Source organism: Nipponia nippon, unplaced genomic scaffold (assembly GCF_047370975.1).
Source record: "Nipponia nippon isolate SJK-2023a ecotype South Korea unplaced genomic scaffold, ASM4737097v1 scaffold_3, whole genome shotgun sequence".
Classification (NCBI taxonomy): Eukaryota; Metazoa; Chordata; class Aves; order Pelecaniformes; family Threskiornithidae; genus Nipponia; species Nipponia nippon.
The window spans coordinates 4,123,054-4,184,535 of record NW_028262347.1 but is presented as its reverse complement, the minus strand read 5'-3'; the positions used below and the strand labels follow the sequence as shown (position 1 = coordinate 4,184,535).

The window sequence follows — 61,482 nt, the reverse complement described above, 5'->3', positions numbered from 1 at the left end:
AGGTACCTGTAACACTAATACTATTAATTCTCTTGCTGCCTCCTGTGTTTCAGAATTGAGAAGGAAATACTTCTGTAGAGCTTATCGAATGAAACTTTTAGTATGAATTAGAGCTGTGCCAGCCTAAACTTGATTGCTCCTACATCTCTGTACATGCAGTATTTCTGTTGATGTAATGCTGTGCTGCTTCTGGGGAAAATGGCAAAAATTATTAGATACATTTCCATTCAGTACCTTTGTTTTTAGAAGTGGAAAAATGTCTTGTGAAACCTTGAGTCCCGGTGTATGCTTTAAATTTTAGCTTATTAGTTGTGGTTGGCTCAGAGTTAAGGAATGTTTGGCTATTGTCAAGTGAAGTCCTGACAGTAAAAGAAATTCATGTATGTCTCTGGAAGTGCTTGTGTTGTTTTATAGCTGTAGTTATTACAGAAACAGAGGTGGGCCAAGTTAAAAAAAAAAAAAATTATTGCTGTTCTGATTAGGGGAAAAAATGTAGAAACTTTGAGCTTGGCCAATTTTAATAAGTACACATCATAATTTGGAGACGGGTCTTATTTTGTGAAAAGAGAGTTTAAGAACAACTATATGACTTCTTCTTGATATAGATTGATAGTAGTATGTAAGCGTAAATATTGTTGATGTGTAAATGTACTGTCAGAAGCTTGTTAGTGTGTCTAAACGCCTATGGGTATGGTAGACCTGATCGTATCCTGTCATGGAAAAGGTTATGCTGGAAATTATTCAAGTTGTGGTAATGACTTATAGGCAAAATCCCTGTTTTACTGAAAGCCTCTATTATAATGAAAAGTTGGAGTGGAAAAAGTAGGTTTACTGTACTGGAACCATTATAATAGTACATGGCTCAGCACTTGGATAAATTGACTCCAGATGCTTTTATCTGCAGGCAAGGGATCCAAATGCGGTTTTAGAGTGGAAGCCAGTTAATGACCTGATTATTGCCGTTTGAGAGTCGCACAAGAAAGTGTCACAGTTGATGCCAGCAGGTATACTTTTGGTGTTCCTGGCAGAGGTCAAAGAACTGGATAGAGTTTTGGATTATCCACGTATGCTTTGGGATACACAAACCTCTGAAGAGGATAGAGCTTGAAGGGGTTGTATATAATGTCGGCTTGTATGGCTTAGGTATAGAGGTCTGAAAGGCAGCATCTTCCCCAAGCACAGATCCTAAAGGGTACCGTATTGCTGCCGTCTTCTTTGCTTTCACGTATTTGAACTCGATTTGTTAGTGATGAACTCCAGATACTTGCTGTGACCCAAATTCAGCGCTCTGCTTCCGAATATCTACAGCCACAGACTTGGTTAAGCTGCTGTCAGTATATCGCTTCAGTACCCTGAAATCTTAATTTATACTTGGTGCAGACAAAGGTACATGTTGTCTTGGCTTCCAGCTGTTTGCTAAAAGTCAGCACAGCTTTTACTGATGTCCTGGAGACTGGAAGTATTTGAGTGCTGTCAGAAATCAGTTGACTCTGTTCAGCTCTAGTGTGGCATCGCAGTTCATTCCTGGGAAGAGCGGGGTGAGTGAATAGCTCGAAACTGGCTCTGCCAGGTTACATTTTTGGTTTTGCTACTAATTTGAAAGGAAAACCTGTCACTAGCATATATGCTGTCCAGCATGATGGGCAAAGTATGGTCCCTTGGGTATTCCCTCATTTATTCTGACTTTTTCTTTCCCTGTCTGACTGTTCACTGCTATTAAAATGCTGTGCCTTCAGACTTCCCTCAGTTTAAGAGAGTACCTACCGAAGAACCAAAGGTTAGAGCCGTGTTGCGGTTAGAAGGCATCAGTTTCTCCATGTCGCATCACGGTACTCCGGTTGTTTCCTTTGCAAAACTGCTTTGAAACAGTCAGGATCCTCGTGATTTACGTTGTTCTCTCCCAGGGCTGTTCCTCCTCCGGGGTGAGGACGGGGAAGCGTGGGAGCTGATTTCCCAGCAGCAGCAGGGTGTGCTGTCAGTGTAACGCTGCGGCAGACGCCTATTTACTTGTGCCCCTCCGTGTTCGGGGCTGGCATCAGCCTTCCCTCCAGTCTCAGCAGGGTTTACTTTGCGTGGCAGCAGGAGTGTGGTAGCTGTTCGACAGAAGACAAAGATGATTATACCAACTCTCAAGTTCATTTAAATAATAGTCCTAGGTTTCTGCCACCTGCTTTTGTAATCCCAAATCTTTCACCAGTGGAGGCAAACAGCTAGTAGTTGGGGTGTTTGGTTTATTTCTGCAGTGTAGCAGGGCAGAGGGAATGGGAAGAGAAATAGGCTTGGGAATAATGCAGTGATAGCTCATGTGAGTATGTGTTTAAGATGTGGTCTGTCTTTTGTGGAAGGACTTTGAAGACTCTCGTAACAAGTAGGTCTGCTGTTTAGAGCTGATTTTTTTTCATGCGAGCTGGATTCTCTTGCTCTTTCTCAAGTGAAAGTGATGCAATACCAGGATCTTCTAGTCCTGGAGCTTCACCTCGAGCTTTGGCCCTCTCTACCCCAAAGGCACCAGAGAGACTAATACAAGGGGTTTTTTTCCCCAGTCCCTCTGCAGCGATTGCAAGGAAGCCAGATGGGCTTAACACTCTTCAAACACTGGAGGTTGTGCAGCACAGTCTATCAGAGCAGGTCTGGCAGTCTTAAGAGGTTGTTAAAACCTAAAGATGTTCTGAGCTTTCTGAGGAAAGCTGCCGGTGAGATTAAGGGAGATTAGCTGCTTTTCAATTCTGATTATTCTGAGATTAGCAGCTTTTTAATTTTGATGGTGGGAAGGCTAGACCACAACAGTAGTTCCAGTGGTTGCAGTCTTCTCCACTTCCCAGATACCAATGGACAGGTTTTTCTCCCCAGTGATGAGAAAATACACTTCAAATATCCTGACCTTGTAACTACCTGCCCAAGGGATTGAATCAATTACTTCATATTTCACTAAATAGAAAAGCGCTGCAGCATGTGAACAGGGTCTGTTCATTGAAGAAGCCACTTCGAGGCTGAAAATTGATTTGTTTTTTGAAGTCTTGACGAAAAAGTCAGCTCTTAAAAGCGGAAAATGGCTCTTATCAACCTGTGCTTTCTTGGTTGCAAGTCAGTGACTTCACTGCAAATAGTCCAGCACGAACAGTGGCTGATCCTTCTACCTCTGCTTACCCTGCGCTAATACGCACTATTCGAAAGGCGACAGCCCAGTTTCCTTCCCCCAGCAGTGCGGAGAACTCCTACACTGGAGAAGACTTTTATCTAACCGTGGAGGAGGTAACTGTTGTGCTGCTGACTTGTTTCCCCCTCTCCTCTGCTGTGCTAATTGGGAAGGCAAACTAGCAGTGGAAGCTGAGTATTTCCTTCATCTCTTCCTCATCATTCCTGTCCTTCCTCCCGTTGATGTTTTGATGTGCAAAACACTTGTCACTTCAGAAGCTGCTGTGCTGGGTAGGGGAAAAGAAAACAAAACCCTAGTTATTAGTAGCTGGTACTATTTATCAAAGCTATATTGTCTGCTGTGTCTTCCAGCATACCCTCCTCCACAGCAGGAAATGAGGGGATGCTGGGGAGACCAAAAGCAAGAGAAAAGAGCTTAGTTATACAAACGAATGTGTTCATGGGAGTCTTGAGTCTTGGAGGCCCCGAACTTTGCAGACCACTTTGCCTAGGGCAAAAAATTAAAGCCCGTTGGCTCATTCTCAGTTAACGGGAGACGCCGTTCCCATCCTTGTGGGCTGGTGGTCGCGTGCATCTTGTCCCTTTAGATGCCGAGATGCAATGTGCCTCGTTTTAGAAGTATCTAGTCTTGGTATGCATTCTCTCTTTGAATGTTGTGCTTTGAAACTGCTGAAACAACCTCTCTCTCCTAGATGCGTTGATAGCGTGGGGTTAAACACCGCTAGGCTGGCTGGCTGGACACTGTCACCTGGTTAGGGGTGCTTTTTCAAGCTGTTTCTTTGAGCTGTTGCCTCTGCTCTTACCTATACAGTGTGGTGGTTTGTCTGGACCTTTGATCTTCGTTATCTCGTCCTCTACACCCTTATGTGGTCCCCAAAAACTGGTTATTCCCTGTGTAGTGTTTGGAGTTGTGAGTGTCTGCTCCCTGTCCAGAATTTGGCCCTTTTTTCTGTTTTGGCATCGAACCTGAAGCGTTTGCATCTCTACAGCAATCCCACAGACTCTGGTGTCCGTCTGAATTCCCTTTGTTGTCTGTCCTGCAGTCCTTGTCTCGGACACCTGACCACAGGAGAGCTGAACCGAGGGGTGCTAGAAAGGAGTGTCCGGGGGGTGATGAACGCTGTGAACTGCACATGTGTTTTAATAAGCAAGTCAAATATTGACTAGTCCTGCGTTGAGCCCGTGGTGGTTACAGGCATCGTTCCTGGACTCTGGTGATCCCCTATCCTGCCCTTTTCGTTACAGATAAACGGATGATCTTTGTTCAGCCTGGAGTGTTAATTTTCTTCCTTGGCATAAATAATCTTTGATAATTTCTGGGTTGATATACAAGACCCGTGCTGTACATAAATGGATGAGTGATATGAGGAATATCTACAAATGTAGTTATGTTGTATGTAATGTACATAAGGAGAGAATGTATTTTGTTCATTTTTTTCTTAATAAAAATGTATATGCTAGCAAGGGCGTCTATTTAAGATCTGTTCGTTCTGACATCGCTTCCTTCTGGGAATGGAAGAACATCTGTGAAGGTCTCATAGCAGTGGCGCAGAAACTGTGAAAGCGGTGGTGCGTTATGCCTGGGCGGCAGGGGCTGTTGCTGCCGGAGGAGCCCGCCGGGGCCCTCCGCACTGCGCACCAGCGGAGAAAATACCCTGTTCCCTGAAATCGGTGATGGGCTGGGTCCGTAACCCGTAAATCCGGTGCGTGCTTCGCAGCGGCAAAAACTTTTACTGGGGAGGAACGCAGAGTTACAACATAGACTAATGCAAACCACCGACTTCTAATATTTAAATCAAACCAAATTCTGGTGGTTTTGTTTTGGTTTGGTTGTTTTTTTTCCCTTTGCATAAGTGGAAACTTAACCTGGAACAAAATGTTTTATTTTGGGCACTTGGGGGCAAATGGAGATGCTGAACTGCCCACGCCGCTGCTGACCGTGGTGTTGCCCTTGCGTGATGGCCCTCTCTCGTGAGGGTTTGGGGTGCAAGGTTTGATTCCCTCCTCCGCCGCCTGGCCAAAGCGTGAGGAGGGGTTGCGGGCCGGGAGTGAGTTAGGATGAAACGCAGAAACAAGGGCAACCTCCCTCTCCCTTCCTTCCAACCTGAGCCTTGGACACTAACAGCTCAAACAACTCTCTGGCTGTGCTGGGGCTGCCCTCACCCACATCAACTGAGCGTCCCACCCCTCTGGGTTTTCTATTTTTTTTTTTTTTTTTTTATTTAAGGGAAGTTTTTCACCACTATCCTGCTTTCTTCTGCATGGGAAAAATACAAGCTCCTCCATGGCTGGCTACGTTTGAAGGTCTGGGTTGGTTTTGCTCCTGCTTGTCCGGTGTTGCCACGTGTTCTTGCTAGCAGGACCACGCAGGGCCTGTGCTGGGTTTCCAAACAAGCTCAAACCATAGCCAGCTGTAACATCCAGATAAGGGATAGCACAAGCTCTACTCCCCCCATCCCTCTTCGCTCAACCAAGAAACAAGTCTTTTACATAAGAATGTTTATTGACAGAAATACATGATGCTTTCAAAATATATTTGTAGGAAAATGCAAGAATAATCTCTACAATCCAGTTGCTCAGTAAATTCCAGTGTAAATCAGACTCCTGTCCCCATGAGAGATGCTGCTATACAGTACGTAAGAGCTCTATTACATGTGCAAGGTTCAAGGGGTAGCCGCCTTGGGAAATAGGTTCTTTTTCTGCAGTCCCTTATGGCTTATGTCTTCTCCTGTGTGTCTTCTGTAGGCAACAGTCACAGTATCAGCCTCGCCAGTTGGGTCATGGCACGGAGAGCGGGAGATAAATGGTCCTAAAATATTTACACATTCCTTGTGAATCTGAAAATAGAAAAATCTCTTGCAAGGACATCTGAGCTGCTTGTAAAACTCTTGCCAAAAGGTAAGAGCGATTCATCTTTGTACAACGTGGCGGATGTTAAAGCTGTTTTGGGGGAGAGAAGAGGAGCGGGGGGAAGGGAGGAGGGGCAGGGATGGAAGAAATACCTGGGTATGGGTTTGTTTTGTTTTGTTTTTAAATTTATTTTTGGTCTAACAGTTATGGCTACAACCTACAAAGGGAAGGATTAAGGCCAAAGATGCTCATCACTGCATTTCCTACCTGATTTTTTTTTTTAAATTTTTTTGCAAAAAGAATGTTCTCAACATAAAAAACGTACTGTTTTTTTTCTGTGGAAATAGTTCTTTAAATAGGGGAAGGAAAATCTACTATAAAATATTAGTGGTTTAAAAATATGGTGTCTGGAAAAATAAATAAATGTACAATTCCTATTCAAATATAAATCACTGTAAGCACTTGCTGAGCAGTTAATATTTTCACTGGTCTCTGCTCGGAAGGATTTAAGGTTGCTTGATCTCAAGCCTTCGTAGGGTTCTCTTGGAAAGTCTTTGGACCTGATTCATTAAAGCACTTTGGCATCTCTTTGCTGGGAAGGGGGATCCTAGGCACATGCCAAAACCGGACTGCCTGGAGATGCTCTGCCAGGGGCGTCCTTACGGCAACGGCAGCCCCCGCGGCCAAGGCCTCGCTGCTGCCCTCTGTTTTTGCCGCGTTTATTTTCTGCGAAGGACAGAAGTGCGAGGTCACCAACCCGCCGCTCGTCTCTTGGGGCAACTGGGAAGCAACGCGCTCACGAAAGCAATTGCGAACGCCGAGACCGGTTCTTTGAGCCTTGCGGCAACGTTAAAGAGCTGAGCTCGATGCTGTCGGAGTGGGGGCAAAGCCGTGTCGCGGGGTTATCCGGGTGGGAGGCGTTCTCCTGCTTCGTGTCGAATTTTGATCCCCTACCAGACTGGCCTTTAGCTTTTTCTTTCTTTTTTTCCTCATTCCCCCCCCCCCCCCCCCCCAAATTACTTCCCCGTAGTGCAGTGCACAGGTTAAGTGAAGTGTGCTGAATACATTGCTAATGAACAGCAGGAATATTTACATACAAAAATATATAGGTTTGAACACTTCAAACTCTGCCTTCTGGTGCAGGAGAGAAGGGAGAAGAGCCAGTCCCTTTGAGATGTATCTTCTGCCAGCTTCTGTCCTGGGGCCGAGCAAACTGCCCCGACCCTCTCCTTCGTGAGTACTCCTGAGGACCTACTCGACCTGGGTTTCTCCAAGCTTTCCATTGCTTGGCTCCACTTTTCCCCTCATTCAGGGCAGCCATGGGAGCGGATCCCCATGGTGTTGACTTGGTGGCAGAGCCCGAAGGAAATCACCCCGTCGTGCGCTGGTGAATGCACGGTTTATGGCAAGCAGGGGAGAGGAAGGGCCGTGCTCGGGCATCGCTCTTCATCTGCAGCTCCTCTGGCTTGCAGAGGGCTTGGGACCACCACCATCCTCATCTGTTGGGAGATGCACTCGCCCCAGTGACCTTCTGGTCCTCTCCTCTCTTTCCCATGTGCTGGAGGATGGAGCCCTGCTCTGATCCTGCCCCTGCCGGGCTGAGCTGCTTCACCAAAGCCAGTGTGAAAATCTCCCCGTCCTTTGAGAGCCATTTAGGAGCTGTGATAGGGAGTGGAAAATCAGAAATGGCCTCAGTCCGGCCACGTTCTGCTCCTGAATATTTTTCTTTTCCCCTCTGAAGACTTACGGCAAAGGGAGACCTGGACAAGAGACCAAGGGCTGCGGGACAAAGCTCAATCCCAGCTTTGCTGCTGAGCTGGAGGTTTCTTTGCAGGTCTCTGTTATTTTACGGGCTTTTGAAGAAGAGCTTGAGAGCGTGGACTGAGCTTATAAACCTTGTGGGGAGGAAACGCCAAGGGCTGTACCGATGGAAAACCCTGAATATACCACCAAGCTACCTGGCTCGTGCTTCTGTTCCTCTTTTATCTCTTCTGCTGCTCACGCAGGAAAACATGACCACAAAAATCACAAACCGTCACGGTGCACGTAACCCACGGTCTCGGGGCAGGATGGATGTGGGCCATGAGATGCTGCTGCCTAATTACTGGAAGGCAATCAACGCTTCTGTAGGGAAATGCAGTGGCAGAGCTGGTCTGCACTGGAGCTGGGCTCCTGCACCACAAACCCCCCAACCTCGTGCCTGGGCTAGCGACAAGGCATCGCTCTTTGTCTCATTACACCCTTCCTAGGAGGGATAAACTCAATGAACTACTCCTTTTCCTCTCCCTCCCCTTTGCATCAATACCAGAAGCTGCTGTGCCTCTCCTGGTCTCCACCCGGGTGCAGGATCCGTCCCGCAGCCCTTTGCGGCGCAGCTGGTGGTGGCACGGGACTGAGCATCGCTTAGCACTGCTGCATCCCCCCATCCAGCCGGGTCCGGGTGTGTTCGTTTGCCTGTGGCACAACATGGGGCTATTGTGCGTTTTAGCCAGCAGTTTATGGGGAGAGGATGGAAACTGGATTAAAAAAGAACAGGCTGTTCCAGCTTTTTCCGCTCAATACCTGGGCGTTTCATGTCAGGGAGGGCAGAGCGATGACTAAACTGCGTGGGCCAGATTTTTCTAGCTCTAATTGCCAGGTGCCGGTTTGCTGTCGGGCGTTGTGCTCCCTCTCCCATCCTATTTACATTTATTTCTTTTTATTTTTTCGAGTTGCTCAATAGCTGGAGGCTGCGGTTGGATGCGGGACAGGAGGGGACACACTGGGAGGAGACACCAACAGCTCTTCGGGAGCAAAGCCACCCCAGTCGCCTATGGCTGGGTCAGGTCTGGCGTGGTAGGTCCTGCTGAGCACCTGCGGGTGATGGGAGATGCTTGTCCGGATGTGGCCACCATGGTGGCTTGTATTGACAACGTGCCCCAGAGAGGTCCTCTCGTGTCCCTTCTTCTTCCATCCTGCACCCCACGTGGTGGCGCGAGGGGCCGTGAATAGTTCATTAAGGGGGTTTCTGGGATTTGTTGGGAATTTTGCCTTGTTTTGGAGTTGTGTGCGTGTGTGTGTAGGGATTATGGGTGGGGTTTTTTTGCAGGGGAGTGGTCATTTTTTGCTCGATCGAGTTCTGTGTCCTATAAATGCGTGTCCTCCTCTTCCTCCAGGTCCTCCTTCATGAGGGTGTCGAGAGGAACGATCCAGCTGTCCCCCAGCTCACCGTTGAGGTTCACCTTCTTCTCCTGCATTTCAGAGGAGGTCTCCATCACCTCCAGCGTGGGGTTATCGTGGTAGCCGTTCTCCATTGTCTGCAGCTCCTCGGTCAGGCGCTGCTGCGAGGAAAGAAAACCCAGAAACCCTGGTGAAAAACAGCTTGGCCATACTGCGCGTGCCACCTCAGGGCCATCGCCTCCCAGCCAGCCATGGCCGCTGCCCCGTATAGATGTATATAACTACATATAGAGACTTTCATGGTGAGGTTGAGGCTGCAGTCAGCGCCGGCACAGCGAGCGGATAGCATGGAGCTGGCAAGAGAGAGACTCTGCTAATGGTGGGAGGGAGGAAAGAGCAGCCAGAGACATGTGGAAAACCTCCAGGAGCAGCTGCCAGCTTCAGCCTGGCCATGGACCCGCAGCTCTGTCCCCCCGGGGCCTCAGGAAGAGGCTGAGCATCGTTGCCGTACCCCAACCCTGCATCCCAGTTCCTGCCTCCCCATCTTGACTCTGTTCTTCCTCTCCCCTTTCTGTCCCCCTGTCCCTTTTTAGCTGCTTTATTGTTGTTCTCCCCCTCGAACTGGGGGGCAGTTCCCACCTTGCAGATGCTGCTGGCCCATTTGCCCCTCATCCTGGAGCTCTCGGTGGAAACCAGGCAGGGAAAGAACAGCCCCTCCAGCCCCTTCTCCTTTGGCCATGGATGGTTTTGGCTGATTCATGGATGAATCAGGCACTGCATCACCCCGGTGCTTGGGTACGTGGTACTCCAGGCTCTGACCCAGCCCTTCATCCCCTGGAAGACCCCCAACCCATTCCAGTTTTGCTTTCACCATGGCAGCTTCTTCATCCCCATCCCACCCTGGAGGGATTCACCAGGGAGCTGCAGTCCTCGGTCAGCCCTTTTTTGGGGAGCGCAGGGCTCGCAATAGGCACCCCTGTTAAAATCCGCCTGGATTTACAGCTTCATTTATTACAGTGCTCCTAATAAATGTCAGGAGACTGGCGTGGGAGGGAATCTATGGAAAAGGAAAGGGATGGAGAAGTGAAACTGCAGGGCTTGGTGCTAGCAGGGGGGCTGCGAAGGTGCTGCTGGGGGGGTCCCTGGGTTGCACGTGGCGGGGGAATGCAGGCAGGGATGGCGGGATGCTCGAAAGCGGAGGAGGCACCTGGGCCCTCGCAGGGGCTGTTTCCCCCCACGGGGTTGCTGCTACAACCCCCGGATGGATGGATGGATGTTCAGGCAGCGCTTTCTCCCCACCGCGGCAAGGCACCCCCCTCACTGTGCAGCAAGGGGAAGGGGTCTTTAAAGCTGGGCTTTAGTCCTGTTAAAAGCTACTGAAACCTACCAAGCACCAGGGGTGAGAGCTGGGGGTGTTACGGATGCGGCACCCGCCCCTCCGATCCCTGTGTTGGAACTCACATTAAAGATCAGGGCCACATGTCCATCATCAAACCCGGGGACATCAGGGTGGATGTGCTGGTTATTTCCAAGGTAAAAGAACAGCAGGGTTTAAAGGGGGGGGGGGGGGGGGGGAGGATTGGAGAAAAATAAAAATAAAAAAACTTTCAAGTCATTTTTGGAAAAGAAGTAGGAGGAAAACAAAAGAAATCACCCAAAAACAAATCCAGAAAGGAGAAATGGGTTTGATTTTCTAAAAACCTATTGCAACTGCTTGGAAAAAGATCTTTTACCGTGCTCTGAGCAAGAGCCGCACTGAGGAACTGGCATCCTTTGCTTTGGCTTCGCTACCTTACCCTGTGGTGGTGGGTATTTACCTCCAGCATCCAGCCAGGGCTGGTACCTGTTCCTCTGCACCGTGTTACTTGAGGGAGACGCAGTCCCATTGCTAAAAATACCCTATTTCTACCTGTTTTCTGAACAATACGGGGCAAGAGTGTTACACTGCTCCCTGCGCCTGCTGGGATGTTTTTCACCCTGACCAGGGGGATTTCAGCCGAGGGATGGCCCAGCTGCAAAACCCCGTAAGCTCCAAGGGGACCACAGCAGAGGTCAAATATCTGTCGAAGTCTTGCATCCTTCCCCCATTCCCTCCCAAAAACTCAAGCCTTGTAAAAACAAGTCCGATGCCGGTGTTACTTTGCTCTTCCCTGCCTCCTGTGTACATCTCCCTTAGACTGCAAACACTTAAAGCAAAGGCTGCCTTATCCCTCACCTTCACGCAGCTCCCGGCACGTGGGGCAGAGGTTGGGACCCCCTGGGAAGGAGGAGCTGCTTTTGGGGGGAAAATGACTTGAAGTAGGACCCAGGGGTTTGCTTTTCCAAGGGTGGTTTACCCAAATTGCATCATTTGGCCTCATTTCCCCCCCCCCCCCCCCCTTTCTCTTACTGTCTCTTCTCTAGAGCTAAATCCTCAGCAGAGCAGCAGGGGCCGATGCAAACCTCGGGTACATGGCAGAGCTCTGCCTGCTGGTGCCGTGGGGCGTGGGAATGGCCAGTCCTTGCAGGTGGATGCTACACTAAAATCACCCAGAATTGCTTCCTGAGATAAAAACGATATTATTTTTTTCCATGTCTGTTCTTCCTTAAATCCTGCTGCTGCTGCTGCTCTGAAATTTGGCCGTGGCCCAACTCTCCTAAAGGCTGAGCTGTACAGCGTCGATGCCCTCCTGCGGCCATCCTCCTGCCGTCCTCCCACCCTGCAAACAGCCGCCGGCTCGCCGCAGCCACTGGCACCCCTGGGAAGGCATTGGGGTAATGCTGGGCACCCAACCCTGCTCCCCTACTCATAAAAGCATATTGAGAATTTTTTTTGGGGTGGACGGGAGTATAGATGGGTTTGGAGGGAGGTTTTGGGTTCAGGAAGCCTTTCTTGTCAAAATTATGACCCAAGGATGCTGCTCAGCTTCCCTGGTCTTCATCCTGGCTGCTCCCCACGCCGACACCCCCAAAGGGCAGCTCCTGCCCCTCCGGAGCATCCACAGCACTTGGGCACCCCTTGAGCAACGTGCAAGGGTGGTGCCCGCTGGGCAAGCCAGGGCGTCTCCACCAGCAGAGACTGCAACATGGATGATGTTCATCTCCTGAAGATGCCTCTGGGACAAAAAGGTCTCGGGGTACCTGTCCCACCCCCCCTCCCACCTCACCTGGTCCTTCTTTTGGGAGAAGCGCTGGTGGCAGCAGCCGTAGATGGCCGCGATCAGCAGCAGGGAGCCAGCCAGGGTGACGATGGTGATGATCAGGGGTGTGCTGAACTCATCGTTGATTATCATCTCCTTCTCCATTTTGTCGTAGGTGATGTTGGTGATCCCAAGCTGCCACGGGAGAGATGGGTCAGGCCCCGAGGAGAGCTTCCCGTGCCACCCACCTTGGGGGACATCCGTGCTGTGCCCAGGGACCTGCTTACCTCCTCTAACTTGTCCTTCTTCTCCTTCAGCTCCTTGAAGACTTTTTCAGGGTCCAAAGGGACTGGGGGAAGAAAGAGGCTGCAATGAGCCCAGTGGTGGGGGGCCAGGTTGTGCCCCTGCCTCCCAGTCAATGGGGTGACCCCCTTTCTGGAGGAGGCTGAGGGAGATACGCAGGCATGAAGCCAACCTTTGCAGATGCCTCCACAGCCTGACAAGGAGCCGGGATCTCTTCTCCTGGAAGGGGGAGAGCCCCAGAGACCCCAGTCCCCACCATCCCCCAGCCCCAGGCTGTGCACACCCTGGGGGGGGGCCTCCGCTTCAGTGGGCGAGACCAGCGAGGGGCTGTAACCAGGTACTCCAGGCCATGCCGGAGCAGTGCAGGATTAGTCCCCAGGGCCCAGCTGCCCTGCCCATGATTGGGTGCTGGAGGCTGGACCCCCTATCCAGCCCCTGACCTCATGACGAGGAGGAGGATGGAGCTCAGTCCTTCCTCCCCCTCGTGCTAGGGCAGCGTGATGTCTCCATCCTCCCAGCACCCTGGTGCTAAAGCAACGTTTGAGCACCCCTGGGCCGAGCGGGGTTTCCCCAAAGGGCTGCGATGTGGTCAAGAACCTCCCCTCCCTGGTCCCTTGGGAAAGGATTTGAGCTGGGCACTGGGTTTTAACCACTTGGGAGAAATTTTTCCTCCTAGAGCCTGGTCCCTGCCTTGGCTCATCATGGATGGGAGAGGGATCTGATGCATTAATTGGGGAGCAAAGCTCATTTCTGGGGTCGTTGTGCCTCTCCTGAGCCACTGAGATGGGGCAGCCCAAGGAAAGGAGCCCCTTGGCCAAGCTCTAGCAGACCCCAGGGGCTCCCCCAAGCCTCAGGCTGCATGCCCATGCTGGGGTCTCCGACACGGGTCCCATCCTGTCCCCCTCCAGGCAGGATGGTGGGATCATACTCACAGTGCACGACCGCCCGCATGGCCCAGTGCTGGGAGCGGAGCTCGCGGGAGTTCAGCATCACCGTGCACGTTTCCCTGCTGGCATTGAAAGCGCGCTGGCCCGTCGAGCAGAAACTCTCGAAGAAGGAGATGTTGACGCTGGCGGTCTTCCACTCAGCCTGCAGTGACAGCAAGGGCTCAGCACCGTTCCCCCACCTGGGGACCGCCGAGGAGCATGTCGCCCCATCGCCAGGGATGCTGCGGCCATCCCCATCCCCATCCTTCCCCATCCCTTTGCACCGCCCGGCCACCGCCGGCCCTCCCAGGGAACAGGAAAAGTTTAAAAGTAGTTTCTTTACAAGAAGCTGAGCTCTTGGCTGCCGTTCCTCACCGGGGCCCTGCGCTGGCCTTATCTGAGAGCTGCAGCTTTTGGCGTTACAGGAATAGCAGGTCCCCAAGGGAAGCAGGGCGGGGGGGCCAGGGGAGGCCGAGGGGCCGCAGTGGGAGCGGGACAAGGCTGTGCAGCCCCCCTGTGCCCCCGCGGGCATCTGCGGCCCTCCCACCACCCACATTTCTACCCTCTGTCCCCAAAACACCGGTCCCTGTCCTAGCACTTCCCCACAGCTCTGCGGAGGCAAGAGAATGTGTTTGGCTTTCGGACAAACTGGAGCATCCCTGGAGGGGTTAGCCTGGAAGGAGCTGGGGGGATGGTAGAGGGTGGAGCCCACATCCCCTCTGAGATGCTCCTGAGGCTTTTTACAACCGCTGAATGCTTCATAGCTGCTGGGAGCTCACTAAGGTAGAGATGGTCGCCCTCCTGCAAGCACAGCTCCTGCACAGCTGCTGCTTGCACAGGACTGCACGCACAGGCGGTGCATGCACAGGTCCTGTATGCAGAGATGCTGCATGCACAGGTCCTGCCTGCACAGGTCCTTTGTGCACAGACCTTGCCTGCATAGCTTCTGCATGCACATGTTCTGCGTGCACAGGTCCTATATGCAGAGATGCTGTACATACAACTGCTTGCACAGGTCGTGTGTGCACAGGTCGTGCGTGCACAGGTCGTGCATACAGAAATACTGCACGCGCAAACACCGCATGCACAAGTCCTTCGTGCACAGATGCTATGTGCACAAGATCTTGGCTGCACAGGTCCTGTGTGCAAAAGTCCTCCGTGCACACTGGAACAAGGTGCTAGGCAGCACGTGCCCTGGCTGGGAAAGGCTCTGCTCCTGCCTGCTCCAACCCCAAACCTTCCCCTCCCTCTGCAACACCGTCCGTGCCAGGTCCCGCTCGCACGGATGGCCAGCAGCATCCCGCTTTCTCCACTGCAAGGACGGGAGCCACCCAGCCGAGGAAGACACCTAATCTCACCCCATCGTATCTAAATATTTGGGAAGCGGCAGTGGAGACAGGATGCACTTGCCGGGGTGGAAGACCGGTCCTGGACACAGCACGAGGGTGAGCTCAGCATCGTGAGGCCCCGGCCGTCCCTGGGAACTTTCACTTTGCACAGTCCTTTCACTTTGCACAGGGAGAAACTTCCCCCAGGCCCCTTTCTTGAATCCGCGCCATCCTGGCTGCATCCCTGGGAAAAGAGCTGGATGGGAAACCTGCCCCAGCCCTGTGCCAGGGCAGCCCACGGGCAGCGAGGTGAGACCTCGGCAAGGCAACATCCCCAAGAAAGCTCATAGACAGCGGGACAGGGAGGAGAGGGTCACGGCTTGGTCGGGGCGGTGTTTTTATCATATTCAGACGCTGGGTTGTGCTCCTACGCTTTAAATGCCCCGCAGTTTATCAATCCCTGCCTGTGCAGCATTTTCTGCTCAGCAGAGGCATGAAAAGCCTCTCTGCTGCCTCCCTGCATCCTTCTTTCCCAGTTTTTGCTGCAGCTCTGCCTTCCCTCAGCCCTTAATAACCCAATTCTCCTACCACTCCGTGGGGGGAAAAAAAAAAAAGCCTTTAAAATGCCTTTTTTTGGGTGGGAAGGGAAATCAGATGCGTGGCTAAAACCCAGCTGAGCAACAAACCGCTTTGCTGCTGGACAGTGAGTGGTGCCTAAACCCCTTTAGAGGCTGAACCGCAGGGATTTACCCTTTCCAGGGTTGGAGGGGGGCATGGAGGGGTGCCCCGGCAGCGGTGCCATGGCACTGGCAGCTCTCCCCTCCCGCCACCGGAGCCGCTCACATTCCTTGGCCAGAGTTGACAGGCGCTGCCGAGCAGCTCGAATCCGGTTCCCACACTGGCGGGGACCTAAAACTAACATCCCCAAATGAGGTAACAGCACTTGAGTCAACAAACTGCCCCCGCCAGCTGGACGGGACAAGGGGGACCGTGACCCCGCTCGGTGAGGGGGTCCTTCCGCTTGCTCTGGGGACCATCGTGCTGTCCCCAGACCCACGGGTGTAACACAGCAAATTCTTTCGGGCACCTGGGTGTGGGTCTGGGTGGTCCCACTGTTGCTTTTGCATCCCCTGGCTGGAGCAGGCTCCACAGCATCCTCCAACTTGCCTTGCAGGGCACATCTGCATCCCGGCTGGGGACATGATGGAGGAGCGACGCTGGCCCCCTGGGAGGTGGCCACAGGGTTGTGTGGCTCAACCAGAGCTTGGGAGACACCAGCCACCTCTGACATCGTCACCTCTCGCTTCATCTAAGGCATTTTGGGGTTGGGATGAGGAACAGCTGTCCGTCCGTCCATCCATCCATCCCTCCCAAGGCTGGAGCACCCCAAGCAGCCAACAAAAACCCAGCTGAGGGTAATTTGTGAGCTGGACCTTGGGAAAGTCACCCTATGTAGCACAAGGCATCAAGCTAATGAGCCTCGTTAGGAAACTCATTAAGATCCTGCTGTAATCAAAGGAAGGAGAAGGGGCAAAAGGGAGGGTGGGGGAACATGGACCAAACTTCAGCTCTGGTTAAAAGCACCACCTGAAAAGAAGGATGGTGGGAACCAACCAGCCCTAGCCATACCTTTGGTCCACAAAGTGGTACCAACCATGTATTTGGCTCTTTTTTTTTTAAGATTTACAGATTGAGGTTTTTTGTTTGTTTTGGTTTTTTTAAAATTTACTGTAGCTGGAGAAACTGAGGTGCAGCAGGGCGCAATGCCTGCAGTTCCCAGGTTCGGACCCTGCTTAGGTCTCTGCATCGCCAGTGCTACCCCATGAGCCTGTCTCTGCACAGGAGGGGTGGTCTGCATTGCCCTCTCCCCTGCCAGGAGGGATCTGGACACGTCCCCCACCACCGGGCCCCCGCGTTGCCCTTGATGCTTCCCCGGCTCCTCTCTGGAGCTGAGCTTTTGGTACAATGCCGCCCCAACCCTGGATCGTTCTTGCGGACCAGGATCGGAGTTGTTTCTGGAACACTTCTTATAGCGCACACTTTCCTGTTTTCCCACGGGTTGCGAAATGCAAAGGATTTTTTCACTTTGCTGTCAAGATTTGGCTAGAAACTTGTTTACCGGGCCTACAAAGCAGGGAAACCAGATAGTGCCATTTCTCTGTTATCTGCTCAGCTTGGGAGGCATAAAATTCATTGCAATTTTCAGGAATACGCCGAGTGGAAAGTTAACGGCAAGCGGGCGGGAGGTGTTTTGGCAGCTGAGGAGGGCGATGCTATGGGAGGATGCACCCTTGCAGTGTTTCTGCAGCTGTTTTGAGGCGTAATTGGCATTTTGTACTAACAATGCTTCGGCTCGTTATTACACCCAGAGGAATCTAAGGGAAACAGAGTGGCAGACTTGCTGGCTTGCCAGCTCCAGCACGCCATTGCCCAGCGGAGCAGGCAGACAGGAGCGATGGATGATGCCAAGCCATGATGTCTGCCCACCCCTTAGCTCGCCGGTGCATCACTGCACACCGGCACTTCCCAGCCTTACCATCCCTGTTTCCAAAAAGCCTCCCAGCACAGCTCCAGTGAAGCCCCGGGGAGGACAGCGGCTCCATGCAGAGCATGACTGTGCTCAGAAGGAGGGAAGCATTAAATACCAGCACGGTCATAAGTCACCCAGGTGCTTTAGGCTCCAAAATTAGATTTTCTCGATCTGATGAAATATTTTTATACATTCAATATAAAATTTGATGGGAAGCTTTCCCAGCGTGGACAGGGCTGGAGGTTCAGACATTACACAAAGCATGGCAGGGGATGCCCTCAGGAGAGGCTGTCCTGCTGTGGTGTCTGGGCCATGGGCATCATGGTAATAAGGTCCCTCCTTGGAGTCATCCTCAGCGTTAACGGCAGCACGGCTAAGAACATCATCATTTCTGCAGGTGTGTGGGCAAGGAGCATTTACACCCAGCAGCAGCCAAAGTAGGAAGGTGATGACCATGAGATGGCAGCAGACAGGCGCTTTCCCTCCTCCAGGAGCACGGTGGGTGCTATGGGGAGGTCCAAGCCCTCTCCAGGGCTGCCAGGTAGGGCCACCAGCAAGCCACAGGGGATTTCAAGAGCTGCTGTGGTCAGTAGGAGCGATTGTGATCATCTCAGCATGTATCTCAAAAGGTTTTATGAACACAGTGTGGCTTCACTTTGCGTCTGACCACCGTATGGTGAAGTCAAGTCAGTCCATTTTACAAACGGGACAGCCGAGGTTCATGAAACTGAGCAGCTATTTCTGATGCTGTACAGTATAAGCTGTTAGAAGGTCCCTGACATGCCAATTTCCCAATGCTTATGCTGCCTTGACAGTGCTGAGATCCAGAAACCAGAACATTATAATGCCAAAAAACACCCCTGAGCCCTACCCACAGCTCAGATAAATACAGTCACTCTGTCAAGATCTCACCAGCCATGTGGTGTTGACTCTTTCTCTTTGTCATAAATTTAAAACTTCAGCCTATTTAAAAGTTATCAATACATTGCATCTTCCCTATTACAGGAAACTCATAGTTTCCACAAGAATCATTCTGAAGGTGGGTATCCCTCAGAAAAGCCAGCAGACAGTACCCACCCACCAGAAGAAGGGGTCTTGGTGTATAGGCTTGGGTTGGGCTTGCCTTTCCCCAACCTTGGCAGTACATTTTACTACTCCCTGGTCTTGTAGAGGATCTGAAACAAACAAAATGGAGTTTTTTGCTCTCACTTTAGGGTTCTATGAGAGCTGATATAGCATCGAGGAGCATAGTGAGTCCCAAGCTCCAGGCTGCTGCGCTTCCCAGTTGCTCTGCAGTCAGATGCCACCTTACCCCAACTGTGAGGTGGCAAGATCTCACCAAGTACACAGCAACTGTGGAGGAACTCCACATTTTTTTGCTTGGGTTTTGGGATGAACTTCTGGCCCCTCTGCAAAAGCAAAAAGCTCTCCTGTTAGCCTTTGCAGAGGGAAAGTTTCACCCTCTAAAATTTCCCATTGCTCTTTTTCTGAGATCTGGGCAGGCTCAGCTGGTCCTTTTACTTGAAGAAGACCACACGGGCCTCTTCTCCTCCTGCCATATCCCCCACTGGGTCATACTGCTGAGTATGGGTTTGCATTTACCATTTTACACGCCAAAAGTGGTTGCATCTTATTTTGATGAAATTACTTTCATGTCTGTAGGCTCACATGCTCAGAGTACCACTGGTTAAAAGCTGCTCTCCAACAGTAACACAGCTGCTAATCCTACACAGAAGTCCAGAAGGGTGGTACTTACACAGGTTTTAGCTTCTTTCAGATGCATGATGGGCCAATCACTTTGCTCCTCCTCTTTACAGATGATCTGGAAAGACAGAAGAAAAGCAGCTCTCAAATCGTTGACATAGGTTGGAAGGACAGTTGGTCACCGATATAACAGACTGCCCCAAGCCAGGAGACATCCCAAGCAAAGCTCTGGTCCATTTTATGGAATTGAGACAGGCCTGGGAGCCCTTCACTCAACTCTTTCTATGTGGAAAGGGTTTTCACAGATAACTGACACAGTTGTCTGCAGGATGTTTGCTAATGCACTTCCCAAACCAAGCTTAGGATTTGCAGTGTGGGGTAAGGCAGGAATTGGCTTGGGCAGTAGGAAGATCCATGCCAGTGCGCTGTGATGCAGTCCTGCCCTACAAAAGACAAGCATCTAGAAACAGGATCCCCTTCCCTCCTTCCCAGCACTTTAGTTATCCTGGCTTCTGTTTTGAGACGCCCCTATGCTCCCAAACCATTTTCTGCTAATATCATCCATGAACGGTTGACGCTGAATTGTGGTCTTTGCCCTCTCATCATGTCCAAATCCACCCCAAGGCAGCTTCTCCTCTCCATAATGTTTCCCTCTCTCTCCCCAAATTTCATGTGTTCCTTGTTCAGCACCCAGACCATAATCCCCTTCACCTGCATCCTCCATGTCTCTTCAATGGAAAGCTACAGGAGAAAGGGGTTTAATCTAGAATGATTTTGCTGCCTCATGTTTTCCTAAGGCAGATCTCTCTGACACAGATGTGCGCAGCAAGAAGGGCTGCAGGCTTTACATGTACGTGGGATGCCAGCTAAATATTAATAGACACCACTACGAAATGCCCACCTTCCCGTAGGTGTCATTACCTGATTTTGGAAAGAATCGTTAGGGTGCTGGTGGCCAGGACTGCTGCTCGCCGTCTTGTTCCCCAGGGCTGGGGCTGATGGCTGTGCACTGGCAGGGCTCTGGTCAGCACTTGTAGGTGTGGTTGACACAGATCCAAGGTCATGGCTTCTCTGGTCTGGGTCCCCAACATACAGCAAAAAACAAGCAGACAGACACTGATACAGTATAGAGGATACAGCTGACACAGGTCTGTTCATCAGCAGTTGAAAATAAGTTTTCAGCTCTAGCCCTGCCTTGAAGCTGACTGTGTCAAAGCTTGGAGAGGTTTTGGGTTTCTTCTTTCTTTTTTTTTTTTTTTTTTTTAATTAACTGTGATATGAAAAAAAAAAAATTGCAAATTGTATTTTCTGCTGCTGAAACCCATCAGACTGTTCTGGAGAGATGAACCCAAAGGCTATCATAGCTGTGCATTGGTATCTGGGTAATCACTTAAAAAAGGCATATTGTTGGGTAAATGGGGTGGCCCTCATCATTACACTTTATCTGGGGTGTTGTCCATGGAGGTTTTTACAACAGAGGCAGCCTATCTGAGCGGGCTACCCAGGATATCCCAGTGAACGGAGTTCATTGTACAGTCCCACTGGCGACTGCAGCCGCTTCCGTTAGGAGGGGATGAAATGCCATAACCTCTGTTGGCTGTGTCTCCATCAGCTATGGAAGAAGCCCAGCATGACGTGCTTAGAAGTAGTGCCTGGCACTATGAGAGCAGCCTGGGGTGTCCTGCCTTGCCTGCTACTCCAGAAGGGCACATACTCCACGTCTACCAGCCCCATGCAGGTGTCTCAGATACCCGAGATCATCTCAGATGCCTTTATCAAGGTCTGCAGCATCTTACAGTTTCTTGTGCAGTGGGAGCAGTGCAAGGAGCATAGTAGCCTCCTGCCTCCCCAAAACCTTTTGAAGAAATGGATCTCCATCCCTGGGTTCCTAATTGATCCTTAAATGGTGACAAAGAGAACTAAAACACCACATCCTGTTCACAGCCTGTTTGCTTTTGGGATTCCTGCCTCTTGAACAGAAAAGATGAGGGATATGTCTATCCCAGATGCATTCTGAAGGCTCCAGGAGAGAATTAATTTCAAAGCCATCTGTTTCTCTTGCATTCTCTCACCTCTTTATTAGATGTAAAGGTTTTTTAGACCTCTTCATGCTCAAAGCTTGAGGTCAAATTTGAATTAACATAATTTCATATATCATCCTTTAATGGAGAACAGTCCTGTGGAGCAGGAGGGGAAAGAAACATCCTTCATGAAGACACCCATTTCACCTCCTACAGCCTGCTAACATGCTCAAAACATGACTTGGATGAAGCTAGTGAAGATGGTCTTGCATTAAGACCGTGGACCATTTAGTGATGCTGACAGCAAGGAGGAGCTGGAAGGCTGAGGGGGAAGGAGATGTTTTTTTGAGTGGCTTCTGTATTGCAGGTAGCTGGAAATTGGGTCAAGAACAACCTTCTCCAGAGGAAGACAATGAAGGGCTTCATTGTCATCACAGCTTTTATTCAGAGCCAGATGTGAGCTGAACCCACAATCCCACCCAAGTCTGGAAGGTTCCCTGGAGCCCTTACAGTCCCACCGTGTGATTGCTTCCCTGTAAATGCTACCAGACAAAATGCCAAAGGGGACCCTACACTGTGCCTGACCGGGACACTTACTTATGAACTAACATGGCTCTGTAAAGCTCCAGAGGTCTAGAGAAAACATATTAATGCTGTTCAGCAAGATCCTAGACACCACATGGACACTCACGATGCTGCTTAGACAGAAGTCAGCAGCCAACCCCCCCCCTGCAGCAATGATGAATATCCTACCTAACTCCTTAGACTCTTTAGAGGTTGTAGACTCAGAGTTTAGCCACAAAATCTCCTTAGTCATCTAAAGTTTATTTTCTATGCATGCCCAAACAGCCTTCACTAAGCTGTCAGCCATACTAGGGATCTTCTACAGTCAGCATTCGGGGTGCTGTCAATCTCTCTCACCAACTCTACAATGTCAGTCTCCACCTCCAAAATCATCGCTGCTGGCTGCCTTTTGCAGGCACTGAAGATCGAGTCATTGCAGTTGATGTTGTTTCAGGCACAGTTTGGTCCATCGGAAGGCCAATGTCTACGCTTTGCCCGTTGACTCATGCCTTGAATTTCACTAACTACATTGACTTGATCTCCACCAATGACAACAGGGACCTAAACACCCAGTTGTCACGGAGACAGCTATGCTGGAAAGTCCTAAAAGGACACGAGGTGATGACACCCCATAATGACAGGAGGTGTTTAGGGTAGCCAAAGGAAAAGACCACAAAAGGGCCTCCTAACCCAAGAAATCAAGGTTCTCATCTTCTGGTACCTGCTCCAGGAGTCGGCGTGGTGGCTGCCTCTGAGCCCTTCTTGGTGCTGCCAGGATGCTCCTCACCCACAGCTTTACTAGTGGTGAGGGAGATGGATACACCAGAAGGGGTAACAAAAGCGTCAATGCTTCCAGGTGTGGAAGAGGTCAGTCCCTGGACTGGAGAACTGGGAGAAGAGTGAAGCTGCTTGGTGACAGATGTGGGAGAAGAGACACCATAGTTCTTGTGCCCAGGGGTACAGCTGCTCGTTGAGACGCCCATGCTTGCAGCAGTGCTGGTCAACTGGTCCGAAGGCTGCCCTCTCTGAGTTTCCACACTGCGAGAGGATGTGACAGCAGTCCCTGAGCCTCCTGGGGTGGTTGGATGGCTGCTTGCATGAGTGGCAGCTACCAAGCTTCCCAAGCTGGCTAGAGAGCTGGTCTTCTGCTGGGCCGTGCTCGAGGTTGCAGCAGGGGTGGCTGTTGAGGCTCTGGAGCTGGTTGAAGAGCTGACCTGCTGAGACAGGTGGGGCAATGTCATAGAGGTGGGTGATGGGTTTCCCAGCTTGCTTGTAGGGGTGCTCCCTTGAACTGTGGTAGGTGACATCGCAGAGATGGATGCTGAGTTTCCCAGGTTGCTTGTAGGGGTGGTCCCTTGAGCAGCGCTGGGTGATGTCACAGGGGTAGGCGATGTGCTTCCCAGCTTGTTTATAGGGGTGCTCCCTTGAACTGTGGTAGATGACATTGCAGAGGTGGATGCTGGGTTTCCTGGATTGCTTTCGGAGGTGGTCGCTTTTATCTTGCCGGTGTGTGTAGTCGTGATGGTCTGCCCATTTTCTCCTGGGCTTGCAGGAGTTGTCTTTGTAGCATCCTGAGAGCTGACACCTAGGGAAAAGTAAAAACGCCAAGATAAACTTTGAACTAAGGAAACTACCCTTGGTTTCCACCCAGAACAGGTATTTGTAGAAATAAATGCTGACCAGAAACCATGAGTCATTCACTCAGGGCTTGCCTCATACCAAACTCATACCAAATGCCACATTCTGGTATCACTGTCAGGCAAAAAGCAGAGCAGAGGAGGAGGAGGAGGAAGAGAATTCAAACACAGGACTTCAAAGGTATTGGAGGGCAAGACCTGCTGGTTCCCAGAAGGCAGGTTTCCCTCAGATGGAATGTGCACCAACTCCCATGCAGAGCACTGCAAGTCATTCCCAAAATAAAGTAACATCCAGCCCTTGTAAGGGAGCAGTCAAGGGATGTGCGGAATGCTGTTTGTCCAGCCCCGTTATGAGGGTCTCTCACATCCCTGAAACGGTGAGGAGCCTCAGATAAATAAGGTGACACTTCTGACCATTCTGAAAGTTAGGTGCTGGAGCATGTCCAAAGAGAGGCAACGAAGTTGGTGAAGGGTCTAGGGCACAAGTCTTATGAGAAGTGGCTGAGGGAACTCGGGTTGTTTAGTCTGGAGAAGAGGAGGCTGCAGGGAGACCTTATTGCTCTCTACAACTGCCTGAAAGGAGGTTGTAGCCAGGTGGGGTTCGGTCTCTTTTCCCAAGTAACAAGCGATAGGACGAGATGAAACGGACTCAAGCTGCGCCAGGGGAGGTTTAGGTTGGATATTAGGTAAAACTGCTTCACCTAAAGGGTAGTCAGGCATTGGAACAGGCTGCCCAGGGCAGTGGTTGAGTCTCCATCCCTGGAGGTATTTAAAAGACGGGTAGACATGGTGCTCAAGGACATGGTTTAGTGGTGGGCTTGGCAGTGCTGAGTTAACAGTTGGACTCGATGATCTTAAGGGTCTTTTCCAACCTTAACGATTCTATGATTCTATGATTCTATATTCTTTTTTTCAAAGCTCAAGCTTTGTTTCTTTCATTGCTCATATTTCAACTTAGGGTTTTTTTTCCCTCCTGAACTCAGATAATTACTATAAAACCACCATAAAATAAGCACTCTCACTTAAATCCGCAGAGTCAAACTGTTGAGGGTGGTGAGACACTGGAGCAGGTTGCCCAGAGAAGTTGTGGATGCCCCATCCCTGGAAGTGTTCAAGGTCAGGCTGGAGGTGGCTTTGAGCAACGTGGTCTAGTGGAAGGTGTCACTGCCCATGGCAGGGGGATTGGAACAGAGGATCTTCAAAGGTCCCTTCCAACCCAAACCATTCTCTGATTCTATGAAAATTTGTACACACTGAAATTCCCAGCTGGGTGAACTGTAGAAACAATATTTATTCTACTTGCTTTGAAAGAACGGGTCAACACTGGACAGAGTTTGCCAGTAAATACAAACAGCATTTACATGGAGCTGCATTATTTTAATTTTAAGGATGTTCAGTTCAGCTGCCCATTGCAAATATTATCACCAATCTACAATCACATACTTGTTTAGCTGATTATTTTACTATTCTGAAAAGCCTGAGAAAGTCACATAAAAATGTTTGAAGTCAGTGTTCACTTTCAAAGGAAAACCTTAAAAAAAAATCAAAGGATGCATTTAGGAAAAGGAGACGCAAGCCAGGAAAATGAAGGGCTCCCTCTGCACGTACCACGCAAATCCTTAACGCCACCACCTGAACCATGAAATTCCCATGTGTTTTTCCACAACCTTTATCCTGCATTTGTACATCACACAGAAATGCCACTTTTATCACGACTTATTTGTTTTTGAGGAGATCCATGAAGTATTTCACTGAGAGCTGACATTACCTAAGTGGGAAAAAAGCTCGATCTCCAAGCAAAGAGGATTGTCCATTGCTCAGTTATCTCACATTATCATACATAAAGAGATCTGCAGTTGGTTTCTGAAGAATACTTTAAATTTTCAAATTATGAAGCTGTTTCTCAGTGAGGGATGCAGCTGAAGGACAGCTTGCCTGGCAAAAGATTGCAACATCCTGCAATGCTAAAATGTGGCATATTCGCTACTAGACTGGATATAAAAATTTGGGTCCATTTTTCTGTTTGTCATCACTGCAGGAGCACCGTCAATTGCCACGGAGATAATTTCCCCCCATTGCATGTGGTGACCACCAGCTCTGGGTTCTTGCCCAAATTCACCCCAGGCAAGGTTCGACCAGTTTTTCACCTTTCAGGAACCGCAGGCTGCACTGAGCCACTTCATCTGTGGATCTGTCTGGAGTCAATACAACAACCTGATTTTGGAATGGGGAGTTCTTCTATTTGATGACTCTGCAGAAGAGGGCTAATTTTTTGCCCCATGAGGCACTTGTATATTATTTCCAACCCTCCAAAACAGGAGTCACACATCCAAGGTTTGATCTTTAGCCATACCCTAATGCTGCTCTCCAGAGATCTGCTTCACTCCTCCATGCTGGCACACTGGCAAAGTATTTTCTCTTAGAGAGCCTGTTTATTAGCACTGGTTGTCCTTCAAAGATCTGATGAAAACTTGAGCTTCTGAGATTCATACCGCTGGGGAAATCTAACCCCACCACATCAGGACACCAGGGGGGTGTGGAGGTATGTTTGAGACAGGACCTGGGGAGTGGGATTTGGGATGGGGAGGCTGCAACACTACATTTGCGGGAAAAGAGCTTTTGTGGAGACAAGTCGTATTTCCTATAGACTGACCACTGTCTGCAGGAGAAGAAGAGATAAGGAAGCAAAACACAGGCATGGGCACCTAGCAGATGAAACCCAGGTGCAAAAGATAGCAGGGAGTTTTCATCCAGTTAGCCACGAAATGGTTCTATCCCATAAATAGGGCTCTAAAGGTTTGACAGGGGTTTTGACAACAAGGGAGGTTAAAAAAAAATCCTCTCAAGGTAGAAACAATACACAAGAGACACAAATAAAGAAAGGGTCAGAAGGAAGGTGGAGGAAATCCCCCACTGCTCTCGCTTCCTTTTCATGCCCTGGCCCCATCCCAGAGAGGCAGGAAGCAAACATGCACCGAAGGAGAGGTAGAAAAGACAATTCAATTCAACTCGGTCCAAAAGAGAAAGGGGCAGGCCCATGCTTTGGCTCTGGGCCAGCGCCGGTGGCCAGCTGGGACCCCGCGAGCCAAGAAACTGGCATCCCTGCCCCAGTGCTTCCCCATCCCACCCTGGGAGCTGCAGCTACATTTTTACCACTTTTAGCAAAAATTGGGAGAAAAAGCCCGAAGCAAGGGGTTGCTCTGCTGATGGAGAATGCTGGTGTGATCCTCCAGGCTTGCCCTGGCTGGGGTGGTAGTAGGGCCTCTTTCAACAGACACAGGGTGACACAGTCCAAAAAAGCAACTGGGAGAAGAACCAAGACTCAAGGTGATGCCCACAAAGCTTACTAGTATTTTATCTTTCCACATCTCTGCAGCCACTCTTAGCGCTCCTCTCCTGCGAAGGTCAAGAGATGTTAAAAGATCAGTTTATTCTTCCTCATTAAGCCTGGACCAGTGATTTAAGTAGGCTCAAAGCAACTTGAGGAGCCAGCACACTCCTGCTTGGAAGCAGTGAGCCACCATGCAGGGGGATGGATGCATTCAACAGATGCTGACCATGTGGGCAGGTAGGACATTATCCATCCTACCACATGGGCCAGGCTGAGGTCAGGTGATGCTAAGTGCCACAGAGGTAGAAATCACTCTCCTTTGTGGGTAATGACCTTCATCCCTTTGGCAAATGGCAACACAAATGATGTATGAGCCAGAAAGTACTTCACCACGCTGTTCCCTCCCTACAAACCAGCTCCTGCTGTATCGGGCTGGATGGGACCACTGGGAAGCCCTTTGCAAAAGATCTCCCATCCTAAACTTGGTCTGAAAGTGACGTTTCTTTAACAGCCTCCACCCCAGCTCAGCTAGGCTGCTACCAAATTTTCTCATTCCCCCTTTCTTCTCCCACAGCTTGCTCGTCTCAAAGCAGACTATTTTGAAGAATTACTGTTGCTGGCTGAAATGCAATGGCTGTGGCGAGGAGCAGCCACGGAGATGGCCACGGGAAGAGGAAATCCAGACAGGGTGCAAACTTGACACTCTTCAAGACAACGTGCACCACCATGGCTGGACCCACAACATACCGGCAGAGAGCAGCCATGGCTACGGCTGGGTGAGATCCTCCTTCCACGGAGGATCGGCACCCTATCGATCCCCAACCTTGTCCCACAGATTTTTGGGCACCCATCTGTCAGTGGAATTTACCTTCCCTCTCCAGTCGCATTAAATTAAGCTGATTTCTCACCGCTGTTGCACAAGGAGCCAGATGCTGCTGCGGTCGCGGGGCTGCACACCTTTTTGCAGTTTTATTGCTCTGGGCTTAATATTAGTCATTTGGCCAGGGTCTCTGTCTCACTGCAGCATTGGGAAAAAATGTATTTTATTCAGACTGGGGAAAAACAAATTGCATTTTTTTGGTGTCTTGCAGGTTCACCACCCGCAGAATATGCAAACTCATTGCTCTCATTTTCATAAGCCTAGCCAATACTTAATTCCAAAGCATAAACAAATACAGAACAAGCAGTGAGAGCACTGCAAGCCCCGGAGTCACAGCTTTCCTTCCACATGTGCTATATCTCTCTCAAACGCCAGATAACTATTTTTTTTATCTCTTCCTCCCTAACTGGCCACCCGTGCCAAATCTTGGCGGCAGACCTGGGGGTAATAACTGGTAATGAGCCCCTGTTTGCCTGGGCTGGTAGCCAGTATTGTCTGATGACTGTCCCCCACAGAAGAAATGAAAAAAATCTTGTTGAAGGAGGAGAAAACCCCTGTAACCACAGACTGGCAGTAATAACAGCCAGACAGGACAGGATTATGTTTGGTGCCCCTTTAGTATGAAAATTACTCACAAAAGATACAGTACGTCCATTTGCAGGAAACAAATGGTCCTTTCATACTGTAAGCCCCAGAGAGAAAAGGATTTAATGCATGCTATGAGAGAGAAGGAAGATGGAGGAGAGGTCCTCTAAGCTATCACTCTCCTTACCAGGAGGAAATCCTTTCCAAAAGAAAGTTCATTTGAATTTCAGCCAGAGTCCCTCACCCTGTTTTCCAGAAGGCAGAAGAAACTACCTGCTCCTGACTTTCCTGGCTGCATTTTGGCAGGGCAAGGCCACTTATTTGATTTCACTTTTTGACCGTCGTCAATTCCTCATTTTAAGGAAAATTAGAACAATATAGCAGCTACTGGTGTATTTTGACAGCACTGGTTGCAGTGAGTCTAATGCTTTGGTCTGCACCTCTCCTCTCACACGCATCCCTTCGAAAACCCCAAACCCTTGCACTTCTGTGCTGGGTGCGGGGTAGAGCCGCAGGAGGAGAGTGCAAACCCTCCATGCACGCATCCGTGCGCACGGCAGCCAAACAGCCTGGAGGAAATGAGTCTGCTGCAAAAACATGATTTAATTTCCGGATATGCGTATCCTATGACCGTGCCTGCGATACGGTGTCTCCGCGATGGGGACAACCCCGGAGGGGAGAGAACTTTCCCTTATTGCTAGCTATCAAGATGGGTTTGGTCGGCCCCCAGTGAGCAATATTTGGGAGGCTGGAGGTGCCACTGTCGGTCCCTGCTGCTGTGGGCACTCCTGGACAGGGCTGGTGTGGGAGCGCTCTGGTCAGGAGCTGTCAGGGTGTGAAAAGCCACCCAAAATGGAAAAGGAAAGGCATACTGGCTTGTGCCAATGCAGCTCCTTGCAATATCAGTGGAGGGCCACAATATTCAGCCGCTGTTCACCACCACTAACCATGCCATGAAGTGATGCTCTAGTTGTAACCTCGTTGCAGTAGATGTGTGGTATTTTCCAGGCTGGGGAAGACGCTTGGGGGGAGTAGCTTGTTTGGAAAGGTCATGGCTTGGAGCACAAAAAGAGAAGCAACCGGCACAAAATACAAAGCGAAAGGACATGTCCTGTCCCTGCTACCATCAGCCCACCCGAAGCCATCACCTCTCCATGCAGCTCCTCTGATTAATTCCCTGCCCAACAGCTTCCCACTTCCTATTTTGGTAAAGCCCCCCCCCCCCCCCCCTTGTTGAAACAGCTCAGATTGGCTGAAAATCTATTAATAGTGAGAAAAGGAAACGCAAAAGAATAACTTAGGAAATGGTGGGTGACACACCCCACGCCGGCGGGCTGAGCCCAGCTTGGAGCCTTACGCCAGCCAGCTCCTGCTCCTCCCAAGGCGGGATGAGAAAGCTAAGGAGCCCGAGCAACCCAGGGAAGGGGAAGGGATGTGAGCCAGGCCTGAGGAAGTTCATATTTGTCTCCTCTTTTTTGCAGCCTTTCCTGATTAAACAGGGGCAATGGGTTGAGTTTATCAAAGGGAAAGCGGGGGCTGAGGCTCCAAGGGTGGTCTTTGCTAGGGGTAAGCACGTGCCAAAGCAAGTGAAGAGGCTCCTGGTCTTTTCTTTGCATCGCAAGAGGCTCCTGGGCAAAAGGAGGGTTTTATCCACCCGCTGCAATGCAGCCGTGTCTGAGCTGGAGCAGAGACCAGTTGTTGCAGAGGACAGGAAATTTGTCACCTCCTTTTAAAACTGTGAGAGCGATTGGCAGAATATCACAGAACGGCATTATTTATCCTGGAATTAAGCTTGGCTACCAGCGCAAATGGTTACCTCACAGGGTTTTTAAATTTTGCCTGTGTAGAGGCTTTCTCCCTTCCATCTGCTTAGGGAAAGATGGGCTCCAAACAGCACCATCCTCCCTAGCTAGCTGCTGAGATTTCGGTGAGGGATGTGGGATGAAGATGTCGTTAGCATGCATGCCACCCTTCGCCTTTGCAAAGAGGCACTCTCCACATCAGAAGATATGCTTCCAAACTGGGATCACCCAACGCCTTTGCTGCCAGTCTCACCATCAACATTATGAAATGGTTTCACCCAGGCCAAAGACCAACTTGCTTTCCCGGGTGGGAAGATGGGGAAAGGTCCAACAGCCACTGCCAGAGCTTTTTCAGGCTCTAATCCATCAGTCCAATTATCCAGTGCAGGGATGTCTGTCCTCTGGAAAACCCTGCCAGAATAAAAACTGCTGCAGAGCAGTCTTCATAGAATTGCTCTGCAAAATATTAAAGATGAGACCTAATGGCTGGATCTAATTAGTGCCACAGTATCACTCGGGAAGGAAACAAGTATGTCTGGACTCTGACTTAAAGCCACGGGCTTGTTGTTAGCAGGGAACCTCCTTTACCTCACTGTGAAAAGGCTCTATTGAAAAGACCTTCAGATTGGTGCTGTTTAGATCTTGTATGCAAGTGAAAGCGAAATCAAGGCGATAATACTGACAAGTGTCATCTTCTTTGCTGTCAAATGAAATGAACCTGCAGCCGCAGCCTCTGTCCTGAAGGACTTACCCAATAAGCCCTTACTGGCTGGACATGGAGGGGAAAAACAGATGTGCTTCAAGCCCTGAGGGGTTTTGCTCCATCTCCAGATGGAGAGGAGCATCCAGGGCTTCCTCCTGAATGGCTGCACTGCCATCCTGGACATAAGCCTTGGGTGGAGATTTGGGGCACGTCCCCGCAGCACCTGAGGACTCATCAGTCTGCAGGATTTTGCAGTCACTCACATCCCTACAGTAGCCAAAAGCCTCTCTGCTTTAATTTGGACCTGGGAAAATTTTAAGTTGTCCCTGTTTTACCCAGTGGAAGTAACCCTGAAGCTCAGAGAGCAGGACTTGAACCAAACCACATGCAAGCTTCGGGCTCTCCGTCCCTCCTGTTAGATCTGCCTCGCTTTATTTTATTCACATGGGAGCCTTTAAACTTCCTTGGTTTCGACCAAGAAACCCATCTGCAGCCTGAGATGCCTTTCCTGCCAGGACTGCAACACACATCCCCAAAATCCAGGTTCTGATGAACTGGCATTTTCTGAGGAGAAACCTGCTTCATTAACAAATTCCCCATCAGCTCTTTCTGCAAGTGTTTGAGCCAGCTCAGCTCGTCTGCTGTTTCATTTGGAAGTGTGACAATATTAAAAGTAATCATCCCAAGGCATGTCTCCCCACTTGGACACACTCCTCTTCCCCTGCAGCCCTGACACATCTCCTCCTCGCTCCCTTGGTCCCTCTAAACACCACATTTGGAGAGGCAGAAATGGGTTCTAATTAATGACCAGACAGTGGGTTTGAGGGGGCAGAAGTATCTCAGCACTCCTCACTCCCATCTTCTCAAAAACATTGTCATTGACTTGTCTTCCATGCCATGCTTGGACCTCTCCTGAATTTCTCCTTGAACTGGCTATTGTCAGAAAATTGTGATCAGAGGCATCTTTCACCCAAATGGACCCAACTGGTCCATCCCAGGCAATGCTCCATCCCATGGCCAGCTCCAGCCAGAGGCGAGGGATTCCAGTGGTGGGAGGAAGCACCAGTCCAGCCTCTCATGGATAAACACAGGACACCCTATTTAGGATTGTGTCTCCACGACTCTTCCCGTTGAAAGTTGGTAGCTATCTAAGAAGTGAAGGGAAGGACAAAAAAAATAATCAAAAGCAGACAGGAAGACCAATGTGGAAAACTAAGGCTCTGAAATCCTTCACACGAGGTTGTCAAGGAGGCAAACAAACACAGACACATATGCACACCTCTGTCCACACCACCCCCAGACATTTTTCATCACTGAGCCTGGAAACATCCTCTTTCCACTGGGGGCTGATGGGATTTATAAGGGACCCGGCTCCAGCCCTGCACCTTTCCCAGGCTGCAAAATGAACCGGGGACTCTTTGCAGCCCGAACAGAAACGCCCCATCGTGCAGGAAATGGTAGCAGAGCTGCTGGAGCGGAAACGTGCGGAGCATGAGCCAAAAAAGCCGCACGTCCCAACCCAACCGGACCTTCCAAAGCACAGAGCATAGCCACGCTCCTGCCCTTCTCCTGCCTCCTTTGTGCCGTTAGCGTGGAGTTATCCTCTGATGACCTTGTTGCTTCAAAGCAAGATTTGTGGCAGTACAGCCTACTCCCGTATCAAGCAAACATCAATCTCCCATTGACTGAAGGACATGATGTCTGGTACGTTTAGTACTGAGACCCCTCTATTTCGGCAAAATTCACCCTGGGACTTTGGAAGAAACTCAAGGTTTACACTGAGTAATGGGCCACAAAAGTCACTCTGCAGTAAGGTAAAGCCCAGCTACCTTTGGCCCTAAACAGCGGCTGTGAATCAAAATGACACTGAAAATCACAGGAATGCCATAATACCACACGACTTTGTTATACACTGAACATTTGGCATTCTTCTTGTATAACTTTGATGTTGTAAGTCTTTAAGATACTCTTTCAGGCTTTTGTCTGTGAACATGAGTGCTAAAAAAGCCTGTTTTTTTAAAAAAGTAAATAGATTAAAAGCCTAGATTTGTCTGAACTTGGAGAGGAATCCCAGGTCCACAGGGAGGACCGAGACACTAAGACTACCAGATTGGCAATGCCACCTTGACTCCATGAGGGGACTGCCCAGCTTCACCACCTCTCTTCAGTGAGGGTTGAAGGCTGGCCCATGAATTGACTTCAGCAGCAAGGTGGTGGGAAGGAGACCTTCAGGGAAGCCAACGTTACGAGCTGCTTGGCCAAAGCCACCGGTTTGGTCTTGAGGGCTGAACTGTCACATCACAGCAGCCCCTCCTGGAGACCTGATCTCCTTTCTCCAGCCCAGAGCTGCTGCTTGGTGCATGGGGACAACTTGGGGGACAGATTTATTCATTAAGACAGAGCAGAAGTTCCTTCTCCTGCTTTTCACCCCGGAAAGATGAATCATCCCTTGCTGGCTTTTCCTGGAGGACTACTCCAGACAACTTGAGAAGGAGTGAGGACATAAGCCCCTGAGGCAGGAATGATTTTTATTCAGCCTGATGGCTTGTCTACAGAGAGGTACTCAAGAAAATTAATCTAAAATTAAAAGAAGGTATGATTTCAGAGTGGATTAGTCAAAGTGCACACAACCCACCAGGTGGCCACTCTTGTTCGGCTTTAAATCAACCCTCATTTCATTTAGCCAAAATGAAGTAGGTTAAATCAAATTAAAGTCTCCTTAGCTCTGAAAGCCGACAAGGGGGAGGTGATGCAGTTTAAGAAAGTTAATTCAGGAGAAATCTGGTGATGGTCCCCACACAAACAAGCCCTGAAATGTCGCATTTGGCACTGGCACTGACCAACCACCAGAGATGGGGCACACCTGCCTCCCCAGCTGAGGTTGGCCTTTCCTGATTCCTGGACATGGAAACCTCTGATTAATGTCAGATTTGACATCACATCAGCAGGTCTTGCTATTTGCTCAGTTTTTGTCATGGAAAAAGGCAGGACAACAAGAAGACAGTGGACAGACCACACCACAGGACTGGGGAGTGGGTGCACAGTGCAGCAGGCAGTGGGGTCCATCCACTGTTTACTGTCTTCTAGGACAGGACAGGCAAGTGGACAGAGAGGTGAGGTGGGCTTGCCTATCCACAGCAAGAAGCAGCCTCGCTGGGTGGCACAGGGAGACCAAATTCATCGCCCCACCCTCCTCTCCAGCTGGCTGGTTTCATATTTGGGTTCATACTGAGCAATGTGGGGAAGGAGTTGGCCCTGAGCTACTCATCCTGCTGGCTGAAACTCTGCCAGCTGGCCAACGCTGGGGAAGAGCTGTCACATCTAATGTCACTCAAGTTAGGCGCCGTGCATCAGCAATGTGTCTAGACTGTATCCATGAGAGATGAGGGCCACAAGGGTGTCTCAAAGGGACAAATGAGCAGGTCTCCTGTGGGTAGGTTTTGCAGCCAAAAAAAATCCCCTTTTTATAAGAATCACACTAACTCTTGCAATAAGGAAGGAGAGTGGAGGAAATATGCCCCTTCTTGTGGCAGGGGCTCTTCCTAAAGGGAGAGAATCAACCCCAAACCCAAATAGGGACTATTGCCTTCTTTGGGACTTCATAGCCCAACAAAGTCAGACCACAGAGGGGCATTAAAGCTGGCATTAGCAGAAGGGATCTAATGCCCAAACTTGTGCCATCAAAAATTGAGGATGCCAACCTCAGCTGGAGGCTGACCCTTGCTGGAGGCCTGGCACGGAGGACATCCAAGTTGCAGCCCTAAGGGGCAGAAAACAAGAGGAGAGACTCCAAACCTAAAGGAATAAGGAGACCTCAGCCTGGTCACAGGCAGCTCTGGTGCAAGGGGAAACGAAATGGAGATGGGTGACTGGAAGGTCAGTTTGTGCTGGCACACAGCACTGCTGTGGCCTTGCAAACCGTTGTCCCCCTGCTTCTTGCACCTCCCTTTCCTCCCCACCTCCCCCGACGATTTACAGCAGGAATTGCCCTCCTGCAACAGCCTCTGCCTGCTCCTGCCACGGAAAAGTGATGGTGAGGAGGCGATAAGACCCAAAGCCTCACCCTCCTTTGTGTGCCCAGCACCTTTGATGAGTCACCAGTCAGCCCAAATTTACGCCCTCCAGCCAGCAACTTTATTTTTAACCTTTTCGGGGTCGTGAGTCATGTTGCCTCCCCCAGTCCATCGGTGCATCACCCACGACCAAGCCAGGATGGACCGAAAGACAACGAGCTGAACACATCTTAGACTGGATGACCCTTATGGGTCCCTTCCAACTTAAGATATTCTATGATTCTGTGCTCTGTGGTCCATCGAGACTCAAAGGTGCTGTGATGTGAAGTGGATAAAGACACAGGTGATACCAAGTGATGTAGGAGCCACCTCCAAGAGGCACTGGTGACCTCCTCAAGTATCGCATCTTCTCTAAGTAAAATATTGGGTGATTCCTTGTTAAACACCCACTCCCCAGTGCCATCTGCTTTGCTGCTCATTCAGGCTATGCTGGAAACAGGTTCCTCTGTTGGCACAACTGGGACACCTGCAAACCTTCACTGACATAAAAGCTGCCACCACACACCCGTCACCCCGTGTTTTTGCAGAAGAGCCAAGCTGGATGGCAGGATCCATCCCTCTGCTGTGATCAGTCCCCCATGACCTTGGCTAGCCGAGGTTACCGAGCCAGAAGCCCAGAGATTTCCTGTTAATGCCGCAAGGAGGGCTCCACATTTCCTTGGGATCCTTTGTGTGTTGGTGCTATTTTGGATCCCACCTTTTTTACTTCAGCTCCCCACCCACACCTCCCTCAGGGTGGGGTCTTCCCGGATAATTCAGAGCTCTATATATACACATGCATATACGTATGCACCTACATATATTTATATAGCTGTGCATGCAAGTTGAGCCTTCGGGCATTGACTGGACACAGCGGACTTGGCAGGAGGCTCGGTGCTATTCTTTAGGTGGGGAGAGCCTAGGAAGGGAAGGACACAGCTAACCCTCCCTCCTATTCAAAACTATTTAAAGACTGTCTGGCACAGAGTTTCTTTCCCACCAAATGGCTCCAGTGACGATCTGGCTTTACAGGCTGTGTAATCTGATCAACTTCTATTGTTGGCAAATTCATAATTGCCTCATTATTTAACTCTCCTGAAACAGATGGTTTTACAGAAAAAGAATATCCATTTTAAAACTTTGTTTTATTTTGTTTTTCAAGAGCACTGGGACTCAGTTTCCTTTTGAAGAACTTTTGTTCTTCAACAGCTCCTGCTCTTCCCCTCCTTGAAAAACCACACATGATCACAGGAATCACTGATGAAAGGCACAAACAGTGAGAGATGATCTTTTCCAGTACTGCCCTAGCGCAGCATTCTCCAGCACAGCAAATTTATTACCCAGTGGCCTCTTATATGTATCTGTAAGCAGCACAAGTAGAGGAGCCTTACCTATTTCCCCCCCAGAGAGGAAGGATGCTCTTGGAAGGACTATGCGCTGGCTCACATCCTTGCTCAGCCACAACCCTCTGAAACAACCCTGGTTATGTTTCTTAACCTCTCCCTGCCTCAATTTCCCCTGTCTTTACATGCAAGAGCGGATAGATTTCAGATAGAGGAGCTGTCTTCATTTATGGGCTAGTCCAGCACCTTGCTAACCGGGGCCCCAACCTTGGTTGGGTGCCAGAGCAATACAAATAATTACTAATAGTAATCCCCATGGGAGTCTACTACATTATGGTTTAACTTCCTCACAAACAATTGCTCCTCTTCCTTGCTTTGTATGTTCTTCAAAAGAAGCGGCTGCTGTGCTTAAGGGCTGGGACACCAGCCGCGGTAAACATACACCCAGCGTTCCTGCTCAGCTGGGCCTGGGCAGCAAAAAGAAGATCAATCTGATTTTAAGACAATCACATTGTGGGCAGGAAAAAAATTGAAAGTTTAATGGAAATGGCAACCCAGTGGCACGAAACAGCATTTATCCTGAGAAGTCCCTTAGGGCATATTTATTCACTATTTACAGGATGATCTTATTCGGAATAGCAATAAGAGCAAGAAATGTGGAGAGCAGAACTGCCCACTGGTCTCAGGGCTCAAACCATCTTCATTCAGAGAGTGGTGAAGGTCCCGGCACTGCAGGAGCATTCAGTTGAAGGAAGCAGAGATTTACTGTGGACATATAGCTTGCCAGTACTTGGACATTTCCTTGCTTTCTGCTTATGCTGAGGGCACCCTGCCTACACCACCCAAAAGGTGCATAAAGGGAAAGATGTCCCATAAGTGGGCAGAAAAATGCCACTGGTCCACAGCCAGTCCTGGGCTGAAGCTGGCCCAGCCACTGGGTGTGTGGGCCAGGCAAATTGTCCTTGTAGGGTATACAAAGTATAGGAGCACCCCAATGCCATAGGTTTAGGTGCAATATCAAAGTCTTATGGGAGCTGGGAACCCAAAATATCAAGTGTCCAACAGCAGGTTCAATGGCAATGCAGAAAGGCCATCCCAAAGTGGTTTGAGCTGAGTCACGTTGGAGCAGAGTGGGCTTTAGGTGGGCTCTCTTGAGGTCCTTGGGTCGTCATTCAAGCAGTTAGCTTGCTCTGAAACACATGGTGGCACATCTCTGAGGAGGTTTTTCCACTGCCAGGACCAGGAATTTAGGCCTATGCAGCAAGTAGCAAGGTGGAGAAGGAAGAAGGGGCTCGCCTATTAGTCAGCCAACTGGCCTGACTTAATGCTGACGAAGAACAATGCACATTTTGGTCACCCCTTCCAAGATGGAGCCTGCAACGGCTTTAATTAGTCAATTAAATGTGGCTTTGTCACAGGAGATGAGACACAACCGGGACCAGCCAGCTGGGTTCTTGGCTGTTGAATGATATTGTCTTTCCAGCCCAATGACCTCATTGTTATGACTCAATAGGGGAACAATGTTGTCCACCCAGCAGCCCAGCAAGAAGAGGGATTCCTGCGTGGTTACAGCTGAGCAGAAGAGCATGGGAAGTTGTGGGATGTCACCGGGTCGGGGATGCAGCCCTTTGCACTCAGTGCAAGCAGGCTGCGTTTGGTTTTAATGGCACGGTTGCGTGCTGAGAAATTCCAGCAAAAAAATATAATAATATATAATATAAATATAGCATGCAACGGTGATCATATTCAACTCCCCAAAAAACTCAGCGTCTGTTCCCTGGACAGGTAGTGGGTTTGAGCATGAAGAGACTCACTGGGTAGGGAGGAAAATGCTAAATGGTATGTAATGGAAAGCTTGCAGCACTTACAACCCAGGTGATCTGGATGGAAAAAAAAACCCTGCCTGTGTCACCTTTTAAGCTCAGGGCTTCACTGACATCTCCCTGCCACCAAAACCCTTCTCTCCAGGGCAGTGTCTGGCGGTCGTGCCGCAGGGCAGGCCATGGCAGGGCAAGGGAAGGGAAGGGAGCAAAGGAAGCAGGAAGGAAGGAGCTGCATCCCCTCCCTGCTGTTAATCATTCTCCTTTCTCCTAAGAAAGGCCGGCAGGTCTACAAACCTCAAACTGGGCTCCCACCTTGGAAGGGACCCAGAGAGGTGACCAGCAGCTCTGGGTGAAGGAGGGGAACGCGGGGCTGGGCTTCGCGGTAATATCCAAATTACTCTGCTCCTGGGACGGCAGAGACTGGATCTCGCTTTTGGCTCAGCAGTGAAACTCTGACACATCAGCTTGGATATTTCCTTTAGAAAACTGAGCTGGAGTGGCAGTGGAGTTGGAGACGGGAGGAGAGGGTAGGGACTGCGGGTCAGGTCCATGATGGGACCCGCAGAAAGCCATTAGCAGAGCAGAGGAGAGCGAGGGGCAGGGCACTGAACTGGGATTCAGTGGGTGCTGCTGGTTGTAATCCTGGAGCTGGGGGGGGGAGGTACAGGGAGGGGGAGGGAGAGCAAACGCAGCCCCATGTTGGGGATGTGCTACACTGGTGAAGGCTGCAGCTATGTGAACAGCCCTGTCATGTTTGCAAGTGATCACTGCCAAATCAAAGCATGGCTTTGCTGCAAAAACTACCCTATTCTATGAGATGCCAAAAACCCAACATCCCTGATTATAGAAAGGCAGAAGAGACAACTGAAAAATCCCTACGCGGACTTCAAATCCACATTCGGAGAAGCACCATCAGATGTGCACAAAGACCCTCCTGTTACCCTGAGCCCAATCTCATCCAGATGTCTCTGAAAATTATTATCTGGGCAAAATGCTCCTTCACTCCAGTCAGGGCAGCTCTCAGAAATCAAGGCCTGAGGCTGCTGACCATGGAGGCAAGAAAGAGCTGAGGCATCAAAAGCGAACAGCGACTTTTAGCAATGCTTATTGATAACTCTCATTAAATGATTGTTGTATTATTGCTTTAAATAATTAATAACTAGCAAGCCTATCTACTCCAGACAGTGCTCTCTGGTGCAAGCGTGCTCCTGGTCCCTGTGAGCTGGGACATCTCTGCCTGTCCATCACCGGTTCCTTCCAGTACCCAGACCTCTCTATGTGGGCCACAGTGTCACGGATGAGAGGCTGAAATGCTCGAATGATGCAAAACAACAGATTCAGGTCCTTTGCCCAGCAAGCTTCTGCACAGCACAACGGCCAAAGAAATAGGGTACGCATGCTGGAAGCCAGGCATTGCATTTTGAGACTATGGATGCAGCAGATGGCCAAGTCCTTTGCTGCTGCAGGATTTGAACCAGCTCTCCCAAAGGGGAGCAGAACCGTGTTGGAAAAAAGCAAGAAGTGGAGCAAATCCTCATCTTGCAAACAGCCCAGATGCATGGAGGGCCAAACGCACCTGCAGTGGAGATCAGTTACAGCACCAGGACGTTCAGCACTGTGCTGCTGCATGCACACACAGACTCTCACCCCTGGGAAGCTGGCTCAAATCCTGATCCAACCAGATCCAAAAGCTGCTATTTATCGCTACGAAACAAATGCATTATTCCTAACCTATATTATCAAGGAGAGGGCTCCTCCTTTCCCCACTCTTGGTAGTTTCATGGCAACAGCCATGGATTGAACAGGGCTGGGACAATTTGTAACCCTTTGACTTTGGGAAGACCTGAGAAGTCCAGGTGGCAGCAAGTTGCTATAACAAGCCATTCCCTGCCTTTCGGGGGGAGAAATATGGGAAATCTGCCCACAGGCACTTCGCACACATCTGTCCATTTCAGTGAAGAGCAGTCTTGTTGCTTAAAACAGGAGCTGAGAGATCTGAGGGTCTTTCTCTGCCTCTACAAAACAAATTCCTGTGGCAGGAATACCTTTACCTACTTCAGAGGCAGGCTGTGAGCATCTGCTCTTGTCAGATTTGGGCAGAGGCAAAATCTTATTAACCCTTGCTCTCTCCTATCCCTCGATGGGGTGCGTGCCTCTGCTCAGACCGAGCTGGAATCCTTGCAGAAATAGCTCGCAGGTTGCACATTTCTTACTCTTCCCTTCCCCAAGCTCCCCACTGTGATGAGCGTCAGCCTTCAGGATGGAAGTAAATAAATAAATAAAGTACGATCCTAAGAGCGCTCTCCAAAAACCAGCTTCAAAGCCAATTCGCCTGCAGAGGTTTCCTAGCCCTGGTCCCCCTCACCCATCTGCATTATCAGCCCCTTTCTTCCAGCACCTCAGGCTACCAATTTTCCCAGTCAAGAGACAGATAAACCCCTGCCCCAAAACTGCCTCTGGGCTGGATTATAGGGAAACCCTCCCTAAAAGGCCAGCTGGGCCATGTTCACTGGCTTGGGGCAGCCCCCGGTGCCTGCTCCCAGGGAAAGCAGCTTACCTCCCTGCATGGCTGCCACCCGCCCTGGGCGAGCCCCTTCCTAATCAGATTGGAGCCGTCCCGCCAGACACGCAAAACAGTCTCACGGAAGACAAAGCAGAGAGCTGCAACCCTCATCCGCCAGCTCAAACACAAATACAGCCCTGAAATAGCCGGCATTCCTTTGGCACGGCTATCCCCCAAGTATTTCTCATCAAATCCGCAAGGCACGTGCAGCTTCTTCTTTTGGTGGTTTCCTGACATTTTTTTCTGGGGGAGCTTTTTGCAGGTTCTTATCAGGACTGTTATCAGGATTTTTCTGCATGAGAGCATAGCTGAGATGCAGAGTTGTATGCTGCAGGACCTCAGCAACCACCACGCCAGAACTTGGCTTTTGTTCTTGTCCAAAATGCACCAGCTCTCCACGGTTCCCCCCAACTTTCCCACCAGTAAGCACCATGCTGGGGCTCCGCACCGATCCTGATGCCTATCCAGTTGTTCATGCTGTGTCCTGCAATGACAGGAGCTTCTGCACTGGCCAGGGAGTACATGCGGAGTGTCCTACAGGAGCAGGAGCTGCTGACGGGGCTGAGGCACTTTTCTTCCATCAGAGATGCTGATGAGACGCCGTAATCTCCGTTTCTAATGTGATCAAGGGACGGACAGCCCTGCTCCCTCTTGGGTTGGCTGTGCCACCAAAATCCCTTTAAAACCCCCAGAACTTCACCCTGTGCTGCTGTCAACTACCTATGGCCAGGCTTCACAGGTGGGAGCACAAAAGAGATGGATTTTTTTTTAAACAAAAAACCCATCTCTTTCCTTTATCAACCCATCAGTTTGGACTTCTGCATTTCCCGCCCTGCCCCTTCATAAAGGGGATTCATAAAGGACTGTACAAAGTGTACATTGACCATGAGGTCCCCTACTTCTCTTGCTGCCAACCCAACCTTACATGCCCACTTTTCACCGCCCCCCTCCCACCAGTCCGCCCTTCTTCTTGTTGTGCTACTTCCTTTGCCCAAAGAAAAGCATTTTTTTCCCAACTTGGCTTCCCTAAAGCATCATCCAGCAGCTGAAAACATGATTTAATATGAGGAACACTGACATAGGGAATGTGGATGGTGATGGGTGACAAGCTTTGTGGCTTGGTTGTGCAGACCACAGTGGTGGTTGTATTGGTCATCCTTGCCCTCATTAGGAATTGCTTAATACTACCCCATCTGCTATTGACCTTCTCCTTGTTGGAAAACCTCACAGAAAAAGGGGGTTTGGGTGAGATGGTAAATTATAGGCCAGACTTTGAGAACCATTCCCCAAGGCAGAGCTTCTCTGGGGCATGGCCATGCTGTGATATTGCTCCCCACAACAGCCTAGGAGGGACTTGGCCTGACTAAACACAGAGTGAGGGCTGCAGGATCTGGCCCAGGATCTGAATGATGTTAGTGCATGCTCCACCTTGAGCTGGGCTTAACTGCAGCATATCAGACAACTTTACCAGCCTTAACTGATGTGTTGTAGCAGAAGCAGATGTGTCTTCACCATGGAGGTGATACCCCAGTTGCTGTAATGGCTATGTGTAGAGCAGTGATGGCAGGAGTGGCAATTGCAATCATCTTGATGGCAATGATTGCTCTTGGCAGCTTCCTGCCTAATTAAGATGTCCCCATTTCTTCATGGGGAGGCCCCATGAAGGGCCTCCTATGGTGAGGAGTAAAAGGCACTGCACCAGGAATGTGTCAGTTGTCAAGACTTTTTCCTTCTTTTTTTTTGCCCTATGTTTGTTGCCTTAAACAGCAGTGTTTTATTTGTCAAGCCTGTTTGAGAAAATGTTCTCCTGTAGGATCAGCAAGGAGATACATCTACATAGACTGAATGAGAGGCTCCAGGCTCCACCGGACTTTGCAGAATCGTCTGTTAATAGTGTTTTACTTTGGAAAGAAGAGGGGAAATTGAGTTTATCACTACCATCTTCCCCAGACCCCCATGACAGGCATGCAGTGTGGATGGATGGAGGTCCACCAGGATCTGCTAGGCTACATTGTTTTCCTGGACACAAGAAGGATTGCTCCAAGTTGGCCTTGTCCCATTGGGAAAGGGTGTATGCACTGCCATGGGCCACAATCCATCGAGGCCAAATCTCCTTCTAATTTGTGAAAGGCCAAATTTTAACATCTAGCACCAAAAAGAAAATTAAATATATTGCAGCAGGACTAAACCCAACCAGGACACACACGACACTTGGGGAACTTGGATTTTCCAACACTAAATGGGACTGGATTTGGATGTGACATGAAAACTGGGCAGCCAGTTAAACAAACCCTCATTAATTCTTGCTTTGCTTTCCTTTAATTCCTGTCTGCCCACACTATGGGCAGATATCCTGGGTATCCAGACACTAAGTGTGGGGTTCTTCTGCCTTCAGTTAGATGGCCAAAAGTTAAACCTCAGCTAGCCATTTAAAGTCCCTCTGCAGATCAAGGAGAGACACATTCAGCCACTCCGTCAATAGTTAATTCTAAGCTGCAAAAACAACTGGAAACTGGCAGCTGAAAAATAAAATTGCTTCCTCTCCCATTTTGAACAGTAAAAGTGAGTTTTAAGAGAACGACTCCTGTTTATTCAAAACCCTCGAGGGACACGAAACAATTCATTTCAGTCACTAACTCCATCAAAGACTGACACTTGAGATTTGCTCAATGAATTGCTTAGCATTAAACTCAAAAGTATGTTGAAAAGTTTATGCGTTAGGTATCCAGGCCCTTGGTTACTTGATGTATCTTAAAGGAATTTTAAATGCCGTTTTGCATCTGTCAGTTTAACAGAAATTTCCTCTACAAGTGAAGAGTGATTGCCACCAATGAGCCCAAAATTAGTATTATTCATCATTACCAAGGAAGACTTAAAAGATGCATAAATTAGAAATCAAAATAGAGCAGTGGCAGGCTGTATAACTGCTTAAACAAACATGTTCATAGTGTGTCCACCTGGTTAGAAAACACAGTTGAAAGGCAAGAGTGGGCTGTAAATCTCCAAGTTTTACAATGAGCGACCAAGGACAATCAGCCCTGCTTAAGGGATATAGCTATGAATTGTAAATGAAAAACATGATCAAAATCAAATCATTCAAATTAAGACTTTCTTCTTCCATATTTTATATCGTGATTAAAATTCATAATTTAAGCCACATCAATTTAAATCAAAGCACCCTGCCATAAAATGAGGTTTTGAACCCTTTGTGAGGCTTTAATGAGAAAAAAAGGACGTTCTCCTGTTGAATGCAGTTAACGGGGATTTATTGGTACCATTCATGGGTAGGAGGAACTCTCTTAGAAGCCTACAAAATTGTATAGACTGAGATTCTTGAGGGCTTTTTTTAGCTGTCTGGGAAAAATTTAAAGAAACAAAATAATTTTCTATACTAGGGTGTTGTAATAAGCTCAAAACTTACTTTTCCACGATATTCTACATGACTGCTCAGGACAGGAAAATTTATCACTTGTGCCAAAAAGGTCAGCATCTCTCATCATTGCTTTTTTGGCATGGGAATTACCCCAAGGCTCGGGTGAGCATGGAGGTGATGGTGGGCTGAGATTAACAACTCCTGCACACTTGAAAAATGGGGTCAAGGGTGTGATTTTCACTTGCCGGCTTTGCAGCCAATGCGATGCTGTGTCCCATTTTGCTTATGTTTTGCACCGGTTGTCTCTTGGCTGGGTCAGACTTTGCTGGGAGCCCCACGGCAATTGCTGGTTCATCTCATTGGCAGCACAGGCATCGCTGCCACCCAGCTTTTCATTGCCACGAGTGATTTTGGTGTTCTTATGGCATCACTTTGATCTGTCATAAATTCATGTGCCCTTTGAAAGAGGCAGTGGAGAGCACAATGCACTTCATAGCATTGTGTCAAAACAGATCAGGGGACTGATCCATCTGAAAACTAAACCAATATTAGAAAGAAAAAATAAATAAAAAAAAAGGAAAACAAAACAAGCGGGAGTCATTTCATGCATTTACTGCATGTTGCTACTTTCTCCACTTTGCCAAGAGAAACCCATGGGAACAAATTCTTATTTGTTTGTTTGTTATTTTTACTTGTTTAGGCTCTGAAACCAAATCAGGTCATCAGCAGCTAGAGAGTGGGAAGATGGCTGAAAAAATGCATGAATGAGAATGCCGGTTTTGGAATTGTGCAATCACAACCTGGTTTGAGGGTGGTTCTTACTAGCTGGCCTAGTACCCGGCAGAAAACTTGCTTCTTTTATCTGTGCTTTAAACATTTCTTCTGTTGCTTAATAAATTAGAAATGTCCAACAAGGACAACTGTGCTTATTTAGTAGATATATCTATTTATATATATACTATATATATATTCAGGACCTTGGCTACTTGATGCTATTCCAGTACAACCACTGCTAACTGGGGAGCGCAATGCATTGCTTTAACTACTCTGCTCTTTCTCATAGTCAAGGCATACAGTATCTTGATAAGCAGCATATAATAGTCACCCTGAGAGCTATCCATTTTCCGTAGGCTGCAGCAGTATCATTTAAACTTTTCCATTTTTTTTCCCATTTGCGTACATGGTGGAATGTCTTATCTCACCCTCCTGCCTTTAGACTCCAGGGAGGAGAAAAAAAAAAAGTGGTCTTTGCTATTAGGTTTCAAAGAAGGACTTTCTCAAATACAGTTTCTCCAAACCCTTCTGCAGACTCTTTCAAATCCCCTTTGTCAAAGTTAGAAATCTGGCATTATCTCTTTGCCTGTATCTAGCAGAAGCCACTTAGAATAAATGTCTGACAAGGTTGTCTCCTCATTTTTCTACAGTAGATTTAATATATCTTTAAGTACTACAGCTTAATAACTCTAAGCCAATTTCTACCTCCTCCTACAGTTAAATTTACTAAAATCAATTAAGGCTGAGAGAGAAAATTTCAGCCTTTGCCATTAATAACTAAGGCCTTATTCTTCCACTGCAAAATGACCTTCCTCCTCCCTTTCACCAGTCTCATGAGCCACGTGGCATAAGAGCAAAGCCCCCTGCACACAGAGCTTGTAAGACAGAGAAAAAGCCACTGGATTAATCCATTTTTTATTAAGGATGATAAGAATATGAGCCAGACCTCAAAGCAACGTCTAAAATGGGACTAACTCAGAAATATAAAATTACCTTTTCCATTTTGGAGGAGGTTTTAAGGCAGATCTCGTCTGTCTATTTCCAAGGTATCTGTCCTGTACCTGCCTTTAAACACAGACTTGGTTTTTAAACCCAAAGACTGTGTTCTTCTTATTCGCCTTTCCATTTTGCAGCCTTTAGGGTATACTCCTGCCCCACCTCCAAGAAGTTCTTCCAAATCCTGAAACCCACACTTTTTTGACGTTTTTAAGTAAATACAGATATGCAACATAAGAGTTTCCAGGGGCAGATCCTGGACGTTTTTCGTGTAACATCAGACCCTGGAGCATGTACGGAGACAAGCGTCTCTAGGGGTCAAATCATCCCAAGAAACATCTGAATTGCCTTCAGAAGATGCTCCTCTCTCTCTCCACTAACAGCAGCTGGATTCAAGGGCAACTCAGTTCCAACCTTAAACACCTTGGTTAAGTATCTGAACCTACGTGGCATTACCTTTGGTCCTTCAGTGGGAGGGAAAAGCAACTTGCCTACAATTGAAGAAGAGCTGGCAACACCAGGTCCCCCAATTTTCCCTTCCTCCGCAAGGCAGCTCATCCCAGCTTGCCCAAACCAAGGCCCATTCCCTTTCTGCTGCCACCCACCCCCAGCACTGCACCAAGACACGGGACCTTGGGCATTACACACAAGTCGAGCCATGCAGAAAGCCAAATATCAACCCGGCATGTTGCCTTCCTGCAGCTGGTTTATTGCGAGTGTGCATCTAAAAGCAGGTGCTTCAGCAGCACTGAATTCCTGGTGCCCAAAATAAAGGCTCATTCTCCTTTATTACCCCTTCTGCTCTATGCTAGGCGTTGAGGCATTACACTGAGTTAATTTTAATAAGTCATTTGCATTTTCCCTGTCTCCTTTGCAATACTTTGTCACCAACCTGTCACCGGCATCTGCCGAGCGCTCCTGGCCTGTGGCCAAGCAAGCCATGAGATGTACATTATTTACGGGACAGAAAAGGTGCCTGCAACATGCAGAGCAGCGTGCACTGCAAAGATGCAAAGATTTGCAAAGCAGCCACATTTAGTGATGAGAAAAACTTCATCAAGAAGACTTGGGACCCAATAAGCAAAATAATCAATGGAGGATATTGGTGCCTTTGGAGTTTGGAGCAACTTCACTCCATCTGTTGAAGGAGAGAGGGTTTTTTTCCTCATTAGGGTTGATGGGGCATCCTGGTATTTGCTGGTTCCCAACAGCTTTCAGCAATAGTTGGTACCGAAGGCTGACTCTGAGACACACTATGGCTCAAGTCAAGTGAATATGTTCATGCAACCCTCAAGAAGTTCCCCCCAAATAACCCACCACAGAGCTTTGCACTCCCAGAAGGCAGTAACATTACTATTGGCGTTTTCCAAGACTCCCCCAGGCACTCACTATTTCTAGCACTATTTGCAATTCAAAGCCAGCAGCTAACTTGAAGCAGGCTAAGTCATACTTGAAGGAACCCGTCCTTCTCCCTTGGCTGTGGAAGGAGGTGAGGACACTGATACCCGTCACCTGGAAGTTTAGCTAGAAGAAAAATACCACTGCATCAGCATGGCCCCAGGTGGCCACATTGTAAAGGGGTAGAAATGAGCAGTGCTAATTCAGCAACTCCTGAATCACAGCACAGGGTCGAGCTCCAAATTTACTAGGTGTCATGGTAAAAGCCATGTAAATGTGACTTGTGAATTCTCCCCTTGCAGCATCATCAGGTTGCTTCTGGCCACAGAAAGCTGTTGCTGCATCGCAGTCCCCTGCTCACCAGACCTTTGTTGATGCTATTTGTACTGCAGCAGCCCCAGAGACCCCAGCTGAGAGCATCTCCCCATCCCTGAACACTCACTGCATGGTCTTTCCAGCAAACAGCATGTAGTCTAAGCAGACACATACAAAACAGAGAGAAACTGTGGCACAGCCAGTCCTCTAAACAGCATTTCAGCACTTCAGTTCATAGCATATCAGATATGATTTTTGTACAACAACAAGGAAGATCATCTGTTTCTCCCCAGCTCTGTCTACCTTCTTGGATAGGGCTGTTTAGCTCAAAAGTAACATGTTTTTGGATATAGGCTAGTCCCAATGCTTAGGCACCTCGAAACTGGAGTTGTGATATGGGCAGAGCACATCCCACCAGTCTGAAGTGGATCTACATATTCCTCAAGGACCTTCAGAGCAAAACACCACGAGGCTTCAGCCCAGCGCTACAACAGACAAATACGCAATTAGAGCCGTTAAAACCTGATGAAGCTCAGATGAACTGTCCCCGTCCCTCCCAAATAACAAAGAAACAACAGGAGAAAGCACTTCACTCGGGAAGGGGGGGGGTGGGACACCATCACACCAGGTAGTTCAGGGAAAGAGACGGGGATTTTTTTTTCGTTAAGCCCCAATGGGACACAGAAAGGATTCTGGGGGAGGTGGGTGTTGCATCCCCAAACCCCACCATGCAGTAGGACCTGCAAGACCCCCGTGCAGAACCAGGGTCAAACTTGGTTGTCTCACACGCTGCAAGAGAAAGACTCCGTGTATTTGCTTGGCAATCCTAAGACCAAAGGCACTGCTCTCTGCAACATGGACTGTTCGGCGAAGCCCTGGGCGTTGTGGTGAAGTGAGCACAGGTAGCTGGAGAACAACAAATACCAGATGGCTGTGTGCATTGTTTAGAATTAACAAAAAGCGAGGTTTGGTCAGGAGCTCTCAGAAGGAAAGGGCAGGCATCGCAAGAATTCAGAAACAACATCCTTGGTGGAGATTGGCCAGTTATGGAAGAAGCTGTGCACGTAAACAGGCTTTTGACAAGGAAGTTGGCAGAAGCATGTGAAAACACTTCATAGGGTTTGTGAGGTTTCACATGCCTGCACACGGGGAATGGACCAAACCGGGCCACCTGGATTCCTGCAAAGTTCAAACCCTCTTATGATGTTCAGCTCTTGGTGGCTGTCTGTCGGCCTGGGAGCAGGACTGAAGGTGAGACGGATACTCAGGCTCACAACCCGCACAGTTCTGCCTATGTGGTGCTCCCCATCCGCTCAGCAGCTGGGAAGGAGGAATTTCTGCACGCCCGTGAGTGGATTGTTTGCCATGTGCTTAGTCCTACTGCTTCGACCACCTGGAGATGTAGCTACTGAAGGCACCTGGGCTCGAGGCTTGAGCCCCTGTAGCACAGAGCAGCTCAGCTGGATGTTATGGCAGGATCTCACCTCTCCAGAGCATCACCCTGTAAGGATGAAGCCCCACTTGCCCCATCTTCCCTGGCCCTGCAGAGCATCAAGGGGCTCTGGGTGCTGCAGTGGATCCTTGAGGACAGGGCAAAGGGGCCACCCAGTCCAGCATCGGGGAGAAGGAGGCAAAACTCAGGGCAGGTGTAAGCAGGTGGGATGGATGCGGTCCTGCACCTAAACCCCAACAGCTCTTTTCTGCTCTCGTATAGCGATATAACACCCAGAATACCATAGGTGCTATTGCACAGCCTGAGGGAGCCTCACTGGCTATAATTAACCCCCATCAGATCCCATGACCTGAGCCCCAAAATACCCCAGAGTTTGTGTTGGCAGGCCTAGGTCTTTTAGAGGGTGCAGATGGGGAGAGAAAAATGCATGATTTATAGGGCAAATAATAACCAAAGCACAACCCCAGCCTCCCTGCAAATGCTGAGAACAGATATTTCCAGCCGGTCTCCTGTCACCAACATGAATGATCACCAGCCTCCTCATCATAAGCCTTTAAAGCAACTCTGTGGAATTAAATCGGTGTATTGCATGGTTCCAGCTCCTTTCATCCAAGGATCTTCAAGTGCTTTACAAACAATTCTTTAATTAAGCCTCCTAAACAGACCCACGGAGTATTATTACTGTATCTGCTTTGCCACTGGGGAATCAAAGGCATTGCACTGCTAAAACGGCTTGCAGAAAGGTTGCAAAAATCTTATCAAAGTTCTTCCAACAGCAAATATATATAAGAAGACACACTCCGCTTCAGTGCTAATTTTAAAACTCTCCGGTTAACAATTTTTTTTTTCTCCTCCTGTAGACATGGCCCCAATTACCTGCTCCTGCCTGTGTCAAGATTAGTATTCAATGGATAAAATGGATTTTAAAAAATGCACATCTTTGACAGCCTGTCTTGGACAAACACGAACTCCCAGTACCACGGAGCCAGCACAGCTCCGGGAATGAAAAGGGGTGTTTTGGCAACAAGGATTTAAAACCCATCAGTCTTTGGTTTGCTTTGAGCCAAGCAAAGGGCCGATCTCCGGTAAAACCCCTTCCTGCCTTTTTTGCCCCCAGGACAGGTTTTAATCCTCTGAGGATAAAAAGCATCGGTTTTCTCTTCCTGATGCAATGTTGCTATCAAACCCCTGTGGGATAGAAGATCTAATATGGGGAAAGAATAAATAAAATAAAATGTTCTGTCAACATGCTGTAATGGGTAACTCTGAGCCCCTTGCAGGCTGGTTGAATTTAAAGATATTATTTGCCCGATGTCACATTTGCTGCACCTCTTGTGCCTTGTCTGAGGCTGGTTTTATTCTGATTTACAGTAGGGGAAATTAGGGGGGATCTCTGCAAAATCAGGGGGTTGGGATGATGTGAACCTGGAAGCCAGTATTTCTAGCGAAATAGCCGTACCCAAAATAGCTGCTTTTAAAAACTTCAGCAACCTTGGGCTCGATTCTGCTCTGCCCCACATACGATGTTGTCACCTTCTTCCTCATGACACCCCAAAACACGCTCTGAAATCCCAACTCCCTGCTCACCCACCCATTTCACATCCAATTTAAACAGAGCAAATCACGCAGGCTCCATCCCAATTATTATTTTTTAAGATACCAAAAATCTTACAGTTTCACTTACAAACCCAACTTCTTCCCATTTTAGGGGGGGAAAAAACCCAAACTCTAGGCTTTGAGTAACTCAGATGGCTGCCACCAATACCAGCCCTAGATGTAAGCACTGCTGGGACTCCAAGCCCAAACACCCGGCAAGGAGGGATGCCTATTTTGGCCCCTAAGGAAGAAAATCCTGGTGCCAATACTCAGGGAGCAACATAAAAGCTCCTCTAAGGAGCTTATATCAAAACTTAAGAGCAGCACTAATGGCAGAAAACACTGTTTTGAAGGATTTAATCAAAGAATTTCTGAGAAAAATGTAATAGGATCACTTGAGTGCTACAGAAACAGGTCCCCCCACCATCCTACCCTAAAAGCCTGTTTTGTACCAATCCCAGCATATTTATCACTCCGTTTTGAAAACCAGAATAAAACCTTCTGAGAAGGCAAAGTCAGCTAAACTCAGCTAAATTCTGGCTGGCACAAGAAAAATTGCATTAACAGCTCTTGCTTTATGCCAATATTAATGAGGCTGAATCTTCTTGAGTTTTAATGGGCTGTTTTAAAGCCTGTGTTGGTGTCAGGGGGAGATGGGGGCTTCACAGCTGCTTGCACACCAAGCCCCGCTGCTGAGTCCTGAGAGGAGCAGGAAAAAACCCGGCAGGCGGAGATTTCAGCTGGACCTCCGTGAATTCACCCCGTAGTTAAAATCCCAGAGCCCTGCCTCCACTTGTGCTTTTACCTCCAGAGCGTCCCCCAGCTTTTGTTACCTTGAATAAAAGCACATTCAGCTCGGCAGAGGCTCCGCTGGGAGACATGACCCAGAGCAAGATTTCACCTTCTCCTATTTAATTTCATTTTATTTTATTTTACTTTATTTTACTTTATTTTTCGCCCTTCCTTATCTTCTCTGAATACAGGGAAGAAATGCCCCACTCCTCCCTGCCTTTATTCACTTCAAAAATAATCAGTGCATTTCTTTTCCCCACTACTTTTTGGTGCAGTTTACGGCCATCTCTCCAACGAAACACCCTGCCGAAGAACCAGCCCTCCCGCTGCATCGCCCACAGCTGTTTCCACAGCACCCTTAACCCCAGCACTGTTGCAGGACCCGAGGCACCATTTCCACTCCCACACCCAAACCTCCCCAGCGGGATGCAGCCCCCATCCCACATGCGTCCACAGCTGCCCCAGAGCGAGGGGTCTCCAGAAGTTTATCCTTTTGCCAGCTCCATCATCAACTTCCATCAGAAAATTGCTGTCTCCCATCAGTTTTTTCCCCCTCTTTTCCCATGCTACCTCCATGAACCAGAGGCGAGGGCTCATGTTCAGTACGTGCAGCACCTGGCGTGCTGGACCATTGCAAGAGTGGCTGTACCAAACTGAACCAAAGGTCTCCCATTGCTCGATGGGACCCAAAAAGAAGGCTGTGAGGCTCAGTGCTTCGTGCATTGGTCTCGCAAGAGCCCAAACCCCTGACCAGGGGCTTTGTGAAGCTGGATGAGGGAGTGAAGAAGCAGCGTGTTTAGCTCATACCGTTGCATAAAGAAACAAGCACTGCGGCTCTCGCGTCCCAAGTTGAGCTGCTGTGGACGGTTTGATGTGCTTAGTGTCTAAATAAGAGGGTTAATCAGCCTGGATTCATAAAGCAGGCGGGCACTTAGCATCCCCCAGTTTATTTTCCGCCGTTCTGCCCAATTTCCTTCAAACTAGACAACAGCAAGGGGAACAAAAAGAGGGGAGGCGAAAAGGCGAGGGATGCTTGGGGCGGGGGGGAGGAAAGCAAAGCAAAAAAGCGGGGAAGCTGAGGGAGGAGAAGAGTGCGGGGCCCGGGGAGGTGGCACTTACCGAGCAGCAGCAGCGGGAGCAGCGGCAGCAGCAGCGGTGCCCGCATGGTGCCTCGGCGCGGCCGTCCCCGCCGCGGCTCCCGGCGCTCTCTCCCCGGCGGGGCGGGCGGGCGGCCGCTGCCCTCCCCCGGTCCCGGCCCCGGCCCCGGTCCCCCCCCCCCGCCCTCCTCCTTCTCCCGCCGCCGGGGGAGGTGCACAGCGGCCCCGGCCCGCCCCCGCCTCCGCCTCCGGGACCCGCGGGGAGGCTGGGGATGGAGGGTGGCTGCAAGGATGGAGGGGGGGGTCCACCTGGGGGGGGGGATTTGGGGGTTTCGTCGGGGTGCGGTGGGGTAGAGGGGATTTGGGGTTCCCATCTGCATGGGGGGGGTTTGGGGGTATCACCGGGATGGGGGGGTAGGGAGGATTTGGGGTCCCCCCGCCTCCATGGGGAGATTTGGGGGTTTCGTTGGAACTGGAGGGTTGGGGGGGGGGGGGAATTGTGATTTTCGTTGGGATGGGAGGATTTGGGGGTTTTGTTGGGTTTGGGGGTTTTGTTGGGTTTGGGGATGGATTTCATGTTTTCATTGGGATAAGGGTTTGGGGGAGATTTGTGGTGTTTGTGAGGATGGGAGGTTGTGGGGGGGATCTGGGTCTCTGGCCTGCGTGGGGGAATTTGGGGTTATATCAGGGGAATGGGGAGTGGGGAGGAATTGGGATTCCCCCTGGCGTCAGTGGGATTTAGAGTTGTCATTAGACTTGGGGACAGTCTAATGTCTTCCAGTGGAAGGTTGGGGGAGGATGTGGGATTCCCACCTGCATGCAGAAGGATTTTGGATTTTCATTGGCATGTAGGTTTGGAGGGGATTTGGGGTTATCACTGGGATGGGGGATTAGGGAGGATTTGGGATTCCCCCCCCTTCATGGGGAGATTTGGGGGTTTCATTAGAATTGGGGGTTTGGGGGACATTTATGGTTTTCATTGGGATGGGGACTTGGGACTGCATGGGGGCATATAGGATTTTTATTGGGATGGAGGCTTGAGGGATTTGAGATTCTCACCTCAGGGGGATTTGAAGGTTTGTTGTGTTTCAGGATGGATTTTGGGTTTTCAAGGGAATGGGATCTTGGGCAGGGTTTGGTTTTCCCACCTGCTTGTGGGGGGATTTAGGGTGTTCATTGAGATGAGGTCATCGGGAGGATTTGGGGCTTTGGTTGGTATGGGAGTTTGGGGGGGGGGGGCGGGACTCTAGTCTGCACAGAGGGATTTGAGGTTATCATTGGAATGGTGGGGAGTGGGGATGATTTGGGATTTCCCCCTGCATGGAGGGAATTTGGGGGTTTCATTGGATTTGGAGCTGGATTTCAGGTTTTCATCAGGATGAGGGCTCAGGGGTGGTTGGGGTTCCCACCTGCATGTGGGGGGATTTGGGGTGTTTATCAGCATGGCTGCTTGGGGGGCATTTGGGGTTTTCATCAGGGTGGGGGCTTGGGAGGGAGTGGGAGTTTGCATCTGGATGGGGGTTCATAGATTGATTTTGGATTCCCACCCACATCAGTAAGGATTTGGGATTTTCATCCGGATGAAAATCCCCAGGGGACCTGGGGATCATTTTGGGGGAAATTTGGGATTTTTATCAGGATGGGCATTTGGGGGTGGATTTGGGATTTTCGTCTGGATGGGGGGGTGGTGGTTTGATTTTGGATTCCCATCTGGGCGGGGGGTTGCTTGGGGATTTTCATCTAGATAGGGTTTGATTTGGGATTCTCACCATGGCTTGGGGTTGATTTGGGGTTCTTATCTGGAGAGGGGTTCAATTTGGGATTGCTCTCTGCAGGTACACACCCTCCACTGTCTATGCTCCAATGGTACAAAATTCCCCAGATCCCTCCTCTTCCCCCCTAATGACATGGAAAATCCCTGGAGCAGGAGATGGTGAAGACCCAGGGGATGCACAGTGTGGGGGCCTGCTGGGGGAGCATTGCCCTGGTGGGGGGCAGCACCCCACCACTGCGGCAGCTACGGTCCCTCCTAGATCTGGAGGCTGGTCATGGTGCTCAAACCCAAGCTTCGGTGCCACACGTTACCCCAGCACCCCCTCCGAAACTAATCTACACTTTCAAATATTATTTAAATAAATTAATGCACATTTGCATAAGATGTTTTCTAAGAAAAGTTTGCACCAGTTTGAGAATGTCTCGAAGGAAGCAACATGCCCAAAGTACTAAGGATGAAATTATTATCAAATCTTTGCATTTTTTTGTGGCAAGAGGGAAGGACGCTGAAAGTTTTTTATCTAGCGTTCAGGCAAGGAGCGTTCACTGCAGCTAGGAGGAGACTAAAAATAAGCTCAGAGCTTTGCACCAAAGCCTCCCCCTTGCACTGGCAGATCCAGCTAAACCAGGAACCTTCCCAGCCTGGACCCAGAGGTGGCAAAAATAACCTTCACTCCAAAAATTACTTTTCAAATATGGTTTTCTTGATGCCTTCAGTTAAAGGTGGACTTCCTTCTTATTGTAAAGTCACCTTGAGAAGACTTGAGGAGAGGCTTGGGTTAGCTCGCTCAGCCCTCTCTGCCTGCTTTGCATTTTGTCCCCAGTAAAGGCTTCTTGTCCTGATTTTAGCTTCTGGGTCAGTGCAGTGAGACTTTCCGTGTCCCTCAGCTCAGCCTTACCTCCTTTTGCTACAACTCTGCATTGCACAGTACCTAAAAGCCATGAAACCTGAGTTGCAATAAATGAATGAATGTGTTGATGCACGTTATTAATCTTGCCAGTATTAGAGAGGCAGTCCCTTCTCTCCCTGCAGAATATTTTTAATAACAGATCACATTTCCCCACACACACTCACTCGCACAATCAGCATGTTTCGGTGTTAACTGCCAAGTCAAGACAGCCTAGGGAAAAACCTGAGCTGCATCAGTATAACAGTGTCCCTGGGAAGGAGAGGAGGAAAGTGATGCTGAGCTCCTCGAACCCTCTGTTTACTGCACCAGCAGCCATTATACACTGCAAAAATATCCCACGGCACATTGCTCTGGGGTAACTGTTACTGGGAGACTGGGGCTCCCCCAAGGTGTGTTGGGTCTCCACGGTGGGTGAGGGCTGTGGCAAGAACAGGCAAGAGCAGAGCTCCCTTGACAGCAACTAAAATAGACTTAAGGAAAACAGAATGGCCTGAAATCCACTTAAAAAGTCAGGCTGGCTTCAATGGCCATTGGGTTTACGCTGTTCTGATTGTGCTGAGAGTTTGGAGGAGACGAAATTCATCTGGCTGGTCTCATCAGCAGGTCTGGGCTGTACTGGTCCTTTGGCCTTGTGCGGGGGAAGGGAACATAATGCCTAAGTCTTTTTAGATGATTGCCTATCTGGGCTGTAGTTTTTCTCTTAAATTATCAGAACAGGCACCCTGCCACTGACACAGGGAGTTTTGCCAGTTCTCAGCAGGGGTCTGCTCTCAGCACGCCTGTTGGACCTCCTTTTGCCTTAAGAGACAAGGAGGAGAGCGCAGCCATCACAGGGGGAGGGTGGCTGCTGTGCAGAAAGCTTCCTTTTGGGGTTTTGTGGTTATCATTGGATACTCAAATTATAACAGCTCTGCCATCTGTGCTGGGTATTGCTTCTCACTCAGCAGGGCTATCTCCAGAGGGTCTCCAACCTCCTCTCTGACTGCTCCCTGCTGCATGGTCATGCAGGTCCTCCCTTGCTGCAAGCCTTGGCTGCTGGCAATTACCGTGGTGGCTAAAATAACGGCACAGCCTCCGCTTCTTGGGAGAAGAGTTTCATCCAGAAACATAGTGTTAAACCTCCTTTTCCAAGGGGGTAGCGGAAAGGACTCACACTATTTCTGTTCCTTTGTAGGGTATGGGCGCCTTCCCACTTACGTCGGCTCAGGATCTGCCTTTCGTCTCTGCCGCAAAGGGGATAATTACTAAGAGGGTGTCAGATCAAGACTATGAATCATGAGCAGCTGAAGGAGAAACGAAAGGGATATTTAGCATGACTGCTTCAAAAGCCGGATGTCTGTTAAAGCATATCCCGCCCTGATGCCTAACCATCAGCTAGAAGAAAAGGCCAGAAAAAAACCTAACTTGGGAAACTGGGTGCTTCTAGGGGTGTCAAAAAGGCATCAGTGTTTCATAGAAACAGATAAACAGTCTTTTACACCCAAAGACATGCAACATTGCTAACTGGGAGCTTTATCTCAAGTGTTCCAGCTCTGGAGGTTTTCCTAAATACCAGCAACACGGGATCAGGAAATTATATAAAGGCTTTTGCTTTCAACTCCAAACATGAAAAGGCATGCCTTAGAGGTGAAGAGAAACCCTTGGGAGAATGATCTGCACATCTGCCTGAGAAACAGGAATAAAAAGATAATAATTTACTCCAAAATTTATTATTAACATTATTATTATTTAAAATTTCATGGGCTTAGGTCAGTTACGTGTCTTTATTAAGCTTGATATTGATCACACAGACTCATGTATACGTGGTTCCTTGTGTCCCAGCTAAATATTTATCTAAGATTGTGAAAGAGCAGAACAGGGACCCAGTAGTTTTAAGGTGTGTGACTCAGCTGGGATGAAATTGTCTCAGGAGGAGGAAGACTTCACATGACACAAGATTTTGTTGGGGAAACCATAAGATGCTTTCACGGTTCCCCAAAGGCTATGGAAACGCCGTTTCTTCTGCCATTTACAAGTGAACTGGACAAAGGAGAAGAAAACATAATACGGGAGATGCTCTTGTGCCTCACAGTACTGGGATAAATTCCCAAAGAAAGCTTTTTCTTCTCTGTACCATGTAATTCCTTCTCAGCTGTGTTCAGATTCATCATAACATTTGAGTGACGTCTCCAGGCATCCTTGCAATATTTACCTCTTTTCGCAGAAAATGACAGAGGAAAGCCTACGCAGCATGAAAATCCTCAGGCTGAGATCCAGCTTAGGATCATTTAACTTGCCAGTAATCCGATTTTACTGAATGTCATCACTTATCTTCCTTGTGCGATGGGGCACAAAGTAATAATGTTTGGAATTCAAATTTGGGGTTAAGATGGGAAGAAGAATGGCAGCACATGAGGCTGATACCTCCGGCGTGAGTAACAGCATGAACAACAGCACGTGGGCTCCTGAAGACAACCAGTGGCTATTTCAAGAACAAAAGCAAAAAAAAAAAAAAAACCCACCCCAAACTACCCTCCCTTCAGCAAGAGACAAAAATACCTATGGTCTGATGTCTGCTTGACAGATAGCCTCAAGGAAATGGGACCACTGATGGAGTGAAGTTTGCAGCTAGATCTGAAGTGAAGAAAAGAGGCTGTTCATGAGACAAAAAAACAGGGAAAAAGTTTGTGGTGTGCACAGGATGGGGAATGGAGGAAATTTCCATGTATTTCAGAAGATGGGAAGTCAGATGCGTCATGGAGGGGTCTGTTCCTTAGCCTGGACCTGACCCAGCAGGAGGAACTGAAATGCAGCTTGCCTTGGGAGCAGCAATTTTTTCGAGAAAACTAAGAACAGTAGGGGATACCACTCACAAGGCTAGCTGCGGTTTCCCAAACTTCTGTGAGTGAAGCAGCAAAAACCTTTTTGGAATTGATGTATTAGACAAAGACTTATAAAATCTGGGTTCAGCCCTCAGCTCCGAAATAAGCTCCTGATCGCAACCATGATCCTATATTGAAGGACTTCTGTTCCTCCACTTTGCTTTGGACTTGGCTGCTCAGACAAGTATAATTTGTGATTCTCTTGGGTTTAATTTTTTAAGAGAAGGAAATGAGGAACTTCATTTTTAGTGAGCTGCTGACCCTCCTGGAACACACACGCTCCAGGAGCTTAGTCACCACCTCCACCACACACAGATGCACACACACACCTGTTTGTGGGTGGATTTGGGTCTGGACCAAGGCACCTACATTTGTGTGTCTCTGTCTCCAGGACAGTTGTTGGTATCTCCATTTGAAGCGGTGTTGGAGCTGCTGTTATCATCACTGGAAAAGGAGGTCACTGTGCAGTTGCTTAAACATAGGTGGAGGCATCTCAGGTGCTAGACATGTCTTCATGGGAATGCACAAGGCTTCTGTGAAACCCAAGCTCTCTGGAGCAGCAGCTCTGGTCCAGTTGGCATTACACCACAGTGTGCAAAATCACACCCCATGGCCTCTGTTCAAGTGACCAAATCCTGTCCCTACTCTGAAGAGCCTGGAGAGAAATTATCATCCTGAAGGACACAAAGGCATCAGATGAGCTGAATCGCTCTCTAAAACCCACTCACTGCCTTGACTTGGGGTTCAATTCAATTGCCTAAAAATAGGTATCCTGCTTGGTAAAGGGTCCTGCCCAACCTCCACCTGCCAGTCCAGGGGTGCATATTTGTCCCCTGTGTCCCATGTCACATCCACCAGCCCCAGGGGGATGTCTCAAACCACCTAGGGCACCTCAGGTGGCTGAAGAAGGTTTTGTCAGGCACCTGAGTCTGGGGCTGAGCCCCACATACAGTGCAAGGAGAAGAGCTGCTTTCAGATGGCTTAAGAACAAACCTAATCTCAGCAGAAGCCCGTGTTGCATACCAGATCACATAAATGCATTGGGTTAGCGCCTTCTCCTTGAATCCCTTCCAAACCCTTCAGTGAGCCCTGCACAAAGAGATCAAACCCAGCCGCCTCCCAGGGCAGGGCCCCCTCTGTGCTTGGAAGGCACTAAGCCCTGCCTGCATACCACCGTGGCTTTGTGGGGGAAGAGAAATTATTTTGACGAGCTCCATCCAAACGGTCACCTTTCTCCTCTGCCCTGCAAGCTGCATGGCAGCCCTGGTTCAACTATTGATATTGGGTTGGGATGGATTAGACATAGGTGTTTGGAGGCTTCTCAGGTACTGGAGGTGTGTTCATGGCAAGTGGAGATGTCTTCATGGCAAGAAGCAAGTTCCCAGAGAGGAGATGTGGAGCTGCAATGTTGGATATTAATGGCTGCTGTATGGCAGGTGCATTGGAAAGGGTGTTGTGGAGAGGCAAAACTCTCCCCACTGGGGCTAAGGAGTGTTCACAGATACATGTGGAAGTTTCGTATTGCTTCTGTCTTTCATTGTTCTTCATACAGAGCTTGCGTAATGGTTTGTATTAAAAGGGAAGGGGGAGGGATGCCAGAAGGAAAAGCAAACAGCCCTTTAGGAGGGACAGGCAAAGAGCTAGACACGTTTTCTGCTGCTAGAAATAGGCACTGGTGAAAACCTGTCGCTCTGTATGTCTCCAGCTAAATAGGCATCTCTTTTTTCAAGCCCAGAGTGAGTGGAGAATTGTATCATTCATGTCCCAAAGTCCCTTCTGTTCATCCTCCCCACAAACTCCAGAAGAGGTCTGTGGGCTGGAAAAGACCAGTAGGAGACCTCTAGAATAGATTTTGGGTGGATTGCTGCCTTTTGCTGGAGAATGAACCAGCATTTTTTCCTTCCAGATGGAGCAGGAGAATTCCTTGGAGTCCTGGATTCGGTGAGAGTTTCCCGAGATGATCCTTTGGGCCTTGGCATTGGGTGCAGCATGTCCCTCCAACCCAAATATCTTCCATGCCTCCCACTTGGGTTCATCCTGCTCTTCAAACACCAACTGCATCTCTTCCCATAGGCTTTGCCGCCTTCTCTTCCCTCTTTGACAAGGATATGCCCCAAAACAGCCTGGGAGTTACCAGGACAACCTGCAAAGGTCCAGCAGCCGTGATCATTGTTCAGGGCTACAGCCGCCCTGAGGAATTCACTATTTGTTTTAGAGATAAAAGCTGCAACTTCCACACATTCTTCTTCAATTTCACTCTCCATTAACTGCATTGCCCTGTCATAACAAAGCTCATTGAATTATTAGAGATGAGGTGAATCGTTGGAAGCCTGGAGAGAGGAAAGGGATGGGGGAGAGCTTGTTGTATGTGGTTTTTCTTTATGGGCCCCCCTCCATGAAGCATCCATTGGTAGCATGGTGGATTTAGGATGTGGTTAGGGCTTTGGGGGGGTGCATGGGGCACAGTGAGGGTTGCTGAGCATTGCAGTGAGCTGGGAGTCAGGATGGGAGCGTTAATGGTCGGGTTGAGTCAGGTAGCCTTGGGCAAGTCCTGTTTGCTTGTCTCTCTGGTCCTGTCCTGGATTGTAAGCGTTTCAGGGCATGTCCTCCTGATTCCCCTTGTGCTTTTTCAGATATGATGGAAAAATAAAGAGTAAAGAGGGAGTCAAATGGAACCCTCATGCACCAGAATAGTGGCTGACCTTTGTAAGCTACTTTGTAATATGCTTTTTTGTAAGGGGAATTCACTTCAGTGGGAACCCAAGCTAGGCCAAATGAGTCACTTATTGCAGCCAGATGAAGTGAATCCCACTCCTAAGTCTCATTTCTAATACTGATGTCGGTTTAGTTTTTAACATGTATTTTTCTCTGCCAGTGCCTCAGTTTCCCAATGCAAGCTGTAAATTGCATCTCAACAAGATTAACAGGACAGTAGTGGACTGGGTCTATGAAAGGTTTGGAGATCTACAGAAAGAACATGCAGTAGCTATAATAAATGTTATTATTTCCAAGAACTAAAGTTTTTTACAGATAAACTCATGTGCTGTTTTTCTTGCTTAATAGTGTGTTGGTTTGGTTTTTTTTTTATATTTTATTTGGAGCTCTCCTGTATTTAAAGACAAGAATAAAACCAAACTGGAAGCTAATTGAAACACTGTCTACCTTTTATTTCCCTACTCCCGTGTTTTAGTGAAGATTAATTTAAGGGACATTCATCCAGTTAGTGGAAATGCGTCATTCTCATCAGCAGTAATGGAAATTACAGAAGGACATCGGTTGCACAAAGAACCCCCTTAAATCCCTGCAGCCTAAGAAAGATAAGTACAAATCACAGCACGTTTCAGTTTTATTTGGCATATTAAATGGACAACAAAGCTAAACTGCATCAGTAAGACATGCTGGCTCACTCCTTGGCATGGATCTTAACAGTAGCTGGTGACTCCTGGCTCAGCCAGTGTCTTTCTGAGGAAGAAGAAATTAAGTCTGTCTTAGATGAATGCAGCATCACCAAAAGATTGATAAGGATGGAGACACAAGTCCTGTATTTCCCTGCTGGACAAGTGCAGAGGAGACAGGGAAATTCCTGCTTGCATCACAACATCTGGCCAAAATACTTACCTCTGCAGTAGAAGAGAGCTGAAGCTCTCTAGGTCTCTAGTTGCAAAAGAATTGACCACAATAAATAGCTAGAGGTTCACTGAATTTAGCTTTCTTATGGGGACGGAGAAAATAGGGACTGATTGTACCTTGATACTGGTGTAGTC

At 49.0% G+C, this 61,482-nt stretch overlaps 1 protein-coding gene across 2 annotated transcripts; it reads right to left on the bottom strand.

The window, feature by feature from the left end:
• Nucleotides 1-5,638: 5,638 nt before the first annotated feature.
• On the bottom strand, nucleotides 5,639-52,326 carry PODXL (podocalyxin like). Of its 2 annotated transcripts, none has more exons than XM_087766964.1 (9): nucleotides 52,196-52,326; nucleotides 22,382-23,245; nucleotides 19,997-20,151; nucleotides 19,128-19,193; nucleotides 13,520-13,676; nucleotides 12,572-12,633; nucleotides 12,312-12,479; nucleotides 10,627-10,683; nucleotides 5,639-9,326 (listed from the first exon to the last, which is right to left on the bottom strand). In XM_087766964.1, the coding sequence occupies exons 1-9, from the start codon at nucleotides 52,239-52,241 to the stop codon at nucleotides 9,132-9,134; spliced, it is 1,770 nt and encodes a 589-aa protein (XP_087623090.1). In that variant the 5' UTR covers nucleotides 52,242-52,326; the 3' UTR covers nucleotides 5,639-9,131. The 2 variants fall into 2 exon arrangements, with proteins under 2 accessions (XP_087623090.1, XP_087623091.1); XM_087766965.1 differs by having other exon boundaries at nucleotides 5,639-9,323.
• Nucleotides 52,327-61,482: the final 9,156 nt, after the last annotated feature.

Excerpts from the sequence above, each read along its gene's own strand:
- PODXL (XM_087766964.1), bottom strand. The coding sequence starts at position 52,241 with ATGCGGGCACCGCTGCTGCTGCCGCTGCTCCCGCTGCTGCTGCTCG. Across the intron at positions 23,246-52,195 it reads GCTCCCGCTGCTGCTGCTCG|GTGTCAGCTCTCAGGATGCT; the intron begins GTAAGTGCCACC and ends ACTTTTCCCTAG. Across the intron at positions 19,194-19,996 it reads ACGATTCTTTCCAAAATCAG|ATCATCTGTAAAGAGGAGGA; the intron begins GTAATGACACCT and ends CTGTCTTTCCAG.